Source organism: Mustela putorius, unplaced genomic scaffold (assembly GCF_011764305.1).
Source record: "Mustela putorius furo isolate JIRA1106 unplaced genomic scaffold, ASM1176430v1.1 tig00000461_pilon_pilon_pilon, whole genome shotgun sequence".
NCBI classification, from domain to species: Eukaryota; Metazoa; Chordata; class Mammalia; order Carnivora; family Mustelidae; genus Mustela; species Mustela putorius.
The window spans coordinates 2696145-2768233 of record NW_025421390.1 but is presented as its reverse complement, the minus strand read 5'-3'; the positions used below and the strand labels follow the sequence as shown (position 1 = coordinate 2768233).

Sequence of the window (72089 nt, the reverse complement as noted above, 5' to 3'; positions counted from 1 at the left end):
ATTCAGAAATATTATTAAAAGCAGTACCTGTATTTAATATATAATAAATAATGAGGCCATTCAAGACACTCACATCTTCAGTGAAAAGCTGGACTATGAGATGGCATGCCTTTGCCATTACTATAGAAGAGAACTGCCACAGTCTTTCCTGGCTAGAAGAGTAATCTGTTGGGCTACAGCCCAGTGCACTTTGCCCCCAATGTAGCAATTCCAGTGCACTCAGCAGTATCAAGCAAGCAAAACCAGTTAGCTCCTTAAACAGACTTCCCTGTCTTGGCATATGAATGCCATCCATGAGCTCACAGACCTTATCCTTCTTATATCTGGGATTCTATTAACCTTTCATTATTATTTTCAAAGGAATTATCCTTTCTTTTTGAAAAGCACAATGTTAAAGATATTTTGACAGTCTTTCACAGCTATCACTTTAAATAACAATCACAAATAAAGCCTACAGAAAGTTTCCCAATAGTTAGTTAGAAGGTCGTTTATCTAAGTCAAAAGCAATAAGAGAGAATGACTACTTGGAAAAAAAAAAAAAAAAAGTCGGCTTCAGCGACATGCCAGGAACTTGAGAACTGATAGGACAATAATGTAAAGCATGTGTTTCCGAGTTGAGTTTAACATCATGCTCAAGATTTTCTTTAATGGTTTTTATGCCAACCAGACATCTCCTGTTAGTGAACTTTACACTCTGTACTGGGTCACACGAAATGGTTTTTTTTAAAAAATTCATTAATCAGTTATTAAGCCAAACTTTTTTCTTGGGGAAAAGACCAGACCACATTTGTGATCTTTCAAAAAATCAGAAACATTAAAAAAACCATAAACTTCTAAAAAACTAAAAATATTCCTGCGGCCTTGATCTATTCATTATTATAATTTTGAGTTATAGTAACTGACATTTATGTGCTGCTTACCATTGCCAGGCAAAAATAAGTGCTTTTTATAAACTAATTTAATCCTTGTATCAACCCCATGAGGTAAAAATATCCTCTGCTGCACACTGGAGGAAGCTGAGGCAAAGAAAAGATAAGAAAGGTGCCCAAGGGGCACCTTGGTGGCTCAGTTGGTTAAGCAGCCAACTCTTGATTTCTGCTCAGATCATGATCTTAGGGTCTTGGGATCAAGCCCGGCATTTGGTTCCATGCTCAGTGCAGAGTCCGCTTGAGAATCTCTCACTCCCCCTCCCTCTGCTTCTATCTCTGCTCCTGCCTTCTTGAACGCGTGTTCTCTTTTCTAATTAAAACAAAGCAAAATAAAACAAAATTTAAAGAGAAAAGAAGGAAGGAAGGAAGGAAGGAAGGAAGGAAGGAAGGAAGGAAGGTGCCCAAATTTACACAATCAAGTGATGAAGCTGCATTCAAACCCAGGCTCTAGGGTGTTTGTTTGTTTCTTAAGATTTATTTATTTATTTATTTATTTATTTAAGGGAGGGAGAGAGAGAGAGAGAACACGCACTTGGGGTGGGGAGGGGCAGAGGGAGAGGGGAGAGAATCCCACTGAGTGTGGAGCCCAAAGGCGGGGCTTGATCCCAGGACCCTGAAATCACTACCAGAGCGGAAAGGAAGAGTTGGAAGCTTAACCCACTCCACCACCCAGGTGCCCCTCCAGGGTCTTTGTTCTTAACCCCTATGCAAAACGCCTCCCTAGAGTACTATAAGAATAGATTCCTAGTTTTTGTTTACAGTCTCTTCCCTTATCTCAGAAGCTGACATTTAAATTCATCTGGCATTAATTACACTCCTTTAATCCGGATTTACTGAATTCTAAAGTAATTTACCTATATTCAACAACAAAAGATAACACTGAGAACCTTCTTCTGGAACAGCTTCCCTTTGTTAGCAACACATTCCAGAGTTTTGTAAGGGTGTCGTTCATAGATAGGGTGTCTCTAAATGATCCAAAGAAAAGCATAGTTAGTACTTACAATTGCTAAATCAGGTAAACCAAGCTGGAGACTGGGAAAAGATAGAGATTCGTAGTAGAAGGAAAGAGAAGATGGGGGTAAAGTAAAGGAATTTGATAAAGATACAGAAAAATAAGAATAATAGAGGATAAAGCAGAATAATTTTTAGTATTGAAGAAGAAGAAAAAGAAGCCAGTAGCAAGTGCTCTATAAATAAGAACTTAGGGAATAAAAAATGTGATTTGCCAAGAACTTTCAACCTGTAAGAAGGGTGCCTTCGTCTGTAAAAGCAGACTGTTACAAACTGAGGGGAATTCTGTGATTTCTCCCCAACCTCAGCTTCTCTTATTCAGAGTGTGGGTATCCTAATGTACTTAAACATACCATAAATACCTTTCCTTATCACTTTAGATCCTAGGTACAATTGCTGCAATAATTAGAAGAAAGATATATTGAAGATTAAAAAAGAAGAAGGAAGGAAGGGAAAGGGCACTATTGAGGTAGGTTTTGCCTTCCCAGAAGTTAAGGAAAATGAGAATAAGTAGTTAGTCTTGGGATCTACATTCCTTGTCTAGTAGTACAGAGGGTACTTAAACCAGTCACTTGTCTCCAAGGAGCTGATGATAAGTGTTTTGTGAAATGTTTTTATGGCCAAAGATCAGGCTACATACAGAACCTGATGTTATGGAAAGGAGGTTGCAAAAACACTTAGTTGGCTGGATCAAATACTTCAATAAATGTTTCTCAAAGCATTTCAAACATTCAAATGATTCTGTCTTGGGACTGCCCTAAGGCTTGGGAACGAGAAGTCACCATCTCCAAATTATGAAACCAAAAGGCACTAGACATTTGCAGGAGGATCAGACAGAGAAAAAAAATTACTTCTAGTTATATGTAATAGCTGCAAAAAAAAAAAAAAAACACCAAAATCATCTCTCACTGAAATTTTGAGAAAGATCTGAAAATATTCTAGGAACAAGGAAGGGAAAATAATTATTAGTTAAGATTTACCTAACACTACTAATTTAAGATATATACAACTTCACATAGTGTCTATGGCTTTATTTTTGCAAGTGTAGAAATATTTATAAAGTTTTTCATAAGGTTTTACCTACAGTTACAATCCCTCCAAACCTATTTCCTCAGTAGTGGTTCTGCACATAAATGGTCCAAATGCAGGCATTCTCAGAACCTTGATTTTTGTGTTGAGAAGGAACTGTTATCTTTCCTTCCATTTGAACATGAGTGTCTGTGAATGTAGATGTGGTTCTGGGTAGGCCTAATTTCAGTTTGGGCCATAACTGCTAGGCCATAAACTTTGCAGATCCTGGAAGCTGAGTTACAGGGAATGTGAGACTACTTAAAATTGCTGGTAAAAGTTTACAAAACTCTTGAATATTTGAAAACTGCTTTTAAAAAAACTCACTGTGAAATAAATGATTTTGAAATAACAACCATGAGAGTTAGCTCCAAGGTTATGTTATGGCCAAGAGAACTTCAGTGTAGGAAAATGGAACTGCTAAGAATTGAGCATATAAAAATATCATTTTCTCCTCTTATTTTGGCTGTTCCAAACTTTTATTTTATTTTTTTTTTTAAGTAGGCACCACAGCACAGAGCCCAACACAGGGCCTGAACTCACGCCCCGAGATCAAGACCTAAGCAGAGATCATGAGTTGGATACTCAACCAATTGAGCCATCCACCTGCCTCACTATTCCAAACCTTAACCAAACCTTTAAAAATGATTCTGTATCTTTTCTTTTAAACTTCCTGTTTGTATGTATCATGTCTAATATCTAACTCAGATCTCAGTTCATGCCAAACACTTAAAATAGTCTATAAAAAGAGATATAAAGCTTTGGAAAGGAAGGAAATTTAAAAAGTTAGGAAGAGACTCAAATTTTCCCAAAATATCAGAAAAAAATAGTAAAATCCCACTTTATGTGTTCTTAATTCATCAGCATTCTATAAATGTTTGAAAGAACAGCAAACGAATAAAAGCCCTTAAAATAAATACATGTAATATAATTATACTTCATCTAAAAACCAGAAAGTAGTGTATGTAAACTGAGTTCTTAGAAACAGATATCTACATTAACTGCACTAAAGCAGGTTGTTGTATAAAGAAAATCTATATACAGGATTTTTAAAATAATAACAGCTTTATTGAACTGTTATAAATATTTATATTTATAACACATATATTCTTGTGTGAATTATGACAATGCCAACCTTTTAAAGTATATAATTAAATGATTTTTAGTATATTAATTGAGTTGTGCAACCATTATCATCACTTCAAAAAGAAACCCCTTAACAATCACTCCCCATTCTGCTGCCCCCCACCCCAGCTCCTGGCAATCACTAATCTACTTTCTGAATCTAGGAGTTTGCCTATTCTGGACATTTCATATAAATGGAATTATGCAATATATGGTCTTTTTATCTGGCTTCTTTCACTTAGCGTGATGTTTTCCAAGTTCATCCATGTTGTAGCACGTATTAGTACTTCATTCTGTTTTGTGGTCAAATAATATTCTGCTGCAATACCTATATTGTATTTTGTTTATCCATGCATCAGTCAATGGACATTTGGGTTTTTTCCATTTTTTGACTATTATGGATAATATTGCTATGAACATTTGTGTACAGGTTTTTTTTAGTGAACATATGTTTAAATCCCTTTGGTTATATACCTAGGAATGGAATTACTGGGTTACCTCGTAACTCTTTGTTTAAAGGTTTGAATAACTGCCAAACTGTTTTGCAAAGTGCCTGCATCAATTTACAACCCTAGCAATGTACAAGTTCTCCATGTCCTCACCAATACTTGTTATCATCTGTCTTTTTTATTTTAGCTATCCTGTGAGGTATGAAACCGGATCTCAATATAGGTTTGATTTGTATTTCCTTAATGATCTGTGATGCTGAGCTTCTTTTCCTGTGGTTTTTTTTTTTTGGCAATTTGTGTATCTTCTTTGGACTAATCCTATTCAAATCCTTTGCCCATTTTTAAATTGGGTTACTGATCTTTTTTGTTTTGGAGTTATAAAAGTTCTTATATATTCTGGGTACAAGTCCTTTGCCAGATTATATAATTTGCAAATAATTTCTCCCATTCCATACATTGTCTTTTGACATTCTTTTTTGTTTTAAGATTTTATTTTTTTAAGTAATCTCTACACCCAATATGGGGTTTGAACCCACAACCCTGACATCAAGAGTTACACACTTCACAGACTGAGCTAACTAGTCTTTTCACATTTTTGATGGTGTCCTTTGAAACACAATAATTAATTTTGACAAAACCCATTTTATTTATTTTTTTCTTTTGTCACTGTGCTTTTGGTGCTATATCTAAGACACCACTGTCTAATGCAAGGTCAGAAACATTTACTCCTGTATTTTTTCTATAGTTGTATACTTTCAGCTCCTACATTTAGGTGTTTGATACATTCTAAGTTAATTTTTCTGCATGATGTGAAGTAGGTGTTCAACTCATTTTTCAGCACAGACATCCAGATGTCCTCCTCAAGCATGAAGAGGGTCTTTCTTTCCCCATGGAACTGTCTTGGCATCCTTATTGAAAATTACAGAGGACTTTTTATAACTCATAACAAAGATTTTATCTGACTACAAAGAATAGTCATGTCAGTTTAATCTTAATTGATATGCGTAGTTAGAAAGCAGGTACCAAGATCTTTTAAATACCTGTGTACACGTTTTGAACATACTCATAAAGGTTACCGGGAGTTTTTGTATCAACTGTTCATTTTATAGTTACTTCTATAAAAGTGAGTAGCAAAACCACATTCCCTCATGGATGCTTTACGCAGACCTCCAGTTTGCCAGTCTTTATCTTTCCCACCCCATCTCTCCTTATCAGTTCTCTGGGTGCAACATCCTGGTTTGGGTCTGTACTAGGAACTCTTCCTTTCACCATTGGTCCTCATCCTCATCAGACCTTATGCTTCCTTCTTACATGACTAATACTTTGTCCACTTTACTCTCCTGAAATGTAACTCATAGATATTACAATGTATCTACATAGGTAATTTCAGAAAACTAATATAATGCCCTGATGATTAAATAAAGGGGCATGTATTCACTTGCTTGTGCTTAACAATATCGTGGAGATCATATGCTTTGATACAATCAGAGAATAGTGCCTGGACTGAGAACAAAATTAGTACAAAAGCCTACAAAGAAGTTGTATGGTACTCTTCTCAGGATAGTCTTAGATTAAGAGTGAAGAACAAGTCCAATAAGAACATCCAAATAAATAAATAATTTCAATGAAAATGTTCTTATCATGACACTAATAATTAAATATATGTTAAATTAAATATATATTATGTATGTAATGATGATAGTATAAGATGAAATTCAATAAAATCCTTGCACTTAGTATCTCAACTAACTGTGTAATATTCGCTTTGAGCCTAGTAATATGATTTCTGTAACCTTTTTCTGTTATGTGTTTGCAGTTGGTTTTCTTGGTTTTGCAGTAATTGCGCTAGAGCACTAGGTCCCTTTTCAACTAGCTATATGGTTAATAGTATTTTCCAAGAAAGTAGTTATGAGCATTTTAGTTGGATCTAGAAGCCTGTGTAGTTAAACTGATTAAATTGCTCTTTGGCCTCAAAATCTTTATGTTTTCTTTTGTTAGTTTTTTAATTATGTTTTATTAATTTCTGTTAAGTGGGCTAACAAGGTCCACGTTCATTTCAAATGTATAAATAATCCAATTCAGTGCTTCAAATTAGAAGAAATGATCTTTTAAAATGATAGCCAAGTGAGAGCAATATATTTCCAAAGCAGTATCATTAAGCATATTTCTATCTATTAATTGCAAGGATGAAAATTTAAAAATCTTGAACAAAGGGCTATTTGTAAATGGTTCAAGTTTGCTAATAAATTCCATGGTAATATCCTTCATGCTAATGAAATTGTTCTCATTTTCTTTCTGCTTAATAAAAGAGCTCTTTCAACTTTTCAAATATATTGAAAAGATAAGTGATTTGATTTTGAAATATTTTAACTTTAATGTTTAATTTTTCATTAAATCAAAAAATTCTACGGTTGTATCAAATAGTGAACAAAGTCTTTTAAAATAATTTCCTGTGGCAAAACGTCTTATTTCTGTGCTTAGAAAAGACATTCACATTTCAAGTTCTTTTTCATTATTACTGTAATTTGTAAAAGTATCATATATCATTCATCAACTTAATTTTTGTGTGTTTTCTTTAATTGAGGTTAAAAAAAATACCATTATTCATACCTGTTAGGCAGAATATTGGGCTCCCCCTCAACGATATTCATGTCCTAAATCCCCAGAACCAGAGAATATGTTATTTTATATGTCAAAAGGGACTTTGCAAATGTGATTAATTTAAGGATATTGAGATGGGAAGATTATCTTGGATTATCCAGGTAGGCCAACTAGTCACAAGCCTTCTTGTAAGAGGGAAGTAGGAGGGTCTGACAGGGAAGTAGATGGAAGCAGAGGTTGGAGTGATGTGTGCCACAGAAAGCAAGTGTCCTCTAGAAGCTAGAAAAGCCTTGGAATGGATTCTCCCTAGAACATCCTGAAGGAATGCCGCCCTGCAGATCCATTTTAGATTAATCTCTAGAATTGTACCATAATAAATTTGTGTTGTTTTCAACAACAAAATGTGTGGTTACTTGTAGAGCAACAATAGGAAACTAATACATGCAGTAAAATAAAATAAAGTGCACTGATATTAAGTGTATAGCTTGACGAGTTTTTATAAACATAAAGACTTACGCAACTATCCCTCACATGAACATCTAGCACATTTCCAGCATCTCAGTTTCCCTTTGCCCCTTCCTAAGCAACACCCTACACATCAAAGGTATGTACTATTCTGACCTCTGTTCACCATTAATTGCATGTTGTTGGACTTTTAATAAACAGAATAATACCATGTGTATTCTTTTGTGTATGACTTTCTACTCAACTTAAGTCTGTGAGAATTATCCACCCTATTGCTATATGAGAAATTTGCTTCTTTTTTAAATGCTATGTACCTTTTGGTATTACATAGATCAGTTTATTTATCCATTTCTCATAGAATTTTATCCTTTAATTTTAAAAATTTCTATTTAAAAAAACAAAAAATTTCTATTTAAATTCAGTTAGAATCCTTTTTTCAAAAATCAGATTTTATGTATTTATTTGAGAGAGAGAAAGATCAAGAGCACACAGAGGGAGGGCAGAAGGGGAGGGAGAGGGACAAGCAGATTCTGCACTGAGTGTGGAGCCTGATGTGGGATTAGATCTCACACCCCTGAGATCACAGCCTGAGAGAAAATCAAGAGTCTGATGCTCAATCAACTGAGTCAGCTCAAAGGTAGGCAAACCCTACCTTTATGCTTTAGAAGATTAAAAAAAAAAAAAAACTCATTCCAATCATAGTATGATGATTTTTTGACATTTTTTGACATTTCAGAAATAAGATTTTTTTGGCCAACTTGATGTCTGTAAAATGTACACTTGATGGTTTCATTGCTTTACTAGAAGAGCAAATTGGCAGAATGTGTACTTTATTTGTGAACGAAGTTATGAAATACAACCTCAAAAAAACGTTTGAATATTACCACATTTTTATGTTGGGCATTTTGAAATAAGAGCTAAAGAAAAATCTTCCTATATTTACATATTTACCACATATATATGTGTGTGTATTTACATATAATATATATATACAGATATATATATTTACTGTGAAGGTGAGAGCACAAATGTAGGCTGTTCCTGGTAAAGCAGTGCCCCCTTATCCATGGTTTCAGTTTGAAGAAGGTACTTAAAAGGTAGGGTCCCCTGAAATAAGGGGCCCAGAGAAGAAGTCCTTGCAGCCTGCGTCAAAGGACTGAACTGATTTCAGGATAACCAATTATTTGATGATAGAAAGTTCTCCTTTACCAAAGAATTACAGTGGATAAATAGAGGGAGAATGATACCATTTAAATGTCACCCTTTAAAATCCACTAATGCAATAAGGGATCCAGGTGATGATCATCAACAAATGCTAGAACGATGAGCTGAAAAGTTGATGGGGAATTTAATATCATACCGAAACCACCTAAATCCACTGACCAAGCTTAGTTTCACTAAAAATGGAAAACCTGACATTATGTCTCCTAATGTAGGGTAATAGGAAGAACACAGCATGAATGCAGAGTATTTCTGCCTTTAAAGTTGAAGCAGAATCTGACGAAACATCTAGACGTGGCTTCCTGTTTATGAAAGTATGGACATAGAAGACAAGTTTGATGCCTCTGTTGCAACACAATCAGCCAAATCGAAAGGTAGCATTATCAAGAGCTGTGCAAGGTATGGAGTTTTACCCTGCTTACAAGCTAACAATTTAGCCTGTTCCTGTTTTGTGGATGCTGTCAGAAGACACAAGATTCCTGAGTCAGAGACAAAGGATTTTACTACTCAAAGCAAAATTAGTATATTTGAAGCTTCACAGTCTTTTGTGTTGGCTTTTCATGCCCCCGAAGTCCCACAGAACTGACACAAAGGGGCCATGATGGATGCCTGGGCACACAGTGAGTTGTATTAGGGAAAACACTGGTTTTAGGGGATTCATTGTTTGTATAGTATGTGAAAGCCAGCCTGCTCTTTTTCCAAAGAGGGAGACATTACCCCAGCCCAAGGTTACTTGCTATAAACACAACCTGCTGAAATGGACCCTGTAAAGAATTGTTAAGGCTTTGCATTCATGGCATACCCAGGAAGAACACGCAGGGACACGCGGGACCCATGGCAGATTGCCTCTCTCAACAATCCACCCCTCAGCCCACAATAACACATTCTTGGCCAAACTTGAAATTTTACATGAGTGTGCCACTCCATCAGCCACTCTGATTAATCTGACCACAGAGGCTGGGAGCAAATTTATTTAATTTGTCTCATTCAGCATTTAATCAAAGCTTCTATCAACAGGACTCCAAGCAGCAAGAGGAGGCCACCTTGTAGTCTTCACCTCAATCATACCCCTCTCTGCCAAGGGTGCAGACTCAGCCAACTGTGAATAAGTCCCAAAGGGGATCAGTAAGTCTTATTTCAGACAGCCAGGATGAGGTCCAAGGCAAAGCTATAATCCATTATGATTCCCACAAGGGAGTTTAAACTGACCTGCTGATCTACTGTGTCATTGCCAATAATTACAGAGTGCAAGAGTTGGGCCAAAAAGCAACGCCAACAGAGGGTTATTCTGTAGCCCGCACTTCCCCACATACAAAAATATAACCTGAAGAGCACAGGTCGCTCCACTTTGGGATTTGTTGTTCGACTTGGTTTGGATCACCATGACTTTGGTTAACCCACAAGTCAGAGTCACCAAGTAGTTATAGTCTAGATCACCATATAGGGCATAACTCAGGCCACCTAGGCATCAGGAGAAATATGAATTTTTTTGTTGCTGTTCATTAACTAGCAGTTTAAGCAACACATTTTGTAACTACAATTGAATAAAAAATGTTAACAGAGGACCATCTGATCTACACTTTTTTTATTAATTTGGTGTCATTTGTCTTTGGATTTTTTTTTAAAGATTTTATTTATTTATTTGACAGAGAGAGAGACCACACGTAGGCAGAGAGGCAGGCAGAGAGAGAGGATGAAGCAGGCTCCCCACCGAGCAGAGAGCCCAACAAGCAGGGAGCCCAACATGGGGCTTGATCCCAAACCCTGAGATCATGACCTGAGCTGAAGGCAGAGGCTCAACCCACTGAGCCACAGAGGCGCCCCTTCTCTTTGGGTTATTTTAATGATCCCTTATTACGAGAAAATGGAGAAACTCCCTGAAGAAAAATACCAAAAAACAAAAAGGCGGAGTCATCTTGCTCCATTTTATTCATCACTTTGTTTTAATGCAGAAAATAATGTATTCCAATTGCATATGAGAACTGCGGTTTCTGATGCTTCATTAATGTGGTTCTGGAATTCAGAAAGAAAAACTCCCTTATCCCAGACAAGTCATTTTGTGGATACCAACAAACTGATGGAGAGGCAAAATACCTAAAAGAGCCGACTCAATACTGAAGTAGAACAAAGTCAGAGGACTTACAGGACCCAACTTCAACACTTGTTATGACGGCAAAGTAAGAAAGACAGTATCTTACTGGTGAAAGAATAGATAAATAGATCAATGGAACAGAATAAAAACCCCAGGAATAGAGCCTCATAAATATGGTCAACTGAACTTTGACAAAGGAGTAAAAGCAAATAATGGAGCAAACATAAATATCTTGAACAAATGATGCTGGAATTGCTAGATATCCACATGCAAAATAATACCTCTAGAAACAGACCTTACACCTATCACAACAATAAATGCAAATTGGATCATAGCCATAAGTGTAAAAGGCAAATTTATAAAACTCCTTAAAAAAGATAACATAAAGAGAAAACCTAGATGACTTGAATATGGTGATGACTTTTTAGATCCAACACTAAAATTACAATGCATGAAAGAATGAATTGATGAGCTGGACTTCATTAAAATAAAAAACTTTTACTCCGTGAAAGTCAATGTGAAGAGAATGAGAAAACAAGCCACAGACTGAGAGAAAATATTTGCAAAAGACATGTCCGATAGGGGCGCCTGGGTGGCTCAGTGGGTTAAAGCCTCTGCCTTCAGCTCAGGTCATGATCCCAGGATCCTGGGATCAAGCCCCACATCAGGCTCTCTGCTCAGCAGGGAGCCTGTTTCCTCAGCTCTTTCTCTGCCTGCCTTTCTGCCTACTTGTGATCTCTGTCTGTCAAATAAATTTAAAAAATCTTAAAAAAAAAAAAAAGACATGTCTGATAAAGAACTATTACCGAGGGGCACCTGGCTGGCTCAGTCAGAGCATGAGGTTCTTGATCTTGGTATTGTGAGTTTGAGCCCCTAATTGAGCATGGAGTTTATGTAAATAAATAAACTTTTTAAAAAAGAGCTGTTATCTAAAAATATACAGAGAACTCTTAAAACTCAACAAGTAGAAAACAAACAACCTGATTTAAAAATGAGCCAAATACCTTAACAGACTGCTCTCCAAAGAAGAAAAGAAGATAGATGGCAAGTAATCATATGGGAAGATGCTTCACATTGTTTGTCATTAGGGAAATGCAAATTAAAACAATAATGAGATACCACCTTATGCCTATTAGAATGGCAAAAATCTAAAACAGACAACACCAAATTATAATGAGCATGTGGAGCAACAGGAACTCTTCATTAATTGCCAGTAGGAATGCAAATGGTAAAGTCACTTTGGAAGAGAGTCTGACAGTTTTTATGAAACTAAAGATATTCTTAGAATATGATCTAGCAATTCCACTCCTTGGTGTTTACACAAATGACTTGAAAACTTATTTCCACACAACAAAACTGCCCACATGTTGTTTATAGCAGGAAAAACTGAAATTCAAAATCTGTTTGTTTATTTATTTATTTATTGAACATTGAAACTTAAAAGATATTTAAAATAGCACCTCCTAAAATTAAAAAAAAAAAAAGCCTATAATCTATGATACCTGTGTAGGATCGATATAAGGAAAACTACAAAACATTGATGAAATAAAGCGAAGAAGATCTGAATAAACGGAGAGATATGCTACGTTTCTGGATTGGAACATTCAATATTGTTAAGATGACAGTTCTCCCCAACTTGATCTACACATTGAGCACAATCCCAAGAAAAACCTCAGCAGACATCTTTTATGCTTGATCTTAGCCAAAAAGCCGTGAAGTGATCAGCAGACATATTTTAGATATTGACAAATGGATTCGACATTTATATGGAAAAGGTTATGAAACTAGAAGAGCCAAGTTTATAAAACATAACAACAAAAATGAAAAAAGTTGGGGCACCTGGGTGGCTCAGTGGGTTAAAGCCTCTGCCTTCGGCTCGGGTCATGATCCCAGGGTCTTGGGATCGAGCCCCGCATCGGGCTCTCTGCTCAGCAGGGAATCTGCTTCCTCCTCTCTCTCTGCCTGCCTCTCTGCCTACTTGTGATCTCTGTCTGTCAAATAAATGAATAAAATCTTTAAAAAAAAAAATGAAAAAAGTTGGAGGAATTACACTCCCCAATTTTAAGGCTTATTGTGAAGCTATAGTAATCAAGACATTGTGGTAGTGTTAAAAGGATAGATGTATATATCAATTTATCTATTGGTAAGAATAGAGAGGCCAAAAATAGACCTACAGAAATGTAGTCAACTTATTTTTGACATAGTTACAAAGGCAATTTGATAAAGACAGTGTTGTCAAAAATTGGTGCTGGAATAATCATTCATCCATGTGTAAAAAAGAAACCTAGACACAAAACTCATATTTTATACAAAAATTAAGAGACCTAAATATTAAACTGTAAGACTTCTAGGAAAAAACCCCCATTGGTGATCTTGTATTCTGTGATCCATTTTTAGATATACCACCAAAAGCACAACCATAATACAAAAAATTGAGAAAGTAAATTTTATCAAAATTAAAAACTTCTGCTCTGCAAAATAATCTGTTAGGAGAATTAAATAACAAACTGTAAATGGGAACAAAATCTTTGCAGATCACATACCCAGTAAAGAACTTGTATTTAGGGATGCCTGGATGGCTCAGTCGGTTGAGCAATCCAATCTTGGTTTCAGCTCGGGTCTTGATCTCAGGGTGGTGAGATCAAGCCCCAGGTTGGGCTCCACACTCAGAGGCCTGCTTGAGATTCTCTTCCTCTCTCTCTGCTCCTCCACCCACCTCACACACTCTCTCTTACTCTAAAATAAAGAAAATGAATCTTAAAAAAAAAATTCACACACACACACACACATACATATAAAACTTGTATTTGGAATATATGAAAAAAATTTTTTGGCTGTAATTTTTTAAAGTAGGTTCTATGCCCAGTGTGGGGCTTAAACTCACAACCCTGAGATCAAGAGTTGCATGCTCTACCTGCTGAGCCATCCAAGTGCCCCTGCTATAATTTTTTTTTTTTTTTTTTTGACAGAGAGATCACAAGTAGTCAGAGAGGAAGGCAGAGAGAGAGAGGAGGAAGCAGGCCCCCTGCTGAGCAGAGAGCCCGATGCGGGGCTCGATCCAAGGACCCTGGGATCACGACCTGAGCTGAAGGCAGAGGCTTTAACCCACTGAGCCACCCAGGCGCCCCCCCTGCTATAATTTTTAAAAAATTTAATTCCAGTACAGTTAATACAGTCTTATATTTGTTTCAGGTGTACAAAGTAGTGATTCAACAATTCTCTACATTACTCTACAATTCTTTACAATACTCTACATTACTCAATTCTCTACATTACTCAGCGCTTATCACGATAAATGTACTCTTAATCCCCTTCACCTATTTCACCCATCACCCCACCTACGTCCCCTCTGGCAATCAGTTTATTCTTTATATTTAAAAGTCTGTTTTTTGATTTGTCTCTTTTTTCATTTGTTTTGTTTCTTAAATAACACACGAGTAAAATCATATGGTATTTGTTTTTCTCTGACTGTCTTACTTCACTTAGCATAACACTCTCTAGCTCTATCCGTGTTGTTGCAAATGGCAAGATTTCATTCTTTTTTAATGGCTGAATAATATTCCATGGTATATGTAAACCACATCTTCTTTATCTATTCATCTATCGATGGACTCAGGCTGCTTCCATATTTTGGTTATTGTAAAATAATGCTGCAATAAACGTAGGAGGGTGTATATCTTTTCAAATTAGTGTTTTTATATTCTTTTGGTAGATACTCAGTAGTGGAATTACTGGATCATAGAGTAATTCTCTTTAGAATAGATGAATAACTCTTAAACCTCAACAATAATAAAATAAAATAACCCAATTTAAAAATGGGCAAAATTTCTGAAAAGAAACTTCCCCAAGAAGATATATGGATGGAAATAAATACATGGGAAGCTGTTTGATATCTTTAGACATTAGGGATACATAAGTGAAAACCACAATGGGCCACTATTACACACCTATTAGAATGGCTAAAACAAAGAGCTGAATACAAAATGTTGGCCATGATGAGCAGTGACAGGAACTCTCATTCATTGCTGCTGGAAAAGCAAAATGGTATAGTCAATTTAGAAAAAGATTTAGCCATTTCTTATAAAGTGAAATTTATATTTATCACATGACCCAGCAGCAATCCCACTCCTAGGTATTTATCTGATCAAAACTTATGTTCACATAAAAATGTGTAGGTGAGTATTTTTTTGTAATTCCCCCAAACAAGCAATCAAGGTATAAATTAATACACAAACTGGTAATCCATACAATGGAACATCATTCGGTAATAAAAAGGAACAAACTATTGATTCATGTAACAATATGGGTGAATTTGAATGCATTTTAGGAAGAGGAACATGATTGTTGGGGCTGGTTGATAAATCCACGGAGATCCATTATTGTATTTTCTATTTTTGTATGTAATTGAGAATTTCCATAATAATAGTTTTTAAATGGTATTTTGATAGAGTATTTTAATGACATCACAATGTCCAGATATGACACAAACGTGATTAAAGTTCCATATTCTGATGCCAAAAGCCACATCTAAAATGTTGCGCAGCAAAATGCTAAATGGAGACCAAATCTGAAAATATAAATTATTTCATTTAATATCTTAAGATACACAATCAGAAAGCTTTTGAATGGTTTCCAGTACACAATTCTGAGAGGAAATAAGAATCTGGCTCATTGGTTTTAAGAATTTAACTTGCCTGCATACTAGAAACAGTGCAGAAAGCTACATAGAAAAAAGTCTAGGCTCTGGCCTTGAGAGGCAGGCCAACCGAGTTCCAGGACAGAGTTCGGGGTTACAAGTGAGTACTTTTCCTTCTGTGTGTCTGTCAATGTATGATATGTTACAGAACAAAGAAGTTGGCTACAAGCTGTCTCTACTAGTATTTTCTTTAACTTGAGACTAAAGTTCAAGAACAGCCAGTAATCAATCACTCCTACAGATCTCTTGAGATCACTTCTGAAGATGAGGCTCATGGAATTCTATTTACTCCCCAGTATAGGACTACCTGAAAGTTTTCCCCCACTATTCTAAGCTATAATCAGACCATGCTGAAGTTTCAGCACTTCTATCCACCCTCTACCAAAAAAGTCACCACTCTAAAAAAATTCTGAGTAGTTTCTCAGGTAATGATAGCGTTCTATTATCTTGATAGGGATTTGGGATACACAGTTGTAAGCATTTGTTAAAATTTAGGGATTTACATGTAAGATTTTGCATTTAATTGTATATAAATTGCACTTCAAAATTTGAAAAATTTTGCGCCTGGGTGGCTCAGTGGGTTGAAGCCTCTGCCTTCCATTCAGGTCATGATCCCAGGGTCCTGGGATCGAGCCTCACATGGGGCTCTGCTCAGCAGGCAGGCTGCTTCCTCCTCTCTCTCTGCCTGCCTCTCTGCCTACTTGTGATCTCTGTCTGTCAAATAAATAAGTAAAATCTTTTTAAAAATTTTTGGAAAAGCCATCAACAAATCTTTAATTCTATTAATGATATGCATGTTGAATTATTTAGGGGGACATATAATGATGTATGTGATTTACTTGGGAATGCATGAAAAATAAGATGAATAGATGATTGGATAGAGAAATGAATAGACATGTGATAAACTAAGTAAAATGCAAAATGTTAATGGTAGAATCCAGACGGTCAGTGTATAATATATACTATAAAACTCTCTCAGTTTTGCTGTATGTTTTCTAAATTTGCATAATAAAGTGTTTGAAAAACTATCAAGAAACTTAATGCCACCCTAATTCAGCAGGAAATGCAAAAGAGGCTACCACCATGATTAGATCTGTATTCTGATTACCAGGTGTTATATAGTGCTTTAGACCTAATCTAATTTCCTGGATTCTGATCTCCTGTGGTTTTTAGTACTTAAAACTAGTTACCTTATCATCCCTCCACTTTGACTTTCTGGTTTACCTGTTAATTTGCTCATTCATTTTCAAATACTTATCTTTGCCTACTCTGAACAAGGCCCTGTGTCAGTGTTGGGGAATATTGCCTCTGTCCCCACGGGGTTTCCATCTATGGCTTATTCCCAGTAAACAGTACCTCTACTCCCTTAATTCTGTGAGGAATGTTGGTTCCTGCATCTCTGGCTCAGGCTACACCATCAGGACCATTTTATCGCGGAATACTGTTGGCTCCACACAAAGGGCTAGGAGGTTTTTTTGGAGGGGGGTGTATGAAAAATGTTTTATATTTGGAAAAAAAAAATCTCCAATCTACAAAAAACAAACTGCAAAATCCTCTACATTCTCTAGGCTGTAGAAACACCTTCCAGTCATCCTGAGTTCTCCCTTTCTCACAGCTTTGGATCCCATAGGACTGCCAAGTGGCATTTCTGTTCCCAGGGGCAAATCTGGTCCTAATGTGGATGCTGTAGTGGAGTAAGGAACCCCAACAGTCAGAAGGATGCCTGAGCTATCATAGCCTTTGACTTTGCTCTTTGGCCTCCCTTGGGCTGATTCCTTGTTTCCCACGCTATCTTCTGATTTCCAAGTAGGTCTGCAGAGAGAATGCAGCGTTTGAATATTTCTCGTCCCTGTACCAGGGACCTGTTGACTCAAGTCAACAGGTAAAGTAGCTTAAAATTAAGAGTTGTTACATCACATGCCTAGAATTCAGGGAGGAAAAAACCACCAGTCATGTCAACATCCTCCTCTGTCCCCACCCCCCATCATCATTATCATCGCTTCTGGGCATTAATTTCTCAGTGTAAATTAAGTTGGTAATATAATGACTGAGGAAGGGGGCTGAGGCATATTTGGGCTCACTCTATCAGCCACAGCCTCAGCTTCGAAGGGTTCTGGTTGACTCATGGGTCCTACAGTGTTTTTCTTAGCTTCTGGGGTTTCTAAATGCCATTCTTCTCCCCTTGTTGACTTGCCTTCTGACCTCACACAAGGCCCATTTTACCAACTGGGACTTTAGCTTTTGTTTCTCCACTTTTAGCTCTGTTATTTCAGGGTTCCTTGGTCAAGACCCAATCAACGCAGGGCCCTTGGGCCACAGTGATGCTCCTGTGGCTTGTGCTCACCACATACATAGAGCTGGGACCTAGACAAGTTTTTTGAACATGAAACTCTATAATTATAAAGATTTCCACCTAGAACGTATTGACAGATGCAGAATATTAGTTTTAAAGCATTTGTTTGAACAAAAGCAAACAACCGAATAGTGCCTTATAAACCAGTCTTTAATGAAGACTGAGAGCATTGTGGATATTTTATTTTTATTGCTTGGTAATTATGCCTGCATGATTCACAAAATTGCTGTAACATTCCTGATTTTTATTGTTCCCCCAGGAAATCCTTCTCTCTTTTAAATGAAGTGCATTTTATTTGTTGAATGCATGGGGCACCTCTACCCTGTTATAGAATTCAATACGGTAAATACACATAAAGAGCTATGTGGTTTGATTATTTTAACAGAGGATTAGCTCCCTACAGGGAACGGTGATTTGTATCCCTTACCCTTTGGAATCAAAAGGAGACTGATGACAGGAGTTTGCAAAGACTGTGTTGAGATGATTGAATCTTGAGTCATCTTCACATCTCTAGTCTGTTGTGTTCACTTGGATAACTATGAACAGATGGAAATCCATTGATCTGATAGGGACCCCACAGAACTCACTGCATAGGATCTACCCCAGCCTGGCACTACCTTTTCTGCATTTTCTTCTCTTACAGTTTGAAAAAGTTATAGAGAAGAAAATGAGTGCCTGCGCGCGCGCGCAACGTGTGTGTATAAGTTGTTTCAGTTACCCTCAGTTCTGGTACTCAGTATTATTCAAATATATTCATATAATGTTATGGCTGCTTAATTGACTCGTTTTTTATGTACTTACATACACAGCCTCGCAGCGTATAGTTCAATACAATTTAGCACCTCGATGTGAAAGGCACTGAGCCATTTTAAATCTTTTATGGAACGAAGTAGGGTATAAACCAACCAACTAACAAACTATAGAATACAATGTGGGAGATGCAAAGAACACTATACTAGTCCTAACCTTACTAGAACCTAGGGGATATTCTGATTAAAGGCCAAACCAATACTTTATATTTCATAATGAATTGTGATATCAAGAATTATTAGGGGCGCCTAGGTGACTCCGTGGGTTAAAGCCTCTGCCTTCTGCTCAGGTCATGATCTCAGGGTCCTGGGATCGAGCCCCTCATCGGGCTCTCTGCTCAGCAGGGAGCCTGCCTCCCCCTCTCTCTTGCGTGCCTCTCTGCCTACTTGTGATCTCGCTGTCAAATAAACAATAAAATCTTAAAAAAAAAGAATTATTAATAAAATAATGATTAGGGGCACCCAGACGTAATGTGTCTGTAATGAAGGCAGACACATAACACAGTCAGTTATGCGTCTGCCTTCAGCTCAGGTCATGATTCCAGGGTTCTGGGATTGAGTCCCACATCTGTATCTCTGCTCAATGGGGAGCCTGCTTCTCCTTCTCACTCTCCTTCTCTCTCTCTCTAATAAACAAATAAAATCCTTTCCAAAAATTTTTAAAATATTTTATTTATTTGTCAGAGAGATGAGAGAGTGAGCACAAGCAGGCAGAGTGGCAGGAAGAGGCAGAGAGAGAAGCAGGCTCTGTGCTGAGCAAGGACCCTGATGAGGGACTCGATCCCAGGACCCGGGGATCATGACCTGAGCCAAAGGCAGTGGCTTAACCAACTGAGCCACCCAGGTGTCCCTAAATAAATCTTTTAAAAAAAGAAAAAAATAATGATCAGAGCTCTTTTTATAAGTATATGAAGGAGAGCCTACATTTACTCATAGATATTTATTATTCATTAAGCATTACATAAATAGTATTTATTATTATTTATATAATAGGTAAAGTACTATATGTTAACCATTTTTCAGGATTAACTATTTTATGTTAAAGCTATATGAGAAGATACTGTCTGAACCTCTCTACCAGATATATGAAATTTTAACATAACTGTGGGAATTCAACATATTTTGATTTGTCACCAGGCACAAGACATTGGTCACCATCCCCACCTCTCCATCCTGGTCCTTCCTCACTCCCACCCCCAACCTCCCTTGAATTAGGATAGATAAGAGAAGTATAAATGTGATATAACCAGGCAAATCTTCTGATGAGCTTTCACTATCGCATACCAACTACCTTGGTCATTACAGTGGCATTTGTATGTTTCACACACTTTCATTCAGTTTGTTCCACAAACAAAGCTTAATGTGCTATGTGCAAAATTGCTACAGATACATTCTCAACATTCCCAACACACGTTTAAAAAAAAAAAAAAAACAACGGTTATGTTTTCGATGATTGAATAAAATCCGGAGGTGGTGGTTTTTTGCTGTTGTTTGGTAATAAGACTCACATTTGCTGAGAATTAGGTGAGGATTTTCAGGGGCAGGAAGCCTGTTGAAGCACTTGCTGTTAAACCGTCAGCTGACAGCGTTTGTCAAACCACAAGTATCCCGGGCTGGGCTTCAGCAGGTCAGAGCCTGGCCGCTTGCCTTCGGTGCTCAGGGCCTCCCGCCTGCCCTGGCCCCTGCACCCTGCCCACTGCCCACTGCCATCCGTGGTGTGCCTTTGCGAGGGTGGGGTGGGGGTAGGAACTCTCACCTTTCACCCCATGCACTTCTGTGCTGCCTGCATTTCTCCCACATGTGCCTTTTGGTGAGAACCTCTAAGTTCTACTCGCTTTTGTCTGCTCTTTCCAAAGACATGTATTTCTTACACTTTAATTATGAACGTCAGGTGTTCATCATGGGCCGCCCTGCACCCAGCTTCTCATACTTTATACTCCTTCCTGCTTCCCCAGCCTTCTCCTTTCTCCATTCTCACCTTTTGCTTTTCCTCCTCTCTCCTGGGGTTCCAGCTCTGCCTTTACTTTCTTTCTTCTTTTGCGTGGGTTTTGGTGGACTATACCTCTGTAGGATCTGCTTTAGAGATTCACTGAATGTCCTCATTTGTAATTACACCCACTATTTGTTACTGTGGTGGTTGTTCCTTTAGGCCTTGGTTTCAAGAGATTTGTCCAAAGTGACTTCTGCATTGAGTGGCATATTTCTCAACTTCCCTTATTTTCTCCCCTCACATATTTTGAGAAGGAATTAAGGAAAACACATGTTCTTCCTCTTCCTCCAAGTTCTTTCGCCCCCATGGCTTGTACAGCATATTTGTTAACAGCAGAATTTTCTTTTAAAGCAAAAGGAAACCATTGCTAAAGGAGACAAAATTAACTAAAAGGCACACTGAGTGGCTGGGTATGTCAGGGTCTGATTTAGATGTGAGAAGAGGAGCAGAAGTAGTTTTTGTATTTTAGCAAGTGAGGAGGCCTCCTGGACTAGTTTCAAGAATACCATCAGAGAAACTCTATTAAAAAAATAAAAAATAAAATCCAACAAAATTGAGTGGGGAAGATAAGCCAGTCTCTTGTTACTGTAAGTGTCAGAGATCCTGGTTGTGTATTTTAAATGCACTTATTTACTTAATATCAAAAGGCATACATATCTTCCTGACCCCTGTTCTTAACCTCCATTCCTTCTCTGTGGAGTCCTGACCTTTCCTCGTAGCCCCTCCCACACCGACCTTGGATGGGGGCCATCAGGATTACTCCCAGGTAGTCTGGGTCTCCAAGGCAACACCAGTTCGCCAGATTGCTCCTAGGCCGGCCATCCGTTTCTGTGCACGGAGAAAATGCTAGAATGAGTCATAGTCCTCCTTTCCTAACAAAAGGACATTGTATCGTGCTGTTTGATTTGGGCTCTTGCATGCCACTTGTGGTTGCAAACTTATGGTAGAGGAGGCACAGTTCCAGGGACACACCTCTCAAGTTACATTAGAATGATTTGATTTGGTGTGCCCCAGTAGATTGTGAGATCTTTTAAGGCTGCGACACTTTTCTTTATCTTTGATCCCCAGCCCTAAGCACATTTGTGCCTAGCTCAGGATATGTATTAAACAAAGGTTGCTTGGTTAGAATGCTACAGCAGGCGGGAAAGGGCAAAAGCTGGGCTCTACCCTTGAGGGGAAGAGGTCCCTGTACGTGGCCGCAACACCTTCACAGGGCCAGCAGAGGGCGCACTTGCATCAGTAGACAGAGAGCGGTTCCTTACCCCCACTTGTTTACTCGAACGTTAGTTACCTTTTGGGTGAACCGAAGGCCTGAGACTGCAGACATTTAAACTTAAACCTGGCACACACGCATCAGGACACACACACACCAGCTGTACAGATGAAGCGTGTGTCACATTCAGTCCAAAGGCGCAGGAACAATCCAGAATTAAGGAATACTAAGCCATGACATCTCTCATAGAATCGAACCTAAAGAAAAATTACCTAGTGTTTAATAATTTTAAAGTTGGAATGCTGCTTACACTCACTTGACAAACTAGTTCCTGTAATCCGGCTACCACATTTCTCCGACAAGGAAACTGACGTTTATGAAATTTGTCCTCTAGACTCCTGAAGAGGAGATCCACAGAAAAATTTTCCTTCTTTCAGCATTAAGTTTTAGGCGTGTTTTGAAAACATGCGGAAAGATGGCCAGTTGGAAAAACTACATCTAGAATCCTTTTATCTCTCTTTCATACCTTCTCATATACTTTAAAATATGGGCATAATGTACATATAAAATATGTAAAATATAACATGTAAAAATATATAATATTTATATATAAATGACTGAAATTAAATTTAAAATCTAAGTACATATAAGCACACACACACATAAAGAGGCAGCGATGCCTAGTGATTCAGCTTATGGCTGTGGCCTGGATTTGAATTCTGGCTCTGTCATTTATTAGCTGTGTGACCTAGCAAGTTACTTAACCTCTTTGTGACTTAATTTCCTCATCTATAAGTGTCGTTAATCACAATACATATTTTATTAGATTACTTTAAGGATTCAATAAGTTAATCTTTGTATAAACCTTCTAGGACAGTGCTTGGGACATAAAAAGTACTGTAATAATTTTCTGCTAACTAAAATACATAAAAATTTGGAAAGACACTATTAAAAAAATAAATAAGGACAACATTCCAAAGGTTCTTTTAAAAGCGTAGAAGTTGGCTTTTAATATATCTTTGCAGGGGGAGGAATCAATTGTGTGATAAATAAAAAAGTGTGAGAAAGAACGTGTAGTTAATTAACCTGACCAAAAGGCTTTACATTACAATTTCAGGAGCGACTCCGGTGTCCAAGGTCCAGAAAAGTTTTCTAATAGCTTTTTTTTTTCCCTTTTGGAAAGCTTAAAAGAAAACACCCAAACTAAAATCCTCAAACCTTCCAAGAATCAAGTGCTTGGAGCATTTTAAATGTACCTGCCCCTCCTGTTGGCTTGTTTCTGACGAACCATGACTCTTTCTCCAAGGCCATGACTCTTTCTCCAAGGCCGGTTGTCAGTCCTCATCCTCCTCCTTCTCCTGATGTCCCCATTTGAAGGCAGCCTTTACTTGTGTCCTCTTTTTCTGCTGGGGCTGTAGGGAGTTACCTGGCAGGAAAAAGAAACAGGATAGTATGTTCGTGCTAAGTGGGAAGTCTGGGAGGTCTCAACTTCAGGGCGAGCCACGGCAAAGGGAATCCCTTGCTCTGCATGAGACAAACAGCTCACGTCCCTGCCAAAGACCTGGGCGGAGGGCAGTCTGGACCAGCTTGCAGGGGCTGTCACTGGACAAGTTAAGGCAACTCTAAAAAGGGCAGAAGGGGAGCACTTGCGTTGCTGTCACAGGCCCTCCTTGGGCCCAGCAGGAAAGCCACCCTCCAGGAAATGTCCCAGGAGAGGAGCCTGGAGCCTCCTCAGAGCCCAGGAGTGGAGCGGGGGTTCTTGTAGAAGGGAAAGGGGTCTATAAAAGAGACGCTGGCTGTAAGGGGACAGAATGGGTGTCAAAGGTCCTGGGCTCAGGATTCTTTGAAAAGTGAGGACGGGCCATCTGGCTGGCTCAGTGGGTAGAGCATGTGACTCTTGATCTTAGGGTGTGAATTCAAGCCCCATGTTGGGTGTAGAGATCAAGGGAAGGAAGAAGGAAAGAAAGAAAGAAAAGTGTGGACAATGAAGTAGGCTGGGGTTTAAGGGCCCGTTAACAGAACGCATACAAGAAATTCTCCCTAGTTAGCAGGAAGGGAGGGGTCTGAGCGCCTCTCTGGCTTCTCAAACTTGCAGATGAGTGGGAATCACCTGGGGACCTTGTAAAAACTCGGATTCTGATTCAGAGGTATGGAATACTGCCTCTAATTCTGCCTTTCTAACAAGTTCCCTGGTGAGCCTGCTGATCCCAGGACACTGCTTTCAGAAGCAAAGGTCTCTCCCGTTTGAATCTGGAGGTCATGGAGCATAGACCCAATCACTGGGCAAATTCTTGCAGCTCCAGTTTACATTCAAGGTTGTCTGCAGGTTCCCAGGTAGTAAAAGCATTTAAGGAGGAGTTCATTTATGGGGCAAGGAGGGAAAGGAGTCTTGGATTTAGGGTGTCCTCACCAACCTCCCAGGTGCCTGGGGGCTAGGAAGAAGAATGGCCCAATCTACCCATAAGTGGGGAAATAATAATAAGGGAGATAATCAGTAATCAGAAGAACTGGTGAGGCAAAAGATGCTAATAACTGAAGGTCCCAAAGCAGCCCCTAAATTCCCTGCAGGCAGCTTTTCACATGCTACCTGGAGGCTGCCACTGAGAGGTTTTGAAACAAGATCCTGGGTTACCCCATAGAAGCACTTGCCAAACCAGGTGACCCATTGAGAGAAGCTGCTAATTGTAATAGCGGCAGAATGTTATCTGTACTAAGTTCAAAACAGTTTTCCAGGGGGAAATGAGGACAGGCCAAGGCAGCCAAAAAGGGCTGGGTGTTGCCTTTGCAGAAAGCTGAGTTACACAGGCAAACAGCGTTGCCAGGTGTCCTGTATTGAACCGGACAGTGTGGTATTTTGGCTTCTGGTGTATTAAAACGCAGCAATACCTGTTTTTAAAAAATCATTATTATTTCAGATGTACTTTTCTTACATTTGGGTTGATTTTGAATCAGCAGAGGTTTGTAATTTTAGCTTTTAGTTACTCCTTCTGCTAAGTGTTGAATGGACAAACACAACTTAAAGGGGCCGTAGGATTCTTTTGAAATGTGAGGAATCCTTTTATGTATCTGTGTGCGAGGAAACTGCTCCAACACTAATGTTAAGTATTCTGTTAAGTAAAGTCAAAATCTGTCCCTTGGAAGGGGAGAGTACACTCTGCAAATAAAGTGTTTTGTTTCCTCAGTCTCTGTGGGGTGGGTATTTCTGTAATCCTATTTACCCAGGATGCAGGGAAATGCAATCATCTTGGGCACCAACGGTTATTAGAGGGTTTACCATGGGCCCGACACTGTGTGAGACTCGATGTCCTCTACCCCTTTCTGCAACAATCCCATGAGGAAGATGTTCTATTTGTCCCCATTTCACAGTTAGGGGAAACAGTGTCACTGAGTCCCAAAACCAAATTCCTCTTTTTTCTCAGATCCCTCATCCAATTTATAACAAGTTCTGTCTGTCTGTGATCACTCCGAAATAGATCCCAAACTCTGACATTTTTTCAACTTAGCTCAGGCCCTCCTTATCCATCTTGCTTGAACATTGCATTAGCCTTCAGCAGCCCCCAGTGCCTCTCTAATCCCCTAGGACTCTCTTCTCTACACCCAGCAGCCAGAGGGGTCTTTTTATTTTTATTTTTTTAAAAGTGTTTTTATTTGAGCGTCGTGGACGCAATGTTACATTAGATTTACGCATACAACATAGCTGATTCCGCTTCTTTATACTCTAGGCTGTGCTCACTAAAGCGAAACTACTATCTGTCCCCATGCGGAGCTATTTCAGTGTCACCAACTCTATTCCCTGTGTCCCACCTTTCATCCCTGTGACTAATTCATTCCATAACTGGAAGTCTACATCTTCCCAGAGTGGTCTGTTTTAAATTGTAAGTCACGCCATGTACTCTCCCGTGACTTCCCTTCACATTTAAAATAAAATTCACAGTCCTTTCCAGGCCTTACAAGGCCCTACGTGATCTGCATGATAATTCTTCATTCAGTCAACAAGCATTTGTGGAGGCCTACTATGTGCCAGGCACTGTTTTAGATGCCGGGCATCTTATTCCTATATAGAGCTTGCATTCCAGTGGGAGGAAACAATAGCACAAGAAATATGTCGGCTATCAGGTGGTAATGAGTTCTAGAAAGAAAAGGACAATGGGGACGTGCCTGGGTGGCTCATAGAGCTTGCTGACCTTTGATCTGGGGGGTTGTAAGTTTGAGCTCTACCATGTAGAGATTACTAAAAAAAATAATGAACTTAAAAAAGAAACAAAAGGAGAATAGTGAGTGCCGAGTGGCAGTGAGGGTCCACCAGGATGGCCAAGAAGATAGCCAGTGAAGTCTTTCTGAGAAAGTGGCACTACAGCAGAAACCTGAAGGTAGGGGCACCTGGGTGGCTCAGTGGGTTGAAGCCTCTGCCTTTAGCTCAGGTCATGGTCTCAGGGTCCTGGATCAAGCCCTACATCAGGCTCTCTGCTCCGTGGGGAGCCTGCTTCCCCCTCTCTCTGCCTGCCTTTCTGCCTACTTGTAAAGTCTCTCTCTGTCAAATAAATAAATAAAATATTAAAAAAAAAAAAAAAGAAAGAAAGAAACCTGAAGGTAAGGAAGGAGTGAGCCCAGGGGATTCTGGAGGAAGAGCATTCCAGATAGGTGGAGCAGCAAGTGCAAAGGCCCTGAGGAAGAGTGTGCTTGGCTTGTTTGAGGAACAGCAAAGAGGCACCTGTGGCTAGAACAGAGACAGGAAGGTAGGGGAGTAAGCAGAGGTCAGAGAGATCCTGGGTGGGGGTTGGGGTAAGATCAGGCCATGTAGGAACTTGTATGTCCCTACCACACCCCTACTCCTGGGGCCTGGATTTTGAGTGGGTGGGCTTCTGGGGAAGAATGTGAGCAGGGCAGTGATGTGATCCTGGAGAAAGGCATAGTCTTGCTTGGAATCAGATGCAAGACCAATAATGGAGACAAAGGTCAGAAGGGAGGCAATGCGGGAAGAGGGATCCAGTGTTGCCCATGGATCTGGGAAACGAGGATAGAAGATCAAGCACTGGATGTGCCAAGGGCAGAGATCTAGCAAATGAGGCCCTTGCCGTGGGGTGGTGGCCGCAGCTTGCTGGAGAGGGTCCAGAGAGAACGGGGAGAAGGAGGTAAAGACTGTGAGCGAAAGCGTTCATGCTGTAGAGATTGTCAGAAGCCTGAGGTGGTGGGTCATCAAGAGATGAATTTGTGACAGTGGAGGAAAGTACTGCAGTTCCTTATGCTGGTGGTATCACAAAGGAGAAAGAAGGACACTTGCTGGAGAAGGCTGGAGGGATGGAGCGTGCATACCTGCCAGAAGGCCTTCAGCCCTGGCACCCACAGGACGGAGGGTGAGGATGGATACAGGGGCAGCTGGGAGCTTGTGGATGTCCTTGACTGCTTTGCTGTTGTTCTCAGTGAGATAGGAAGTCTGTCAGTGAAGACGAAGATCGGGGAGGAAGTGTTACAGATTTGAGGAAAGAAAGAGGACATGTAGCTGGGAGCTGAGTTTATGCAACGGAATAGTTAATACACTGGACTTTGGATCTAAGCTGATTAAGGATGAGAGTGAGGATATGAGGGAGGAGGGGGCAATAAAAAGGTAGGGAAGGAGTGGACCACTGGAGGGTCCAATGGAGCTGGAGAAATTTTGGTGTTGGGGGACTACAGGGCTAGGAAGATGGGGGGGCTGGAAATCGGAATTCTTCATGTGCCACCATTCTTTCTCCTATACTCCATTTCAGCTCACCTACCTTACTGTTGTTCCTTGTTTCTGCCGCAGGGCCTTTGTAGTTGCCATTCTCTTCACATCTCTTCATGGCTGGTTCTCTAAGTCTATTCAGCTCTCTGCTCTAATGTCACATCCTCAGGGAGGTTTTGTTCGATCGTCCAGATCGAAAAAAGTCTGTCCCTTGACTCTGTTTCATTTTTCTTCATGACATTTATTGCTTCCTAGAATTATGCTATATTCATTCATACGTTTATATTCTATGTCTCCCACTAGAATGTAAGCTCCATAAGGGTAGAAATATTGTTTTATACACCATTTTATCTCTAACACATAATAATGGGCACTCAATAAACAGTTGCTGAATGAATAGTGAATGAATAAACTGGCTCAAGTTCACTCAAGTAGTAAGTAATGGAGCCAAGATTCCCACCCAGAAGTCTGACTCTAGAGCTTTTGCTCTTAGGCACTCATAGGACTGAAGGTGAAAGTGACAGAGGGAGAGGCAGACGGCTGTACCTCCAAGGGAGATTTTAACCTCTGAGATTTTGGTTGCTTCCCCATGATGGAGTTTGAGGGGAGGAAGAGAAAAACAGTTATACTGGTATTGGAAAAGGCAGAAAGTAGAAGAATAAAAATAATTTACTGGATAGAAAACGCTCTAGAAGGACACAAAACAACTCAGTAACATTGTACAGGTCTGAGATTGGGATATTCATCAAAGGTCACTTAAGCATTACGTGTGTGTGTGTGTGTTTGAGAGAGAGAAAGAGAGAAAGAGAGAGAGAGAAAGAGAATGCATTAAGGGAGCGTTTTTGAATTAAAAATGAAAATGCAAAAAAAAAATACCCACTTTTTTTTTTTTTTTTTTTAAAGGGAGAAAAAAGAACACTGCAGACTATCTGGTGATGAGAGGAAAGGCTAAAACTTAAGCCACCTTTTCTGGGAGAGCAATGGGTTTAGAAGATTAAGCCATGCAAAGATTTTAAACCATTCGTTTTCTGGATGGACATCTTCAAGGTGTCCTTGGGAATGACTCAGAGCACCGATGCTTGTGATGCAAAACTCACTCCTGGGTGTTATTTTCCATTTGCGAACTGGTTGGATCCACTTGAGTCAAACTGTGCTTTTGTAGACTTGGTTGCTTCTTTTGGAAGTATTCTTTCAAATTAGGTTACAGAAACAAGAGCTGAATTACACAGACAGCTGCAGAAACAGATTTCTCCTTTCAAATGTAAGATGAAAAAGGGAATATTGAGAGTACTCCTTTAGTGTTGAAACAGACCAACTTTCTTGGTAAAGTTGTTTCTTCACAGTCAGGAATTGGGGGGTGCGGTGTCCACAGGCCTTGAAGAGGCAGCCAGGCCCCCTTCAGGGCAGAAGTTGGGGTCATGCAGATGGGTGTTTGAATTCTGTTCCTCTCCTCATAGTCAGATGACTTTGGTCAAGGCGTTTTAACCCTGTTACTTGCGTCATTTGTAAACTCCTTGTTCCTGAAACTCCCTCGTGGGGTTGCTGTGAGGGTTAATTGAGAGGGTGTGTATCTTGTTGCAGACTGATTTGCTTGATAAATGGAAGTTATTATGTAAATTGCTGGCAGACTACTGCTTGCTTTTGTGCACTCACGTTTTTGTTCTAGATCTGTTGTTCATAGACAGCATGACTATCTAATTTATCATCCAAAGTGAGACCTTTTGAGAATGAAAGAGTACAGCAAACCAGAGTGGACTCTGGGCTTCCAGGAGTAGGTTAGGACTAACCCCAGGCCAACCTGGATGTGTGGTCACCTTCCCAAAGACTTAACTCCTGGTGATACAGGAGCCAGTAGGAGAGATCTGGCTGTTGTCATCCCTTCTGCTGGAGGGATGACAAGTAAAAGGAGGAGAGCTTGGGGCAAGGTGGGCCTTGCCCATATTGGTAAGCTAGTTAGGAACCAATGACCCAGTGTTTGGAAAATGTTAAGAGCAGAAGAAGGCAGTGTGCCTGGGGGGGGGGGGTCCTCAGTCAGTCGTGTGTCTGATTTCGGCTCTGGGTCCTGGGATCCAGCCCCACATCAGGCTTCCTGATGGGAGCCTGTTTCTCCTTTCTCTTCTTCTGCCTACTCTTCCCTCTGCTTGTGCTCTTTCTTTCTGTCAAATAAACAAATAAAGTAAAAAGAAAGAAAGAAATAGAGAAAAAAAATAGAGGAAGCCCTCTTTTCCCGCTCCCTTGCCATCTATGATTTGGCAGAGGCCTTCCCTCTGTTGGGTCCAGATTGGTCTGGAGTTTAAAATAGCCAGCATGTGCCAAGGCAGCATCAAACCTATAGGGTTAGGGTGAAGACCCCAGCATGGTTATAAGTATGCCTTTTCTTGGGAGTCAGACCCCATGCATTTATGCTACTGTGTTTATTTCTCTGCTACTTGCCAGTGCAGTGGTACCCAAATTTGCAGGAATTTAAGGATAAACTGGCATTACTTTAAAACACCTATTTTCAGATTGCCACTGTAGACCTCTGAATCCAAATCTCTTAACATTCTGTCTGTTTAAACTAGCATCCTGGGGACACCTGAGTGGCTCAGCTGGTTAAGCATTTGCTTTTGGCTCAGGTCATGATCCCAGGGTCCTGGGGTGGAGGCCCATGTCAGGCTCCCTGCTTGGTGGGGAGTCTGCTGCTTCCTCTCCCTCTGCCCCTTCCCCTGCTTGTGCTTTCTCTCAAATAAATAAATAAATAAATAAAATCTTAAAAATAATAATAAGCTAGCATCCTGGCCACGCAAAGTTAGAAGACATTGCCCTTGTCCTGACAAAAGTTGTTTAAACTTTCTAGCTTTGATTTGGTCGTGCCATGGGATGCTAAGAAATGCTTTTTGTATGTAACTTTGTATCAACTGTACTTCAACGTAAAAAAAATTCCTTTTGTTATCTCATGCTCGGGTCTCAGGTATGAAAGGAAAAAAGCATCAAGGAGCCTTTGCTGGAGCAAAGATAATGAGGCCACGACTCCCAGAAGAAATATGAATGCCTGGGACAGGGTTTAGGGTTCGGTGGTCTCTGCTTCTGGCTCTATAGTCACCTGGGGGCTCTTTTTTGGTGTCAACCTTGGAGGAACTGAGTTTTATTTTTATTAGAAAAGCAGTGATTCCATATCCTTATACTTTATCTCTCTATCGCTCTTTGTCTTCTTTCCCCATCATGATTCCAGAAAGAGTTGTTTATTCTTTCTGTCTTCACTGCCTTCATTCTTATTGACTCTTGACTGATCTGGTCAACCTGGGCAGGTTAATGAAGGACTCTGGGTCTCAGTTTCCTCACCCTGACTTGTGGATGAGGTCATGCCAGAAACATCGTCCCTGGCAGATAGCAAAATGTGCTCTTGATTCCTTCACTTCCTTTACCTACTTCTGCCCCCCAGAAAGAGATGAACTTTCTCCTCCTAAAATTGTTAGTTACCCCATTGGAAGATTCAGCGGTACACTTCTTTGTCGATATTCAAGACTATACTCAGTTCTTGAAATTCTTATTCTTTTCTCATATTTATGCCACTTTTCCCAGTGTTTGTCCTGGTTCTTTTTCCTTTGCATACACCTTACATGTAGGTGTACTGATGAAGATATATAGTTGGTTAAAGCCTCTGCCTTCGGCTCAGGTCATGATCCCAGGGTGCTGGGATCCAGCCCCGCATTGGGCTCTCTGCTCAGCAGGGTCCCTGCTGAGCAGAGAGCCTGCTTCCCTTCCTCTCTCTCTGCCTGCCTCTCTGCCTACTTGTGATCTCTGTCTGTCAAATAAATAAATAAAATCCTTTAAAAAAAAATAAAGTATCATCATGAAGACTGTGGAAAGATGCAGGAATGATTACTTTAACATCCTAAATAGAAAGAGTGCCATAGAGAATGCTACATGTTAAAAATAGGTAAGGAGCTTTTGGTCTTAAGAAGGTATTATGACAGCATTATGTGATTTGAAGACATCCTACCCAAGCCACAGCCACAGCGAAGATCCCCCAAGGGCAGCAGACGTGCAGAGAACACCAACTGATGAGAATTAAGGTGCCATTTGCTGGGCCTGAATGCCCCTGTGGGCGTCAGGCCTGAAGACTGGCTTTATCTTCCAGGCATAAATAGACTTACCTCTGCAGGAGCACATCAGAGAGAGATGCCTCTGCCTGAGAGGGCAGGGTTTCAACAATGAACAAAGGAGCTGCAAAGAAGAGAGATTGTCTCTTGGGTGTGCTGGGGCAGGCTCATATAAGCTTGAGAGAGCAGATTCTGATCATCTCTTTCTAATTCTCCGTTTAGCGGACTTCAGGTTGAAATTAGTCCTTGCAGGAATATTTACATGGTGGAAATTGGTGAACACTACAAAGTGTGGCCTCCCACTCCCTACCTTTGCTCAAAGCTGAATGTTAACTATCAGCACACCACCAGGGGAGGGCAGGTAACATGGCCAGAGAACATGCAACACTCCCTTCCTCTGAGTTGGCTCTGGATTAAAAATGGGGAGAACAGGGGCACCTGGGTGGCTCAGAGGGTTAAGCCTCTGCCTTGGGCTCAAGTCATGTCTCAGGGTCCTGGGATCTAGTTCCGCATCGGGCTCTCTGCTCAGCGGGGAGCCTGCTTCCCTCTCTCTGCCTACTTGTGATCTCTCTTTCTCTGTCAAATAAATAAAATCTTTTTTAAAAAAATGGGGAGAGCATTAGATCGACATCTAAATTTGCATCTGCAACAACAGAGATGACAATGACAACCCACTGAGCACGGCTGGGTATTCTGCATCACTGTATTGAGCACTTCCCATGCATAACCTTAATTTATACTCAAATCCAAGCACTTCCTGTGCATAACCTTAATTTATACTCAAATCGCTTTATGAAACAGGAACCGTCATTACCTCTGTTTTACACATGAGGAAACTGAGAGTCAGACTAAGTAATTTGTCTAGTGTTATATTGTTGGTGAATAGAAGATTCTGGATTCCAGTCCAGGCAAGTCCTCTCTAGAACATCAGCTCTGACTTCCACATAACCCCTTCCTGAGAAAGGGGGGCAGAGAGAGTGACAAAGTTCCTTCTCCAACTAGCACTTGACAGTATGTATTACTATGATAGAATGTTTATATTTTAAAAAATAGATTCTTTTGTGTATTGTGATACAGTTTGTACATAAGGGTTTTAGATATGCAAAGTAATACTATTTATGTTCATGGATATTCACATAGGTAGTAAAGGTATAAAGATGTACATGGAGATAATGTAGGTACATAGCTATATATATTTATTTTAAAGATTTTTATTTATTTATTTGGCAGACAGAGATCACAAGTAGGCAGAGAGGCAGGCAGAGAGAGAGGAGGACGCAGTCTCCCCGCTGAGCAGAGAGCCCGATGCGGGACTCGATCCCAGGACCCTGAGATCATGACCTGAGCCGAAGGCAAAGTCTTTAACCCACTGAGCCACCCAGGCGCCCCGGGTTATTTCTATTTTTGAGGGGAGCTATTCTGCATAATGTTGCGATAACATTCATGTGTATGTTATTGCTAGTACATATGCCTTCAGTTCTCTTAGGAATATATCTAGGAGTAGATATGTTGGATCATACAGTAACTCTGTTTAACTTCTAGAGGAACTGCCAAATTTTTTTCCAAAGCATAGGCCAGCAGCTTTTAAAAGAACTTTTTTTTTATGACTGTAAAGATAATACATTATATAACCATTAGAGAAACTTTGAAAAATGCAGGGAAGAATCAGGACAAAAATAAAAGTCATTCCCACTTTATATTACTTATGGATAATGATTGTTAACACCGTGATCACTTTTTACTATGTGCACACACACAATCAGCATTATGCTATATATACTTTTTTTTTTTAAAGATTTTATTTATTTATTTGACAGACAGAGATCACAAGTAGGCAGAGAGGCAGGCAGAGAGAGAGAGAGAGAGGAGGAAGCAGGCTCTCTGCTGAGCAGAGAGCCCCATGTGGGGCTCGATCCCAGGACCCTGGGATCATAACCTGAGCCGAAGGCAGAGGCTTTAACCCACTGAGCCACCCAGGCGCCCCATATATACTTTTGAAATTTGCTTTTTCTTCACTTATAAAAGATATGAATTTTTTGAGTTGTTAAATGGTCTTCTAAAATATGATTTTAAAATGGTTACATATTGGACGCCTGAGTGGCTCGGTGGGTTAAGCCTCTGCCTTCAGCTCAGGTCATGATCCCAGGGCCCTGGGTTCGAGCCCCACATCGGGCTCTCTGCTCTGCGGGGAGCCTGCTTCCTCCTCTCTCTGCCTATCTCTCTGCCTACTTAATAAATAAATAAAATCTTTAAAAAAAAGGCTACATATTATTATTTTGTATGAATATACCAGGATTCATTTAATTCATATTCTTTTGGTGGATAATAGCAATAATTCTAATTTTTCCCTGATAGCTGTGTAACAAATATCCTTGGTATATAAATTGTAGTGTTTATGATTATTTTCCTAGGATAAATTCCTAGAAATTGAATTAAGTATGTATAATTTTTGAATGTTTTTTATACAGATTACCAAGTTGTCATCTAAAAAGGTTGTATCCACCTAGGTTGGTTTCCAGCAGCAAGCAAGATGGACTGTCTCCCTCATGCTGGACTATTGGTCATTATGTTTTAAATCTCTGCTAATTTAATGAACTGCAAAGGACTGTATCAATGTTTGCTTGGTATTTCTTTGATTATCATTGAGAATGAAATTTTTTCCCTCATGCCTATCAGTCATTTGTATTTCCTTTTTTAATGTCCTGTGTTTCATGTATTTGGCCTGTTTTTCTAACTCAGTGTTGCCTCGTTATTCAGTTGGAAGAGTTTGTTCTAATCGAGTGTCTTTTTCTTTTACAAATTTTTCTCTTCTTTACAAAAGTAATAGATGCTCAATGTAAAAATACAAGAGAATTGTAATAATATAAAACACAAACACTGAAAATCTCCAAAGTTATACCCTCAAATTAATAATTTGGTGTATGTTTCCTCCTAATTTTTTTTCTATCCATATTCTACCAATTACATTTCTTCTCAAAATTGGAATCATACCTATTGTATTTAACTTGATTTTTGACTTACTAAATCTTATACATATCCCATTGACAAATATACAGCTTTATTTTATTTTTAAAAAATCATTTTATTTTTTAAAGATTTTGCTTATTATTTATCTGAGAGAGAGCCCGCATGCACTTGTGGCCTGTGCAAAAGCAGGGGGAGCAGCAGAGGGAGAAGCGGACTCCCCACTGAACAGGGAGCAGGATCTGGGCTCAGTTGCAAGACCTTGGGAACATGACCTGAGCCGAAGGCAGCTGCTTAACAAACAGAGCCACTCAGGCTCCCCCAGCTTATCTTTTTTAATAGTTGTGTGCTATCATGACTATATTATGTTTTAAACATGAATAGTTGTACATTTTTACTGAATTATATTATTAAGTCTTTTTTTATGATGTAGTGCTTAACTTTTATGTGTAGAAAGAAGGTTCTCAATTTTTTATGGGAGTTCTCTGTACTGTTCAAGAAACTACCCTCATTTTCAGAGACAAGTTATGCTGTGAAATTGTGAAGACTGTTGACCCATCTTGGAAACTGTAGGAGGAGTCTAAAAAACTGCTTTGCAAATGAAGGGGGGAAGACACTGTTTTGAGCAAATAAAATGGATTAAAGTTCCTATTTTAAGTGAATAAAATTCAAAGTACATTACCTTTTTGGCTGGTCTCAACAGCTCATTTCTAGAAGGTTGAAATGCATCAGTAGCCTTTGAAAGAGAGAATTCTTACTTCCCTGAAACATTCATAAAAAAAATTTATGATCACTGGGTTAGGTGCTAGGAATGCAATGACAAGGGAGCATCGACACACACACACACACACACAAAACACATGGCCCCTGCTCTTAAGAGTTTCCAGTCACAGGGAGACAAACATTATTCAAATAATCATACAAGTTAATATATAAAAATTAACTGCAGTGTGTGCAATGGAAGAAGAGTAGAGGACAGAATTCAGAGGGATCTGCCCCAGGCCTGGAAGATTTTGGAAAGCTAACTTTGGATGTGTCAGCGGTGCAGGAGTTGGGGGTCTAGGGTGGGGATGTGGGGTTTGGTGGCAGGGGGAGGGTACATTTCTGGGGGGAGAAACCCTGAAGCCAGCTGGAAAGAGCTCAAGCCTTGGGCAACAGAGAGCGAACTCAACTGCCTACAGAGAAGAAAGGTTGTGGGAGAGGAAGAAGCATGCTTCTGCTGAAGTATTTAAATTCAAACAGTTTTTCTCATCTACAAATGGTATGATGGGGGTGCCCCTGGCTGGCTCAGTCAGTGGAGCATGCAGCTCTTAATAGTGGGGCTGTTAAGTTTGAGCCCCATGCTGGGTGGAGAGATTACTTAAAAATAAAATCTTTAAAAAAGAAAAATAAATGGTATGACTACAGGCTATCGATTTGTGATCCCTGCTTTACACGGAATGTGAGATCACTAAATGGTGACTGAATTCCTGAAAGAGTTCTGAAACAGCAGCATCTTCAAAGAATTCCAGAATATGAATGCTGGGTAGAAGACAATGATCCAGCAAGTGTTCCTGAGTTGGGAAAGGAAAAGCCAGGAATGAACAAGACCTTACTAAAGTCCAGGAAAAGAAGGCCTTTTAAGAAGGACGCAGTTGAGTATGGCTAAGAGATCAAGGAAAATGAGGAACTGAAGTACTGACTTCTGCAAAATGCCTAAACTGTGCTGATACTGTTTAAGAAGTCCCATGCTCAGTGGGTTAAGCGCTGCCTTCGGCTCAGGTCATGATCTCAGGGTCCTGGGATGGAGTCCCGCATCGGGCTCTCTGCTCAGCAGGGAGCCTGCTTCCCTCTCTCTCTCTCTGCCTGCCTCTCAGTGTACTTGTGATTTCTCTCTGTCAAATAAATAAATAAAATCTTTAAAAAAAAAAAAAGAAGTCCCATGCATCCTCTGAATTGTGTCTTTTGCCTGATTGGGAGTGGGTGTGGCTGGGTTAGATCCAGCACGAGCTCCTAGAGACCCCACCTCATTCTAGCAACAACCAGCATGATGTAATAAACAAGACAAGTATAAGATAAACACATTTTTGACAAGGTATTTATTACCACATGCTTTAATATCAGAGAGACTCAAGTGGGCTCACATCAAAAACCATGAAGCATGTATTTCTTCTGCAGTGCTGTAAAGATAGGTATCTGATAAATCTAGGTCTTTAGAACCAAAGCTCTATGAAATGTACTATTGCCTTTATTTAAGATAGATTGTTGAAGGTACAGGAATCAGCTATTGAAAAACCGCAGAACCCCACCCCTGTTGTATCTTTATTTGTGGAAGAAGTATTCTGAAAAATGTCCCATAGAACAGGATGAAAGTCATTTTCTAAGTTGTAATTATAAGGCTTTATTATCAAAACTGATGTTTTCCAAGATAAAAACAGAGCACATAATGATTAATGAACTCAACAGAAAGATTCCAAAATAAAGTTTCTACAAATTTAGTTCTTAAACAACTGTAAATAGATAGTATATGTAGCTTAACAGAATTAAAAATTCTCAAGGCTCTCACAAAGTTACTCCTCATCAAGAATAAAATTCTACATGAATGGGAATTAAATTCAGAAAAAAAATTAGTTAACATAATTGAATGTAATTAATCATTATTAAAATATCAAAACAGAGCAGTACATTTGAGTATATATATGTAGTGCTTTTTAAGGCTCTAGTGAGACACACTTTCAAATGTAGCTAAGCAATGTAGTAATGTATTAGTCACAAATGTAGTTAAGATTATAGAAAAATAAGTTATGGATATGATTGATGAATAAATAAATCGATATACATAAACACATATAATTTTCTCTTATAGGATTTTAGGAAAATATGTGTCATAGTTAATTCTTTCTATATTGTATTTTACTTACAAGTTAAGAACTTAATGAATAATTATTTGGTATTAAATGGTTCAGTAGGACTTACCCATATATGCTGTCCTTTATATACATTATTGCATTTTTGAAGATCTATAATTTTCAACAACAAACCTCAAAAGTATTAAATTTCTTCTTCCTTAAATCTTGGATCCTATAATAAGATTAATCTTCCTAAAATTCTTTCATCTTATTAGTGCCACATAGATAATTATTCAGTGGCTCCCATTTTCTACAGAATAAAGTTCAGCTCTTTATTCTGGCATTCAAAATATTCCATGCTTTGACCTCAAACTTTATTTTCAAACCAGGCCATGCTCTTCACTGACTCAGTATTAGCGAAGCTCATTCTAACCCTGAGCTGTGTTCCTCACTTCAATGTTGCACTTTTTCATCTTCAAATCCTATGGTTGGTTGGTTTGCTTGCTCCTTTATTTATTTATTCAGTAGGCTCCACATTCCAGGTGGGGCTTGAACTCAAAATGGTGAAATCAGGAGTCCCATGTTCTACTGACTGAGCCAGCCAGGTACCCCAAACCCTATGATCTTTAAATGTTCCATTTGACTCCCACTTCCCTTGTGAAAATTTCCCTAATGTTTCTGATGCCTTCCTCTAATCTTATCTTTAACACTCATGCTGGCTTTTAAATAGCCACTCTCATGGACTGTTACCGAACTAGTTCCTGTTTTTAAGACTTGTCTCTTCTCCCAAATGGGAAATTCCTTGATTAGTGCCTATGGTGCCTAGCACAATCCTGAGTATCTAATAAGTACATGCTAGTATCATCTTAATTACTTCTGATATTTTATTCTTACATTTTTTCTTTCCATCTCCAGAAACAGCACAACAAAAGCCCAAGCTTACTGCTGCTGTAGTGTGTCATTCTCTTCAGAAGCCAACTGACTTTGCTATTTGCTCCATTTAATGCGTGAACTTCACTGTGCAACTGAAATATATGGAATCTGGAATTTTCTTCAAACCAGGGGCTAACACCTTTAATTTCATCAAGTTTTAAGTAAGTTTCTGTCTTTTCTGATAAATATGTATTTACAGATATTTTCCTTTTATTTTTTTGAAGATTAAAAAATATCATTTGCGAGAGAGAGACAGACAGCACAAACAAGGGGAGAGGAAGAGGAAGAAGGAAAAGCAGACTCCCTGCTGAGCTGGGAGCCTGACATGGAGCTCAATACCAGGACCTGGAGATCATGATCTGAAGTGAATGAAGGCAGATGCTTAACCATCTGAGCCACCCAGGCACCCCAGATTTTTTTTCCTTTTAATGGACTATTTTGGATGTTCAATCAATTTCTCTGAATTATAGAGTTTTAAAATAACTGCCAAGTTTTTCCTTCCACTGATTGTGATTTTTTTTTTCCTTTTTCCTGTCCTTCCTAACTGAGCAAAGGGAAGGGGGTATAGAAGTGGTAGGATATACGCTTTTTAAAAGCCCACACTGGGCTGGGTGTAGAAAAGCATAAATTATGGTCCTAACTTCCTCTACTGCACAGACAGCTTTGCTCTGCTTAAAATTGTTATGCTGGAGCTTCACATCTACAAATCCAAGGCAGCTATAATCCCAAACCAGCATGGTTCTCTTCCACCATGTAACTGTAGCGACCATTTATTAATCACCTCCTATATGTCAGATACAATGTTGATTACTTCATCTCTCACATAATTATCATAAATAAGGGAATCATGATTCTCATTTTACAGAAGAGAAAACTGAGGCTTAGAGATGTTAAGTAATTGGAACAACTAGTAAGTGGCACCGCTGAAGTTTGGATGCACAACGAATTCTAAAGTCTCTGCTGTTTTCACTACATCTTGCAATATTGGTACCGTGTATTGCCAGGAATTCTACTTGGGGAATATTGGGGCTTGTACTGATGACCTTGTTGGCTATTGGGAAGGACAGAATAATAATAAAATATTTCAACGTGTTTGAGGAGGCTCACCAGCACTCCTCTCCTGCATACATTTGCTCCAATCTTATTTAGTTGTTCCCACCCCAACAATTTACATTACAGTTTACACCAAATTTGGCACTGTCCCTTTTGTAATGGAATATCTGATCCCATGTCTTGGTAGGTAGAAGGAGAGCTGGCAGTTTTTACCTTTGTTAAGGAACAAGACAAAAACAATAGAATGAAATCAACACAGCAATATAAGAATATATATACATGTATTTCTTATGTATTTTAGAATTTCTGCCTGTAATAGACCACAGAAGACAAACTTAAATAAGACTACGTATTCTTCTTGTTCTGACAGATGAATTTGAATTTTCAGCTGTTAGTTTACTTATTTGAAAAAGTCAATAGAAGGAAATTCCAGTGTGACAAGAATTTTGACAGTCCCTCAATATTATCTCTAACGAAATCTAGTTACATGGTGAACTTTCAGGAAGGATGTAGCTGTGGATGTAGGTTTCAATCGGGCCATTACTCTTACTTTAGTTATACTGTATGTGGCAATTCCCATTGCTGTTTTATTAGGGCCATGGGAGGGGAGAGGCTATTCTATATTTTTCTACACTTGAGAGTTTACCATATAATGTTCTCTTGGTAATCTAAAAGTCTAAAGATTTCTATGCTGATTTAACCAATGTTTTACATTGAGTTGGCCAGAAGTTTATTAATAAGTATTTGCCACCAAACAGCTCTAACTATGTAAATATGTATTACATAATTACATTAAGGATACTTTGTGTTTATGAGTCAACAACCTTTCACTGTTGCATCATTTTTACTATTAGGTATTTAAAATGCTTTTATAAATCAGACTTTTTTGGTTTGTTTAAAAAAATACTAATTTTTAGTAGGCTACTGGGATGCAGTTTTCAATGGCGTTGACAGTTATGGTGCTATAGAAAGAACCTATACCTGGAATCTAACTTTATAGAGTCTAGGCTCTGCCTCTTGATTTTTATCTTGAACAAATCACTTCATTTATTTACTCATCTACAGGAAGGGGATCATAATTCCCATCCCACAGTGTTTTTTATGAAGACTATTTGGCATATAGGAGCTGTTCTACAGAGGCAAAATTGGGTTTAAGGGACAGCAGCATGGCAAGGAACTTTACTCAGGGGGAATTGGGGAGGGGCTTTTTATGGAGTTTGAACTAAACATTATTAGTCACAGAGCCCAAGTACTATGTATGGTAGGCCTAGAATACCTCTCCCTGAAATTCTACTTCCAAAGACTAGACTTCCCCACTGGGGGTGAACCCAAGCCCCGGGGTATGTTTTGTGATTTTTGTCCTTGTTGCCCTTTCCCCAAGACTGGACATTTTGGAGAATCCATTCCTTCATCTTTGTATCCTCCTGGGAACCAAACAGATCATTAGTGTAAGTGCTTAATGTGCTCAATATTAGACAAAGTCCCCATACAGATCAGTGAGTCAGATTGGCAACTGAATAACCATTAGCAATATTTAAGTTACAGCCAACTTTAAGTTCTTCCTGTAAGGACCTATTTAGCCAGAGCGCTTCCATCCAGTTAAACAATAATTTTGTTGTTTAAAACTTAAACTGTCCCTAACTCCCTTCCCCTAGGCGACTGCCTTAAAAACAAGTCCCGGAAACCGGTCCCAGGTAACAAAGCCCAAATACAAGGGTGGATCAGGCCAGGTGGAGACATAGGATTATTGCGGGGATCAGTTGGGGGGCGCATACTGTCTCCCTAGTTACCAAGGAGTATGGGCCCTACCCTTTGGGCACCTTTTGGGCGCCAATTCTGACCAAAGTAGGCTGGTTCAGATATCTACTAGGGTAAATGGTAATTCAGTTGGTCACTTATATGTGACCTAACATGACTGCAGCTTTCTCTGTGTTACAATTTCATTGACCACCTGTGCGGGCCAGGCCCAACCACATGGTCTTTGCCGGGGAAAAGCTAGTCTGTGAAGCAGAGAGAGGTCGTCCTCTCTGTTAGAGGCGTGGCCCCAAACCTTTGGTTTGATTGATGCTTGGCTTGAAATCAAGCTTTGCTTGACCTTCGCTTTGTATCAGTCTCGCTCTTTTAATCACGGACCCATTATTGGGGGACCTAACACTTCCTTCTCTCCAAAGGAAAGAACAGTGGTGTTTTTCCTAAAAGAAAATCTTAAATTGAATTGGGTTGGTAGCATTCAGCCTAAAGCCTCCAAAGAAATTAGATGCAAGGTTGGGGAGGAGGATAATTAACCTTACTTTGCGCTCTGGTAGGAGCCCTTAACTAGAGCCTGGGCGTTGGTCCCAAGAGGAATGGCCATCCCACCCAACCCGAGTTGTGGGGTGTCAGGCAGAAAGCTGTCTCCATCCCTCCAAGCCACTGTGGCTGGGTTTCTGGTCTTGAGAGATGCAGATGAAGTGGTGTGAAGGGTTGGGCTTTTTTTTTTGTTCCTAAAAATGCAACGAACAAAAAAAAAAGTACAACAATCCAAACCCAACCATCTTGTCGCGCGCCAGCCTTCTTCCCGGGTGGCGCCGCCTCTGGTTGCCCGCGCTCCGTAAGGCACAGCGCCCGCGTCCTAGCGAACGCCGTCAGCCGCCCAACGGCCGGGCTCCGCCGGATCCGGTACCGCGCTCTGCGCCGCCCCTCTGCAAGGGAGAAAACCAAGCAGCCCGGGACCCTCCCCCCTTCCAGCCGCACCGCGGGCGGCGCCGGTTATTGGTGACGGTTGTTGACACCGGAAGGACTCCCGCCTCACCTCACCCACTGCCCCTCCCCACTCCCACCCCCACCGCGGGGAAAGGCGAAACTCGGGAGACGGAACAAAGGCGAAGCCCGGCCGAGGAGGCGGGCCGAGGTGCCGGGAGGGGAGGGCGCTGGGGCGGGGCACGGCTTGCGCCGCGAGTCCATTTTGCAGCCGTGCCCAGCCGGTAGCGCGTGCTCCCCGCGGGCGGAGGACAGACGACCGCAGGGCTCCAGGCGGGGCCCCCGAGGTCCGAGATAAGTACCCGCCGGGTCCCTCTCAGGGAAGGGGCTGATCCTCGGGGCTGCTGCGAGGATGGGGACTTGCCCTGGCAGGACAGCGACCTGCGTGGGTGGGGGGCTGGCGGAGAGCTCAGTGTGAGCTCCACTCCCAGATGCACGGCGGAAGCCAGCTGGGCACTGGAAGAGGCGTGAATTGCAGCGGCGTGCAGGGGGCGTCCGCCTGGCCGGTGCAGCTTGTCTGTGTTCCAGAAAACCTGCTCCGCTACCGATTATGCCCGGCTTCACGGCCAGAGCCTCGAAATTGCCTACGAAAGAAAAGGCGACCATGAATCCTAAATCGGAGCGCTCAGCCACTTTCTGGCACCGAATCTGGGGAGGTGCCTTGGCGTCGGGGGAGGGCGCCCTAACCGGGAAGCTCCTTAGTACTGCACAAAGATCTCCAGCCATGCTCCTGGCTTTTTCACCAGGTCCTACCTAGCACGCTGGCTTTATTTGTGGGGGACGACTGAAAAAATTGAGGATCAAGACTAAGGGTGCTGTGTAAATTAATGCATACTACTGTCTTCTTTGTTCTTTCTTTGCAGTAGTCTCGATTGTCGATCAAAACGTGAGAAAAAAACCCAAACCTGATTTTTTTGTCCTGGGAAATAGTGACCCTGACGAATACACCTGCTCGCAGGGGACAGAGGTAAACTACAATACTTCTCCCTACATTAAAAAACCAAAAAAGCACCCAGTTTTTTTAAGGCCGAGAACCATGCAAAATTCAACTAAGTGTAGAATAACCATGCAAAATTCAACTGTGTTCGGTCCTCATGGGTGGTCTCTGTCCTTTTCATATTTTTTCAAAATTTAGAAGAATAGATTCAGTATTTGGAAAATTTTTATGTAGCAGTTATTCTACAAATATTGCAGTACACAGATTTATAATGAGAAGGAAAAGAGATGCCTCGGTAGCATTTTTTTTTTTTTAAGATTTTTTTTTTTTTTTTTTTTTTTTTTATTTATTTGACAGAGATCAAAGTAGGCAGAGAGGCAGGCAAAGAGAAAGAGAGGAGAAAGCAAGCTCCCCGCAGAGCAGAGAGCCCGATGTGGGGTTCGATCCCAGGACCCTGGGATCATGACCTGAGCCGAAGGCAGCAGCCTCAACCCACTGAGCCACCCAGGCGCCCCTTAAGATTTTTTTTTAAAGATTTTATTTATTTATTTGACAGAGATCACAAGTAGGCTGAGAGACTGGCAGAGAGAGAGGAGGAAGCAGGCTCCCGCCTAGCAGAGAGGCCAATGCGGGGCTCGATCCTAGGACCCCGCGATCGTGACCTGAACCAAAAGCAGAGGCTTGAACTCACTGAGCCACCTAGGCGCCCCTAAGTTGTTTTTTTTCCCTTCTCCACTACCATGCTGCTAGGACTTGTACAAATACTGAGTTTTCTAACTCTAGAGACTTTTATACAATAGGTATTTTAAAAGCAGAATTTCATTTACATAGCCACCCCTGGTAGAACTTGATGGAGCAGTTGATTAACTGGTTGTATTTCTGTCTTACACAATGAGAAGAGACATTTCTTAAGGCTCTCTTTTTCTTAAAAACACCTCCTTCTTTGCACTAGCTGAGATACTAAGCCTCCCTGGTAAGTTCTTACATAACACCAGGTTATTCTTTCCATTCTGTACATTTATGTACCGGGTCTTAACTTGTAATTATGGTTACCTGGTCTTAACTTGTACCACAGCTATGTTCAGATATGCCCATTTCTGGGAAAGTGCTTTGTATGTGGTATCCTATATAATGGCTTTAACTTTTCATGAAATTGTAGTTCAAGAGTCCAGTTCTTTCAGGACCTTTCTTGGTTAATATACTCATGCTCTAAAATAACACTTTAGGGACGCCTGGGTGGCTCAGTTGGTTAAGCAGCTGCCTTCGGCTCAGGTCATGATCCCAGCGTCCTGGGATCGAGTCCCACATCGGGCTCCTTGCTTGGCAGGGAGCCTGCTTCTCCCTCTGCCTCTGCCTGCCACTCTGTCTGCCTGTGCTTGCTCTCGCTTCTCTCTCTATGACAAATAAATTAAAAAAAAAAAAAAAAAAAAAAAAACACTTTAAATGTGAACTTGCATTTTGTGTATTTGTTCACAACTGTAATCCATCCATCTTATATTTATATAGTTTAGCAATTTACAAAACTGGCACTCATTACTTAATCTTCTATGATGAGGATGAGTTCGATAATGTAAAAATCCTCATTCTATGGAGGCTAAAACTCTTGCTTAAAGTTAGATATTCAGAGACAGGTTCAGTGCTCTATTTCCTCTACTAGAGAGCCTGTTTGTAAAAATCATAAAATTTTAGAAGGGATTTAGAGAGCCATGATTAAACTTCTCTATTTTATGAGAACACTGAATTTTTTTTTTTTTAAAGATTTTATTTATTTATTTGACAGACAGAGATCACAAGCAGGCAGAGAGGCAGAGAGAGAGAGAGGGGGAAGCAGGCTCCCCCCTGAGCAGAGAGCCCGATGCGGGGCTTGATCCCAGGACCCTGGGATCATGACCTAAGCCGAAGGCAGAGGCTTTAACCCACTGAGCCACCCAGGCGCCCCAAGAGAACACTGAATTTTTGATCCACTTTCTGGATCGTGCTAAAAGCCTAAGAATTGGGAAACTCAGGTCCTATGCCTAGCTTGCTGTGTATAATTGGGAAAGCTCCATTTTTGGAGCAGGGGGGTTCAGTTTTTTCAGTTATAAAGTTAGGTCTTTTCTAGGTAGTCTCTAAGATACTTTTAGACCCAGTACTTTTTTTTTTTTTAATATTTTATTTTTTTATTTGATAGACAGAGATCACAAGTAGGCAGAGAGGCAGGCAGACAGAGGAAGGGAAGCAGGCTCCCAGCTGAGCACAGAGCCCGATGTGGGGCTCCATCCCAGGACCCTGGGACCATGACCTGAGCCAAAGGCAAAACTTTAACCCACTGGGCCACCCAGGCACCCCTAGACCCAGTACTTCTCTTTTATTCCTACTCCATAACTTTTATTACCATATATTCCCTATACATATTAGTAATCCTAAATACATATTAACTGCCTTAAACTGTTTTATATTTTAATTTTTTTTTTTTTAATTCATTTGATAGAGATCACAGGTAGGTAGAGAGGCAGGCAGAGAGAGAGGAAGGAAAGCAGGCTCCTTGCTGAGCAGAGCCCGATGTGGGGCTCGATCCCAGGATCCTGGGATCATGACCTGAGCCAAAAGCAGAGGCTTTAACCCACTGAGCCACCCAGGCACCCCAGACTGTTTTATATTTTAAATTTGGGTAGGTATGGTAAAAATGTATGCCTTATTCTTTTTTCTTTTTTTTTTTTTTAACTAAACTATAAAAGTAGGTTCTGTTGTAAGATCAGGAACTGCATGGAGAAGTAGGGCACTCCTACATCATTAGTTAGAGTTCATAAACTGGTATACGTGTTCTTGAGAGAAACCTGGTAATCTTTTCAAGGTCCTAAAATTCTTCTCATTGACATGCCTAACAGTACACTTAAAGGAACCATCTAAGGAAATAATCAGAGCTGTAGACCTTTTCTGCAAGATGTTCATTTAAATGTTATAACCCAAAAAGACTTATAGCCAGTAAGAGCATATCCGTAAGATGGACTATCACATTTTAGAAGAATATGTAACAATAGGTAAAATATATGTAACAAAGTGAAAAATGGTGGATACAAAATAGTGTGAAGCTACCAGTTTTGTTAAAATAGGTATGTACACAAACACAACACACACAAGATTGGAAAAAATAAATAATAATGGTTATTCCTTGCTGATGTGATTATAGGTGATTTCTCCCCTGTATTTTCTGAATTTTCTATACTCACAAATTACTTTTCTAGTTTAAGAAAAACATAAAAGTTGGTTGCTTGGATAACCTCTCTAACTTCAGTATGGTGTCAACTTTCTGTGTCCTTTTTATAAGGCATTTATCATACCTTTTACAGGAATAATATCTTTATAAATGTGCTATACTTCTGAATTTAGGGCAGGAATTGAGTTTTGGCTTATATTTTATCTTTTTAAATATCATTAGGTCATTGGATTATTCATTCTTGTTACTCAACAAAAACACTGCCATCTTCATTACCTTGGCCTTGAACTCTGGATACTAGAATGGTACTGAAGAATAGAGTGCTATCCCCACTTCTCATAATAGTTAACCAAATACAGGCATCCTCTGACATACAGAATCCATTAAGCCTTCTATAAAGCAATTTCCTATAAACTTTTAAAAAATAAATTCATTTCCATTATAGATGAACACATACTACTAAGGAAGAGTTGAACTGCAAATTTTTTGTTAACAGTTTAAATTATTGTTTTTCCTGTGTCATTAGTGCCACAAGTATATTCTACTGCAATAGCCAGGTTCCTCATTGTAACTCCATTAGGAGCTTTTTTATTCACCCTGCATATTTGTGGTATTGAATATGAGCGAGGAGTGCCAACATAGTATATATAATATAGCCAACCTAAAAATTGCTCAAGTTTAGCACAATTGGCTTTCTCCTTGATATATTCTGTAGCCCGTAGCCCACATTTACTTTAGAATGAGATGTATACATAATTCTACACTGAGCAAAAGGACCTTTGTTTAAACTAATTACATTTCCAACAGGCATCTCAGAAGTAAGTTCTTATTAGTTGGTAAGTAGTGCTTATATATATCTACAAAATGCCTCTTTTCCCCTCTACGGTATTATATATAAGTAACCTCAGTTATCTAGATGAATCCAGCTAGCTACCTACCAAATGATAGACTTTGATAGTACTTCTGAAAGCTGGCATTAACCTGAAATACAGATTTAGATGATGGAGACTTTTTATTAGATACCAACCAATAATGATTGCCAAATTTATAGTCGTAAAATAAGAAGTTGTTTTAGGGGTAAAAATTTTCTATCTTAATTAAACTCGCTTGTATTTATTTAGGGGAAAAGAGACCAGACATTTCTGGTTTGACCTTTCCAGAAGTCATTAGTTCCAGCTTAACTGGGACTCTTTCACAGGTAAAGGTAAAGATCTGAATCTGTTTGGTACCAGAGCAGGAAAATAACTTAGTCTATATATATGTTTTCCTCAAATTCAGACTTACTCAAATGGATTTCACCTGGTGATTTAATCAAATGGATTTCCAATGCCCTAAAATGGGTGGGAGAGAATAGCCTTCAACACCGTGTGGAAATCACACAGACTTCTGTGGGGATTTTTTGTTGCTAAATTTAAAAAAATTTTAAATAACCTCTCCATCCAACATGGGGCTCAAATTTATGATCCTGAGATCAAGGATGCATGCTCTACTGACCAAGCCAGCCAGACATCCTCCCCCAGATTTCTTGACATTTGTGCAGAGGTGGGATAGGGATATCTGATGGAGCTATTGTCCTAAAATCCTATTGACATAATGCTGTGGAATAATAGCTGGGATAATTATCAAGAGACATAAGGGAAAAAAAGGGGGGAAGAAAGATAAGTAAGGTAAAGGGGGCAGGTAGGGGATAAGGAAAGAATAGGAGGAAATCAAAAGACTATACACCTTGACATGGGCAGTATGATGAGTTAAGAGAATAAATAAACAAAGGAAAGTCAAGGCAAAATCGTGGTTCAGAAAAGAGAATGAAGGAAAGGAAAAAAAAACACATTTTTTTTTTTTAAACACATTTTTTTGAGTGGTCTGGATTAAGTAGTAAGGATAATGACCTGGTTTTTATGTTTCCGAGAATGTTACCATAGTCTAAAACGTTTTACTACTAGAAATACCCTAGAAACTACTAATTCTGGGATAATGCCAAAAAACGGAAGTTTCTTACTGTCTTACATTGACATATAAGTAACTTTTATGTTGTGTTTGCAGGAGCTGCATAAGAATTAGACAGGCTATTTTAGACACTCTATCTTCCATAATCCTTTTTTGAGATTCTTCAACTCACTTTATCCTGTTTTGATCATGTAAGTTATGGAACAGTCTCTAAAAGCCAAAATAAAGTGTAATAACAAATCGATACAGAACACTTACATATTTTGTAAATAATTTTCATACATTATTGACTTTCAAAACAATTGTATAATGAGGAGAGAAACTGCAGTATGTCTGTGGTTTGTCAAAGGCCACTGTCTAAGATCAGATGAGTATGTCAGCCTCACAGACCTAGATCGAGATTCTTTTAATACATTTTTTTTTTTATAAAAGAAAACAATACTGTAGCAGATCAAGCTCTTTAAAGCTTATCATACTTAGCTAATGCTTCTGAAGTTTTGCTTTTTAAGTTCAGTATGGTTTTCTTATAATTGGTCTCCCTTTTTAGTTTTTTCCTAAAGAAGAAAAGAATTTTTAGTGAAAATTTTCAAATATACAGAAAATTTTTAAAATACTACAATAAATATCCTTACATCCTCTATCTAGATTCGGTAACTTGACCCTAAGTTTCAAGAAAGCATTACTAGTGGATCTCATACTAGCAGAATACAGTAAACTACTTGAAAAGAAATTAATATGCTGAGAGGAAATGCTTTAAAAAAAGCAATCCTTTTATTCCAAGCATTGCTTCAGGAAAGATGGATGGCTCCCAGTTTAGTAGAGGTTTGCATAATTTAGTTTTGTCTATGAGGGATGTTTCAATATTTGCTATGTAGTTTCTTTTTTTTTTCTTCTTGATTTTTACTTGTTTAACACACAGAGATCACAAGTAGGCAGAGAGGTAGGCAGAGAGCTGTATGTAGGGCTCTATTCCCAGGACCCTGGGATCATGACTTGAGCCAAAGGCAGAGGCTTAACCCTCTGAGCCTCCCAGGCGCCCCTGTTATGTTATGTTTCTTATTAGGTATCTACTTTGGAATTCCTGAATCCAGAGAGGCCTCAAAGCAGGATGGAAATTTGATTTAAATCCTTAAGATACAAAGTATTATTAACTTTTCTTTTTGTTCTCTAATGGGATTTGGAAGGAAATAATGGGTAATATCTTGAACAACTTTATATTCTTACTATTAAATTCAGTGGCTTAATAGGGAAGTTTGACTAGTTTTTTTTATTAAAATTAACTTTGAGTGAACAAATGAGCACCTTTTGCATTATAGTCTTTGAGTTGATCATTTAAAAGCAAGGGACTTCTAGGAGAGAGAATTCTAATACACATATATAGGTTTTGCTTTTTATTTTAAGACTACTTCCCTTTTTAAGTATTAACTTTTCCATTTTTAATATTCTGGTTATCATGTTTCAATTTTCATTTGTAGAGACTTGTTGCTATATACCCACTCAAGGTAGAAGAGTTTTCATAGTCTTCCTTGAGTGCAGATATCATGAATATTTGCCTAAAAATAAATCTGTGGTGGTGTTATACAATCATGCATTTGTCAAAACTCACAGAATTGTATACCAAAGAGTGAATTTTATTGTATGTAAATTAAAAGTATATTTAAAAATACACATACGGCAGGAAAATGAGGTTGAAAATGAGAGGTGGTAGATAATTATATATTTGCTACTTGATTGGTATAAAACTTGGGAAATTTCTAATTAGTGGGTAAAATGGATTTCTGTGCTTCAAAATTTAGTCTTTCTTGGTTTTCAGAAATACATTCAAAGGAAAAAAAGAATCTTGGAAATGTGTTTGCTGTTGTACACTGAACTTGACAGTGCTTAAGTTGAAATTTTATTACTGGAGAGGAATAATTTTGTTTACATAGTTTCTTGACTTCTATACTGGTAACGAAAATTAGCTATAGAAAAGAGGGGATATGTACCTTAGTACCTACAAAGGAGTATGTTTTATTGACTTCTTCAGATTTTTATGTTAGCCATACTTTAAAAATTTTTTTTATTTTTGTTAACATATAATGTATTATTTGCCCCAGGGGTACAGGTCTGTGAATCGTCAGGCTTACATATTTCACAGCACTCACCATAGCACATATCCTCCCCAATGTCCATAACTCAACCACCGTCTCCATACCCCCGTTAGCCACACTTTTTAAGAAAAGAATCTCTAAGTTCCTTTATTGCAAAGCATACTCTTCACTTAGTGAGCCTAAAAACCTTATTAGTGACATATTTTCCTTGAAAACTTTTGAGGCAACAAACTTTCTATGGTTTTTTGGATTCGGCTGTTTCAGTTTTCTCTAAAAGTTGGCTGTGGGAGTGGTCACATTAATTTCACAGAGAAAGTTTTGAGTATAAAGAAAAGAAAATGTTTAGCTTTAAAGTCAACAGAAATAAGAATCTTTAAATTATAAACCAAAATTTGTAAGCTGCATCTGGATCCACCAGAATTTTGATGTAATTTTTATTTTTCAAAAAAGATTTGAGGGGTGCCTGGGTGGTTTAGTCGTTAAGTGCCTGCCTTCGGCTAGGGTCATGATCCCAGCATCCTGGGATCGAGCCCCACATCGGGCTCCCTGCTCCGAGGGAAGCATGCCTCTCCCTCTCCTGCTTCCCCTGCTTGTATTCCCTCTCTCACTGTCTGTCTCTGTCAAAAATAAAATAAAATAAAAAGATTTGAGAGTGAAAGAATGCTAGAGGAGGGGCAGAGGAGCAGAGGAAGAGGGAGACAAAAAGACTTCCTACTGAGCAAGGATCCTCATGGGGGTCTTGATCTCAGGACTCTTGAGATCATGATCTGAGCAGAAATCAAGGGTCAGTTGCTTAAGCAACTGAACCACCCAGGTGGCCCTTGATGCAGATTTTTAGAAAGGGGCTTTCTAAGAGATTTTTTTGCTCTTTTCCTCTGATTAATTTTCAGAGCTATAAGGTGATTATGGCTTTGGGATGACTGTTTACTAATACATTTTTCTGTGTATGACATTTTCCTGTTTATTTTTTCATACTTGATTGCCTTGAAATTCTTTCTGGCCCCTATTGCAGTATCTTTTTTAGTTTTCCTCAAAGTTTCTGTTTGCCTTGGGTGCCCATTTTTTCCCCACTGCATCCCAACCACTTGGTATTCTTTATTTTTCCTCTTATTTATTTAATATGATTGTATAAAATTCTATGGGAATATTAACCTTGCAAGAATGAGTAAATGAGTTTACTTTAGCCCTCTGTTACTTTCCTGTTTCTACTTCCTTCTCCAAACTCTATAGTTTTAGCATGGAATTCTTAGGTGAAAGAAGATAACAGTGGAGATGATAAAAATATAAAACAACTAAGGTAGCAGGATCAGCAAATGTTTTCTTTCTCTGTTCTAGAGTCAGAATTTTAAAATTTTTGTTTATTTGACAGAGAGCGAGCAAGCACAAGCACGGGCAGCAGCAGAGGGAGAAGGAGAGGCAGACTCTACTGAGCCGGGAGCCTGATGTGGGGCTTGATACAGGGTTCAATTCCAAGACCCTAGGATCATGACCTGAGCTGAAGGAAGACACTTAACTAACAGACCCGCCCAGGCATCCCCAGAGGCAGAATGTTTTATAACTGCTTGATAACTTCTCTTAGAACACTAACTCCATCCAGTCTGTATAGCCATTCTCCTCCCAATGCTTTTAAAAGGTCTTATGATTTCTTATGTCACAAAAGATTGTTCTGAAAAATAAGCTCATCACATATTTTTGCCTTTTGACATTAAATTTGACAGAATATTCTTTGTTTTAATTCTGCATATAATTTTATTACAATTTATTATACATCTGTCTCTCAAAACTTAATGTAAAGCCCTAAATTAATTATCCTTGCAAACTCAGCTAATTTTTTTTTTTTTTTAAGATTATTTATTTATTTATTTATTTATTTGACAGAGATCACAAGTAGGCAGAGAGGCAGGCAGAGAGAGAGAGGAAGGGAAGCAGGCTCCCCGCTGAGCAGAGAGCCCGATGCAGGGCTCGATCCCAGGACCCTGAGATCATGATCTGAGCTGAAGGCAGAGGCTTTAACCCACTGAGCCACCCAGGTGCCCAAACTCAACTAATCTTTTAAATACAATTTATCTTCTAGATTATAGCTCTGATTGTGACTTAAAATTACTGCTAAAATTTATTTACTTATTTTTCATTATAAGATGATCTGTAGATTATTAGACCCTCTTTTATTTATTAGTTTGGTGGTAATGTGACATAATTTTGTCCCTTAGTAAGCTGAATGAGGATATAGCACTATATTTGGATTTAAAACTTTAAAGATAGAAGTTTTAATATGTACATTTAAAAACAATAAATGAGCTGAAAAGTGGTATCTAGATCAGGAATCTCAAATATTTTTTTGTCTCTGGATGACTATACTCTTTAAAAACTGAGAATCTATATATATATATATAGATAGATATAGATAAACCTATTACATGTAACATAATTTGTGAAAAATAACATTTTCAAAAGTTGTGAGAAGAGTGGCATTGCTTTACATATTTATGGATCTCTTTAATGAATTGTTATTAATAGATTATAACGAGTCTTTTATCTGTCCCTGCATTACACCTGTTAAAATAAGTTATTTTGGTTGAAATATACAAAGATCATATTTGGCCTTACACAGATAGTATAAGGCCAAATATTGGTGTTGGTAAAGGGAAGAATATTTTAATAGCCCTTTCTGATAATTGCGGATCTTCTTTGATACTATACCAAGACTCAAAAGTGGTAATTTCTTAAAAAGTTGCAATATGAATCTGAAATCATATTATTGAAGGTGTTGGTCTTTTGATCTTTTGCCTGATTTTTATGATTTGTAACATGCGTTGATGATCTGAACTAATTAGTTAATTGTGTAATGCAGATCTCCAAATGTTAACATTTTATTATACAGTAATGGCCCCCTAAAAGAGTAAAAGCCCACACTTGTTAAATTTACCACTTATTTCATTAGAAAATAATTAATGGGAAGTAAGCCCTTTCGTGGCAAAATGTTTTCCAAAATTCTAACTTTTATTCAAAAACTTAACTTTTATCATTGGCCAGAAATACCATGTTTCCCTTGAAGTGAAGGGCTTATTTTGTTCATTTCTGAGTAGATGTCTGCTTTACCTAAGTCTAAATAGCCTGTATGTCACTTATTTTTCAAATAAAATTGTGTTCCATAAAAAAAAGCAGCTGGTTCAGATTGTGACTCAATCATGAAAGTGCTTTTTCTCCAGACAATATCTGTTGGGTAGAGTAGAAATGCTTTGTTTACTTCCTTTTTTGTCACTGAAAATATTGAAAAGGTATGTAGACACTAATCAGGATTTAATAAAATGAGTAATTTTGGTGCTTCATAAAGATGATTCTTAAATAAAGCTGGCTACTCCCACCCATACCATGGGTGTGTGGTAATGAAGAGTACAGTTTGGTACTGCCTTTTGCCTTGTTTGATTTCCACTAAGCCTCCAGCAGTGTCTACTCACCATTACTTTTATAGTACAATTGTCAACACGGTGCCAAAAGCAAATATCATCTCAGTATTATTGTGAAAAAAGTATTGACCTTCACAAATGACTTGAACAGAGTCTTAGGAACACCAGATTTCTGCTCACATTTTGAGAATTGATGCACATTAGACAGTTGTGGTGGTATAAAAGAAAACGTCATTTAATTCTCTGAAGGATGAATTGCAACTCTCATGTTTTTACTTACAATTTGAGTAATTATAATCTTGCCTCTGAAATAGAAAAATTTGCCAAATTTTAATAAAAGCCTGCACGAGATGCATGCTTGAATTTATATTTCTGTGCTTCTTTCTTTTAAATAGCATACCATTTTATAATTGTGGGCCCAGATTAAAGAGCTCATTCTATTCAGACACTGAGTAGCTTTGTTTCTGACAGCTAGTAGTCAGCTTTCTGTTTTAAAACAATCAATTGGGTCCTGCTGGCTTAACTTGCAGTTGTCCTAGACCTAACCCTATCTCAGCCAAAGACTGTTGTTGGAAAGCCCACACAAAGGCCTTGTGTACAGGGAGTCCTGCTAATAAGGAGTGTGTTCTAGTCCCAGCAGATTAAATCTGCTTTGGTGTGCATTCCCTTCCCAAATTTCTCACTCATTTCCTTTGTTTGCCTGATTATTTCTGTGAGAGATCATTTTTTAATGCTTCTGAAGATAGTTTCTTCTGATTATTACATAGTCTGAGTGGAGGGGATTACTGGAGTAAAATATTTCTTTCTCTGTGGTAGGATGTGATGGAGCTGCTTGAAGAAGATCTCACATGCCCAATTTGTTGCAGTCTGTTTGATGATCCTCGAGTTTTGCCCTGCTCACACAACTTTTGCAAAAAATGCTTAGAAGGGATCTTAGAGGGGACTGTGCGGAATTCCCTGTGGAGATCCTCTCCATTCAAGTGCCCTACATGCCGTAAGGAAACTTCAGCTACTGGAGTTAATAGCCTTCAGGTTAATTACTCCCTGAAGGGTATTGTGGAGAAGTATAACAAGATCAAGATCTCTCCCAAAATGCCAGTGTGCAAAGGACACTTAGGGCAGCCTCTCAACATTTTCTGCCTGACTGATATGCAGCTTATTTGTGGGATCTGTGCTACTCGTGGTGACCACACCAAGCATGTCTTCTGTTCTATTGAAGATGCCTATGCTCAGGAAAGAGATGCCTTTGAGTCCCTCTTCCAGAGCTTTGAGACCTGGCGTCGAGGAGATGCTCTTTCTCGCTTGGATACCCTGGAAACTAGCAAAAGGAAATCTCTACAGTTACTGACTAAAGATTCAGATAAAGTAAAGGAGTTTTTTGAGAAGTTACAACATACATTAGACCAAAAAAAGAATGAAATCCTGTCTGACTTTGAGACCATGAAACTTGCAGTTATGCAAGCCTATGACCCAGAGATCAACAAACTCAACACCATCTTGCAGGAACAACGAATGGCCTTTAACATTGCTGAGGCTTTCAAAGATGTGTCAGAACCCATCATATTTCTGCAACAAATGCAGGAGTTCAGAGAGAAAATAAAAGTAATCAAGGAAACTCCTTTACCTCCTTCTAATTTGCCCACAAGCCCTTTAATGAAGAACTTTGATACCAGTCAGTGGGAAGACATAAAATTAGTAGATGTGGATAAACTTTCTTTGCCTCAAGACACTGGTACATTCATTAGCAAGATTCCCTGGAGCTTTTATCAGTTATTTGTGGTAGTCATTCTGCTTAGCCTTCTTATTTTCTTTGGTCCCACTATATTCCTAGAAGGGTCTTTATTTGATGAATTCACAAGTTGGAAAGACCATCTCTCAAACTTCAGTTCCTATCTGACTAAATCAGCTGATTTTGTAGAAGAATCAATGTTTTACTGGGAACAGGTGATGGATGGGTTTTTCATTTTCAGTGAAAGATTTAAGAATTTTACTTTGGTGGTGCTGAACAATGTGGCAGAATTTGTGTGCAAATATAAACTATTATAAAATCTGCTGCAAGTGTATAGTTCTCTGTCTTTTATTAGAAATTTGTTAAAGAGCTGAGTGGTAGTTAATATTTGGTCAAGATTTCAGTCAGGTATTTTCCTGCAAAAGTATTCGTTTCAAAAATAATGTCTTCTACATGTTGTTCATGTAGCATAAAGATAAATGTGAGATTTAATAGTAAGTCCCGAAACTTCTTCCCTTTTTAAATAGTGCTTTTGTAATACGCCTCTTACCCCCAGTATTGGTTGTGTTTATGCTATGGAAAAGAAGTGAAAGCACAACATGATCTAATATTGTGTAAATGAGGTAGTGTAACTGATTGTTCATTTAAGCATGTAATAAAGACTATTCTTGTAAAGTAACTTTTTTGGAGACGGGACATTCTTTTTAAAAAGGAAAGAAGATATGGGTGAATTGGACTTCAGATTTTTCTAGATTTGAATTTCTAAATTTTACTTTTTTGTTAAAATGTAAATTTAAGGTGAACAAAAAGTGGCCTTTTTCTTCTATTAAGTTTACATTTTTAGGAGGGTGGAGATTTCCGCTTGCCTTTTTCCTCCTTTGGTTTTGTGAATCACCAAAGGAATTCAAAGGAAATGTTAGGTGGCTGTGCAAGCAAAGGTGTAGGTAAAAAAAAAAAAAAAAAAAAAAGCTTAACACATGGCAAGAACAGGAAATGGGAAAGTCTTTTTACTGGCAGCTAAGTGTTATGCCATTCCAAAGTATCATGGCAACTGTACAACCAAACCAATCCATCGTTTAACATCTTTTCAAAGAGAAGTAAGATTAATTTGACAATAGATGGAACAATCTTTCAGCTATTATAAGGTACAAAGTAATCAGCTAAAAACATATTTGTTAACTAACTAGGATTTAAATAAAAATAAAAAGATAGCAATACATACATACATACACTACTGGGGGGGCATTAAAACCCTAATGTTCACATGAGATAAAGATGTACTACCTCCCAGTTTTTTTGTTTGTTTATTTGTAAATTTATTTGAGAGCGATAGAGCAAGAGCAAGGAGGAGAGGCAGAGGGAGAAGGAGACTGCTAAGTAGGAAGCCTGATGTAGGGCTCAATCCCACATGATTTGAGCTGAAGGCTGATGCTTAATGGACTGAGCCACCCAGGTGCCTCCTATCTCGCATAGATTAAAAATACTTCATGTACTCATCTTGCTTAGAATCCAGATGAAAACAAGAAGTGATCTTATCTTAGAACTGCTCTCTAGTCCCCTATTTCTGTCATGGAACAAGATATTCCTTAGAAAGCCAAGAGTGTCACCCTGTTCTTTAATTAGTTTGAGAGGAAGCAACTAAATTTAAAGTACAAAAGAATCCACCAGTGGGGGGCACCTGGGTGGCTCAGTGGGTTAAAGCCTCTGCCTTCCGTTCAGATCATGATCTCAGGGTCCTGGGATGGAGCCCCACATCGGGCTTTCTGCTCAGCGGGGAGCCTGCTTCCCCCTCTCTCTCTGCCTCTCTGCCTACTTGTGATTTCTCTCTGTCAAGTAAATAAACAAAATCTTAAAAAAAAAAAAAAGAATCCAGCAATGGGAGTAAGTCAAATTAAGCTGCTAGTTGAGGTAATGGCTGTCTCATCCGTAACTGATAATGATTTAGCCACTAAATTGCTAAAGGGTTTATAAATTACAATAATATTTCTCTGCAAATCTTCTGCCATGACAACTTATAGATAAGAGATCTGGGGAAAGGGGAATGCTTTTCTGCTCAGCATTTTTTTTTTGAAGGTTTTTAAAATCTTTAAATCTTTTTTAAAAGATTATTTGAGAGAGAGGGAGCAAGAGAGAAAGAGCATGAGCAGGGGAAGGGGCAGAGGGAGAAGGAGGAGGAGACTTCCCACTGAGCAGGAAGCCCAATGTGGAGTCAGAGGGAGAAGCAGGCTCCCTGCGGAGCAAGGAGCCTGATGTGGGACTCGATCCCAGGACGCTGGGATCATGACCCCAGCCGAAGGCAGCTGCTCAACCAACTGAGCCACACAGGCGTCCCACCCAGTACTTTTTTTAAAAATAGAGATTTACAATAGGTTTTCATGGATAATTTTTTTTTTTAAGATTTTATTTATTTGACAGATCACAAGTAGGCAGAAAGGCAGGCAAGGGAGAGGAGGAAGCAGGCTCCCTGCCTAGCAGAGAGCCTGATGCGGGGCTTGATCCCAGGACCCTGATTAGGACCTGAGCTGAAGGCGGAAGCTTCAACCCACTGAGCCACTCAGGTGCCCCCATGGATATTTTTTTTTTTTTAAATGGGATACAGGAAAGGGATCTAGTTGACATCTATCCTTAGAAATATTAGCCGTTTTTTTTAAACAATCCAGTTCCTCATCTGTTGCTTTTTCATTTTGTATACTGCAAGTTCCCAAGCAACTCAAATTTGCAAACACAGCTATGGATACAATATTTGCTTTAGTTATATGGGATTATAGTTCTCTTTTGTTATTTTCCCCACCCATTCATTTCTTAATCATATATAACTAGCTATGGCTAGAGGTTGATTTGCAAGTTCCTAAGTCGGTAACCTCTAGTTTGAAGCAAGAAAAGGATGAGTAGTCAGGAACTGGTCACTTTGAATGTGGGAGGGAAGATATTCACAACAAAGTTTTCTACCATAAAGCAGTTTCCTGCTTCTCGGTTGACACGAATGATAGATGGCAGAGACCAAGAATTTAAGATGATTGGTGGCCAGATTTTTGTGGACAGAGATGGTGTTCTATTTAGTTTCATCTTGGATTTTTTGAGAACTCACCAGCTCTTATTACCCACCGACTTTTCAGACCATCTTAGGCTTCAGAGAGAGGCTCTTTTCTATGGACTGGATCCTCTGGTTGATCTCTTAAACCAAGAACACCTGCTACAGCCAAGACCTGCCCTTGTGGAGGTGCATTTCCTAAGCCAAAACACTCAAGCATTTTTCAGAGTGTTTGGCTCTTGCAGCAAAACAATTGAGATGCTAACTGGGAGGATTACAATGTTTATAGAGCAACCTTCAGCACCGACCTGGAGTAGTAACTCCTTCCCTCCTCAGATGACCTTACTTCCACTGCCTCCACAAAGACCTTCTCACCATGACCTGGTTTTCCAATGTGGCTCTGACAGCGCTACTGATAACCAAACTGGAGTCAGGTATTTTGTACTTTGAAGTATCTCTCTTCTAATACCAGTTCCTGATGTTTCCCCTCAAAACTGCAAGTTTCTCAAGGTTGAAACTTTTCTTGGAAAAAATTATTACTCAAATGTTTTGGAGGTAATAAATAGAGTTGGGTAGAATGATCAGATAATTATTGGGCTATTTTTCAGAGGGAAAGAGGGTATTGTTACTATGTAGGACAATAGGAATAAACCAAGACTGTCCAGGGAAAATTGGAACCATGGTCATTCAAGTTTTAAGAGGAAATAATTTTATAGATTATGTTCCTTTGTTAGTGAATTTGGCTTAGGACTGAGACAACGCCTTTTTTTCCCCCAGAAGATTCTTTTAGTGGCTGGCTTATAGGAAAGTCTCAGTAGTTTCTCTTGATTTCCTTACACTCTACATATATTTGTTCTTTTAGTCCTTATCATTTGGCTACTGATTTTCCTCCGTCTCACTTTACTTTTAAACACCATTATGGCAGATATATCCCATAGCAAATTTGGTGTCCATTACATCTTTGGCACTCTGAGACAACTCAAAATATTGGGATAGGCTGTCAGTATGTAGCTCCTGAGTCAATTATTCACTTTCTCCCCCTGTTGTTCTTGGCTGAACACTAAGGCTGATTTCTACTCTGCTGTCAGGGATACTTTTTTTTCTTCTTAAAAATGTCTTAATGTTTTAGTAACTGTCCCACCATTGCTTTAGTAACTGAAAGCTGGCTTTAATTTTCAGGAGGAAAAAAAGTAGTCTGCATATGGTCTTTACTGATACTACTTAAAAAAAATTTTTTTTTTTTTTTTTTGTGGGGGAGAAAAGGTACACATAGTTTAGGATATTTTCTTGACTTTAGCAGTTATCATCAGGAACTATCAATGTTTGCCTCTCCCACAACACACTCCTTTGTTCTACTTACCAACTGAAGAACACTGGGCAATATGACAATTCTTCAGTTAGTACACTTAATAATTTCCTGCCCTCCCAAGAAAGGTTGAAATGTCACTTTGGGAAAAGGGAGCTAGTTAAATTAATAGGTTGATTGTGAAGAAAAATTAAGAGAACTTAATTTATCTCAGAGTGTTTTGTTGTTGTTGTTGTTTTTTAAAAGATTTTATTTGTTTATTTGACAGAGAGAGAGAGATCACAAGGCAGAGAAGTAGGCAGAAAGAGAGGGGGAAGCAGGCTCCCTGGTGAGAAGAGAGCCTGCCTCGGGGCTCAATCCCAGGACCCTGAGATCATGCCCTGAGCCGAAAGCAAAGGCTTAACCCACTGATCCACCCAGGTGCCCCTCGAAATCAAATAAACAAATGCTGAGAGGACTCAAAGACATAAAAATATGTGTAAACCTGGTGATTCACAAACCTGTACCCTGGGGGATAAAAATATATGTTTATAAAAAATAAAAAATTATTAAAAAAATAACCTTGATAATATTTAAAAGGGTAATACAGCTATATCAATGTGGACATGTTATGCTGACATTATTAAAACTAACATACAGCCAATCTGAAAAGTTCAGGTTGGTTTTTTTCTTGAACTGTGCATATTGGTTCTATAGAATTTCCTAGGAAATATAAAATTTTGTCATTTTTGACTCCTGAGGCCTTTTGACCCTGTGCTTTACTCTTTAACAATGGATAGTTACTGAGTAAAAATTGACAATAAAATAGACATTTTTATCTGCAAAATTGTACCTGAAAAAATGCATTTGATAGAAATAAGTTACAAAAGTAAAATTCTGTAATGTCAGTGTTTATAATGGGTAGAATTAGATCTAGGGGGAAACTAAATGTATTAAAATATTCATTAAAATGATTGAATCAATTCATTTAATTAAGATGATTAAAATAACATTAAGTAAATTGAAATGAAATTAGAAATAGTTAAATTATATTAAAAAATTAAGCTAATTTGTTTGGACAAATTGCTCCAGAAAGTAATTTCTCAATGAAAATTCATCAGTATTGGTTATATTCCTAAATGTGGATTTAAGTGATTTTGGAGATCACACGAAGGTCTCTATTTTCAGTACCCTGTAATTACTAATTTGGATTTATAAAGGAAGCCTCAAAAAAACTGATCAAAAATGGTATAATAGGGGCGCCTGGGTGGCTCAGTGGGTTAAGCCGCTGCCTTCGGCTCAGGTCATGATCTCAGGGTTCTGGGATTGAGTCCCACATCGGGCTCTTTGCTCAGCAGGAAGCCTGCTTCCTCCTCTCTCTCTCTCTCTCTGCCTGCCTTTCTGCCTACTTGTGATCTCTCTCTGTCAAATAAATAAATAAAAATCTTTAAAAAAAATGGTATAATAACTTTATTTGAGGTTTTAAATCAAATTGGTATGTTTAATTTTGCTAGTTACTAAGGGATGCTTTATAATCAAACATCTGTTGTGTGTCCTAGGTATGTTTCTATAAAACCAGATAACCGAAAATTGGCCAACGGAACTAATGTCCTCGGCTTACTAATCGACACTTTATTAATGGAAGGCTTCCACCTAGTCAGCACTAGAACATTATCTTCTGAAGACAAAAGTGAATGCTATAGCTTCGAAAGGATAAAAAGGCCTGAAGCTCTCACCATGAACAAAACACTGAAATCAGAGTTTACCATCACGTCAGAGCAATCTCAGAAAAAGAAATGAAGTTCTCTGTTCTTTTTTAGAGTAAAGAGAAATTGCCATTTTCTTGTTTGGAAATTCCATATTTATGGCATGTGTGTTAGTCATATACATACTCATCCTTACTTCTTGGTCTTATCTCCTAGTATGCCATCTCGGGCAACTATACCTCAACAGTGCTTATGCCACACTAACTGCTTGCTGCCCTCTAAATAACACTGTCCACTTGGTGCTTTGGCACATGTTCCTTCCACCTTCAATGCCCCTTTCCCTTTCTTTTCTTCATGAAAATAAGCTCTCAAGAGTGGGTTCTGGAATCAGACTGCTTGATTTCAAATCTCAACTTAATCAGTTACTTCCTATATTACTTGGGCAAATTATTTAAGCTCTCTCTGCTTCAACTTCTTCATCTATCAAAATGGGGATAATGTATCTTCTTATAGGATATATGAAAATAAAAGGAGATAATGCAAAGTACTCAGCACACTGTCTGGCACATGGTAGACACTAAGTAACTGTTAGTGACAGTGATGATGATGATGATGAAGATGAAGACTGGGGTTGCCTGGGTGGCTCAGTGGGTTAGGCTGCTGCCTTCAGCTCAGCAGGATCCAGGATCCTCGGATCAAGCCCTGCATTGGGCTCCTTGTTCAGCAGGGAGCCTGCCTCTCTCTCTGCCTCTCCCTGCCACTCTGCCTGCTTGTGTGTGCACGCTCTCTCTCTGACAAATAAATAAATAAAAATCTTAAAAAAAAAAAAAAGAAAAGAAAAAAAGGAAAGAAAAAATGAGGCCTTGTTTTCCTCTTTCCCAGGCATATTAATCAGACCTTTCCTCTGTACAGACTTACACGACATCATAAAAACAAACTTTTTTGACTTGAATGTGAGCTCAGTCAACTCAATAGTTTTAACACTACTGTGTGTAAAGCACTATTAAACATTTGGTGAGAGGAATAAACTGTTACTAATTAGCACCTACATTTGGTGAAAAGCTTCTGAATAACCTCTCCTAACATTTAAAATATCCATATACCATGACTTAGTGATTCCTCTTGTAGGAATTCTTCATATATATATGTCATTTTGAACCCTAGGATAAACATCTAGAAAAGGAAACATTAACTCAAAGAGCACCAAACACACAGCAAGCTTAAAAACCTGCATGGAAGCAGTTGAGTACCTTTTTAAAAAGTACAATTAATTCGTTCAAAGATGATGTTAAACATTTGTTAGACATCATAGTAGGTTTTCAGGATTAAATGAGTAAGACAAAAATTCTTATCCTCAAAGAGCTCATATTCAAGAGAGAAAGTACATCGTCATAATAGCAAAAGATAAGAAATAAACTCAGTTCATCAATGGGAATGGGTAAATTATGATCCACACAATGAAATACTATGTAGCCTTAAAAAGAATAGGGCAACAGGTTACAAACTAAGTAAAGATTGTCAAGTATCTATCTGTAAGTGGAAAAAAATGCAAGGTGCAGAATGATGTATAAAGGGGAAAATATATTTCCATTATATATGCGTGTGTGTGTGTGTGTGTGTGTGTGTGTGTGTGTGTAGTTTCCATTTGTGGAAACATTCTCATTTTCTTATACATGTATAGAATTTTCAGCAAAGATATGGGACACCTATGTAGAAGGGAACAGGGTTAGTGCGGTTTAGGTATGGAATGAAGACCTACTTTAAACAGATCATGAAGATGTATTATCTATTTAAAAAAAAAGAAAGGAAGAAGATACACCTGAAACATGTATGTGTGTGTGGAGAAAGGAATTTTAGGGGGGCTATAATGGCATAGAATGGCCCATTATCTTATACTGATAAAAATGTTTATCTACCTTTCCTGTGAAAACCCTCCCCCTAGTAAAGAATTTGCATTTCTGAAATTTCTACCAATTATAGATTTGTGTTCTAGATTGTAGAGAAGAAATACTTTTATAATTTCCTAACAGTATCTCAACAGGTTATATAATGTAGAAGTGAAAATTACTTCAAGATTAGTAACATCAAGGTTAGCAGTTGAAAATAATGACCCAAATAAGAGAAAAAGCCCCTTGAATAAGTATTTTGTTTTTGGTCGCACCTATCCCCACTTTTTAGCAAAAAAGTCAATTTAGTTGTTTTACTGTGTCATCTTAATTTTGGGGATGATGTGTTTGGTTTCCTTGCTAGCACCATATTCTAGGGCACAATATTTTTATTCTGTTAAATTTCTGACATTTTGTGACTTAACTAGTTGGATGCAGTTGGCAAGTTTATATATACAACACTGTTTAATTCTGTATAGAGCTTTGCTAATAAGAGCATTAAAAAACTGATAACTGGTTTTAAAATACTGAAACAAAAATTATTTTAAAAGGTTGGCAAATAATAAGACAGGAAATGTTTAAACTACTGTTAGGGGATGCCTAGGCGGCTCAGTTGGTTAAGCATCTGCTTGCTTCTCTGCCTGCCGCTCCCCCTGCTCATGCTCTTTCTCACACTCTTTCTCTCAAATAAATATCTTTTTAAAAATCACTGTTAATATGTTCTCAGTCATTCACATTCGCAGAGAACTACTCTGAGTTGAGAAATAAAATATTCTTTTTAATATGCTAGTAGAAACATAATACCTATAGAGACACAATATATATGACATTCATTCATTCATTCAGTAAATATTTACTGACACCTTCTGTGTGCCAGATACTATTTTAGGCATTGGAGATACTACAGGGAACAAAACAATGCCTTCCCTTCTAGAGTTTTTTCACAAAAACAATTCATAACATTGACAATGGGTTTAATCAGAATAACAAACATTATTATTAAGAATAACAAGCATTATCAACAACTTCTAAAAAGTTATGAATTCAATGCAGAGGTTTTTAGGAGATAGACTATTTCCATTTTAAAAAAATATATTATTCATTAGGAAAAGCGTAGGAAAATATATTATTCATTAGGAAAAGAGTAGATTGAGTTTCTTATTTTGATAAATATTTTAGAGATTATCGCATCTGGAGACACATCTGTCAAGATCATCTCAGTAAGCCTTTTGTGTTTACTCTAAAATAGAATGGGACACTGTCACTGGGATATCAAGATATGCAAAAAATAGAGTCTCATTTTAGAAAGGGAGGCAGGCAAATACAGTATGAAGAAAACAGGCATATATTAGATGCACTACAGGCAAATTAAAAACTCTTGCCTGCTTTAGAAAAGAAAAAAACTTCAACATTTTCATACAGATACCACTTAACTTCTTGACTGAACTGACTTGTCAGTGTTAATTTAAATTATAAGAAAATAATGGCAGAAGCTTGTCTTGGGCAAATGATGCTGAAAACCTATCAAATCATACATACCTATCAATCCATCTCATATATAAACATGAATTATCACAATGATACAGTAAGTTCTGTCAGTCCTTAACAGGACCATTAGTAGTTGGGTCTACCCTATTCTCCTACTTCTGTTATGTTTATTTTAGTTTCTCTCCATCATCCATGGCTTTATTTTGGATAAGGCACTAAATAGCTTTTTTTTTTTTTTTTAAAGATTTTATTTATTTATTTGACAGACAAGAGATCACAAGTAGGCAGAGAGGCAGGCAGAGAGCGAGGAGGAAGCAGGCTCCCCACTGAGCAGAGAGCCTGATGCGGGGCTCAATCCCAGAACCCTGGGACCATGACCTGAGCCAAAGGCAGAGGCTTTAACCCACTGAGACACCCAGGCGCCCCTAAATAGCTTATTCTTGAACCTCAATTATTTTACCTTATAAGTGATTGGAAGATGTCCCTAAAAAGATTTTCTTAAAAGGAGATCTAATGTTGAAATTTACTCTTGAATTTAATATACAAATCACAATTACAAGGAGTTCTTAGGTTATGGTAAAGTTGGAATTAATTTGGGGTGCTTCCAAAATATATCTGAAATCAGGAGCCTGAAATGACATAAAATGGTCAAAGGAAAGCAGCTAGAGCAATAATACATGTTTTAGGGAATCATAAGATATTTCAAATTTATCTTCTATACTGCTTACAACTGACAAACTTCAGTTTTGCTTTGTAAGTTTCTGTATTGGTTCTCTATCACAAATAATAGAAATGGTTATCACCAGAAACATTGCTGAGATAATGAAAGACTTGCTTAGAGCACTCTAAACCTCCCATATTCTACTTTATTTCTCCTCTGTGCTGGGGGAGTTGACTCCTTACCAGCAAGTTTAGCAATGCAGAAGAGCTACTATGGGAGAATGTTTTAAAAAATAAATTTAGGAAATTTTATCACCTTCCTGGAGCCAAAGAACCCATGAAAGAGAAATGTGATATCAAACTTAGTGTTTCAAACAAAGTTCAAGAAATAGAGTTGACATGAGAATACATTACTAAAAATACTTAAGACTTCTGGACTACCAATGACCTAGTAAAAGCCATAATTACTCACTAGCTTTGCCACAGAACTACACTTCAAGAATTATTAGGCCTTCTATCAGACCTATTAGAGGTGAAAATTTATGTAAAAATTTCACCAAAAAACTCATTATGTCATAAATATTAAGCTTAGGAAATGTCTTAATATTTACCTAAACTATGAGATAGATCCAACCACAAAAATCTTTTAATGGAAAGAAAGTTAACACCTTACATGGTAAATGGGAAATAAGTATTAAGCATGGCACAGAGTAAAAGAGCAACAACATGAAGCAAAATAAATAGGATTTCGCTCCCCAAACTAAAATGTGCCTAAGATTTGTCTCATTACACAGAAATTTTAGGTAGGCAGTATTCTGTACCTTCACATTTCATACCAACACCTCAAATCCAGAAATCATTATATTATTTTTTTTTTAAGATTTTATTTACTTATTTGAGAGAGAGAGATAGAGTGAGTGAGAGAGAGCATAAGCAGGGGGAGCAGCAGAAGGAAAGGGAGAAACAGGCTTCCTGAGCAGGGAGCCTGGTGAGGCTGGATCCCAGGACCCTGAGATCAGGACCTGAGCCCAAGGCAGACACTTAACTGACTGAGTCACCCAGGTCCCCCAGAGATCATTATTTTTAAAAGTGGCTTTTTATTCTTAACAGTTGAGTAAAACATACCCCAAACCAAGTGTTTCTATTTCATATTACTCTCCACTATTCACACTCCAGCAAGAATCTGAATTTCTTTGGGTTCCCAAGTTGGAAGCCAAACAGGAGAGGTTTGCTTACTCTCCTTGTAGTAAGACACCCCCAAGAAGTCTGGCTGCAATGTCTGAGCTTCCACGAATTCTTTTAAGATGAGGCCTGGGATTGTGCTTTATACTGATCTTTATACTCCCCCACAATGCTGGACATTTAATGGTCTCAGCTGAACTGAAAAATTTGGAACACTGTAGTCTCACTGAATAAGCACTTGGAAAAACAAGTATTATAGCAGATTCAAAGACAGATGACACTTTATGTAAAGAGTCTGAAGGAACTGATTCAAGCTAAAGACTACAGAAAAAAATCCCATAGTATTTTTCTATTAAAAGTTTATTTGGGTAGGATGTGTGGGTGGCTCAGTAGATTAAGTATCTGCCTTCAACTCAGGTCATGATCTCAGGGTCCTGGGATCAAGCCCTATGACTAGGTTCCTTGCTCAGCGGGAAGTCTGTTTCTCCCTCTTCCTCTCCCTCTGCCCCACTTTTGCTTGTGCTCTCTCTCTCAAATAAATAAAATCTGAAAAAAAAAAGTTTACTTGGGTAATAGAAATGAATGAAAATACAGATTTATATAGGAATACGAACTAGTTGAAAGTTACACAAAATTACACATTTAATCAGAGTAGAACAGTCCAGGCAAAATTGGAACATACATAATTTGCTAATAAAAATGCAATATTATAAGAATGCTTGTAATTAAAGAAATGTTAAGGGAATACAAGTTCAGAATGAATGTTATATGACTATAATTGATATTAAATCTTGACTTACCTCCACAATTTAGGAGTCATAAAAAGAAGTCATCAGACCAGGCATGTAAGTCAGATGTAACTAGGAAAGAAACAGAATAAAATGTTCCCAGTTCTATATAACCTGACTTGAAGTCCTAGGTTTATTGAACTTGAATTAATCAAATGATTCAGAGGTTGAGGTGAAATGGTCTAAAAGATGCTGATATATCCAGAAGACATATTACTGATTAACATCTTAGGGTTCCTTACATATCATTAAAATGGTATATATATTAAAAAATCAATTCAAGATGTAGAATAATGTGGAATTTCTGTCTGATGAAGGTGGCTGTTTTTCACAGCAAGTAGTAACTAGGTAAACAGAACAAGATACTTTGATACTCTAAGTAGAAATCCTACAACATACGGTTTAGCTCCTAGAAAAGCAAAATATTTGCTTTCTTTTTTTAAAAAATATTTTATTTATTTATTTGACAGAGAGAGAGAGAGAGATCACAAGTAGGCAGAGAGGCAGGCAGAGAGAGAGGGGGGAGCAGGCTCCCCAACGAGCAGAGAGCCCGATGCGGGGCTAGATCCCAGGAACCTGGGATCGTGACCTGAGCTGAGGCAGAGGCTTAAACCACTGAGCCACCCGGGCGCCCCAAAATATTTGAAAAATTAAAATTTTTTCCCCTTTGGTCACTTTTAAATTCCTGGCTACAATTTACTGAATCCCTGTTGGATTTGTACTGGCTAACAGCTTTTTTCAGAAGCAAACCTGATTTAGGGTGAGAAGAAGAAAGTCACAGCCTCTTAGAAACTTCATTTCTACTAGACTGTGTTTCTCCATCAAAAACAAGTATTCATATAAGGAATATCAGTTATCTAAACCTATTTTTGGCCATCTTCTGGAATTTCTTATATCTCCTTTGAAATGCCAAAACTGCACATTTGGAAAACTTGTCTTCCTGGTTTTCAAATTTCTGTTTATTATTATAGCTCCTCAGCCAGAATGCCAGGTCTTTGTGCTTTACTGTCTCTTGAAACTGGAGACCAGCACATTTCCCACAATTCAATTACCTATCTTTCCATTTGAGAAATTAAAGCCATGTCAATTTTATAAAATTTTAACTGACATACTTATTTGAACTTTAAGTTCTCAGTTTCATTCCCTCAATCTAATACTGGGAAAGATCTCTGTTTTATTAATAGACATGAAGGTAAGGTTCAAGAATATTAACACACATTAGTTATTAATTCTCATAACTAATATAAGTGTAGGGATTTTCTTACAGGCATAAGCTTGGGATATGACAGTTTAGGAAAAAAGAGAGTTGATTTTTGGAAATGTTTACTTAAGATTATATACCTAATGAAATAATTTCTTCATGTAAATTTATGTGTTACATATTTCTTTTTTAAAATAAAGGGATTGGGGTGCCTGGGTGGCTCAGTCAGTAGAGTATTAGACTTTTGATTTCAGCTCAGGTCATGATCTCAGTGTTTTGAGATCAAGCCCTGAACGGGGCTCATGCTTGGTGGAGAGTCATCTTGAGATTCTCTCTCTGTCGCTTCCCCCTGCTTGCACACTTGCAAGCGCATGTGTGCTACTAAATCTTTTTTTAAAAAAGTATTTTATTTATTTGTCATAGAGAGAAAGAGAGAGGACAAGCAGGGGGAGGGGCAGGTAGAGGGAGAAACAGGCTTCTTGCTCTTCAGGGGGCCGGATATGGTGCTGGATCCCAGGACCATGGAATCATGACCTAAGCCAAAGGCAGATGCTTAACCAACAGAGTTACCCAGGTGTCCCTAATAAATCTTTAAAAAAAAAAGAAAAAGAAAAAAGAAATAAAAGAAAGGGATCTACTGTCCTTAATAGTTTCAGTTAGCTGGTCTACTCTTACCAGCTTTATGAGGATAACTGATAAATGTACCTTTCAAGGTCGACTTTTACATAGAATTCCCCTTTTTTATATTCAGTGATCTTTAATTAAAGTATTTCAAATGGAATGCCTGGATATCATCTTAAGTTCAGTATTACCAAAATGGGACACATCTATCTCACACTAGCTTCTCTTAACTGTCCTCTTTCAGTGATACTGCTGTTGTCTTCCAGTATCAAAAACATACTTTTTGACACCATCCTTTTATCCAACTCATGATGATGTTCTACAAATTTTTAAAAAATATCTTAAATTTATTATTTATCCCCATTCTCAGTGATATTATTCTGTTCAGGTTTTCTTTACTCCTAGATTACTACAACAGTTACACATGCCCAGTTTCTTTGCCACCGGAGTTTATATCTCAGAATCCTATATATTATATAGTACTGCTATATTTAATTTCCAAAAATTCCATTACTTTGTCAACTTCCATTGTTTTGTTGGAAGAGGCCATAATGTCTCCCTATTCTATGCTATATCAAGACTGAAGTTCTCTAGTTTTTTTTCTAGGCAAAGGCCTATTTACGTAGTTTTAACCCAGTTCTCCAAATTCATATAACCTTCATTTCAGGTCTTAAGGCAAAGGTTCCAAGTTCCTTTTTCAGGGAATATTGCACTTTCTTTTACCTTAAATTCTTATTCACAAACTAGGAAAGTCCACTATTTAACAGTTCAGTATACCTTAATTTATGGCAGACAGGCCACAAATTATAAAATGAAGACAGTTTTTGAGTCAGTAGGGACAACGGTCTAATTCCCCTGTGCTTCCTCAAATTTACTTACAGTTTTGTGATGAGAGATCATCTGGTGTGGCATTTATTGCCCTTTGCTAGAGTGAGCTGTGGTCAGGCACTCTGCTCTATACGGACAATGTCTGTTTTCTGTTTTCAGTCTCAGTCCTTTCTCCACATGGTCTATGTACACATGGAATAGTCAGTTCTCACCTTAGGAGGGGAGGCGGTGGTGGTATCGAAATACATGCCTAGAAAACAGGTCATAAAGCAAATCAATAGAGGGGAAATTGCTTTGCCATATAAACCATTATTTAATTGCTGGTTGAAATTCTGGCTTTCAGCTCAATGTTAAATATAACAAGTCAACCACCCTCAAAGCTAAATCAAACTCAATAGCAACAACAGATCTTTCAAAAAAAAATGTAATTTACATATAGTTTCTGAAAAAGACATAAATGTCATACAGATTTTATATAAAAGATCTAAGGGTATATAAAATAAATCCTTATCACATTATAAATACGATTTAAATGTCCTAGCGGAAAACAAATGCTTAATATTTGAGTCACAGTTTTGTCTTAGATTTTTAAAGAAATATTTTATTTATTCATTTGAGAGAAAAAGAGACAGAACACAAGCCGGGGGAGAGTCAGGGAGAGAGGGAGAAGCAGACTTCCCCTGAGCAGGGAACCCAGTGCAGGAATCAGTCCCAGGACCTTGGGATCATGACCCAAGCTCAAGGCAGACACTTAGCCATCTGAGCCAACCAGGCGCCCTAGTCTTAGATTTCTAAAAGCTTTCTCTGGGGTGCGCTTGGCTAACTCAGTTGGTAGAACATGAGACTTGATTTCAGGGTCTGAGTTCAAGCTCCATGATGGGTGTAGTAGCGCTTAAAAAAAAAAAAAAAAAAAAAGCTTTCATTGGTGTGATGTGGATAGTCTTTTACACAACTGTCCAAGAAAATTAGAAAACTTATTTCACTCAATAAGGTGGTTCCAGTAAGCAGAGGGATTCAGAAGGATATAATTTACTTTAAAGACACACTTCAAAAAATTGCAGCAGGTGCTCAATACATTTGTTTTTTTTTTATTATTATGGTAATGGTGTTTCTTGAGAAGTATTTTTTAATGTAAGTACTTTCCATTCTATCATCTCCCATCTCCTCAGAGACATACAAATAAAGGCCAACAGAAAACAGTTATACTATACTTCATTGACAAGCTTTAGATTATCAATTAGATTACAAATGGCCCTCCAGAGGGATACTGAAATTTCAGGGGCCTTCTAACTGTTCATAAACCTACCCACAGGTTTTGGCTTTGATTAAAAAAAATTTTAAAGACAACATTTTAAGATAAATACGACTTGAGGCACGAGTGATAGTAGATAGCACAGAATCAAAGGAGCTCTGTAAACATAGTAAAAGATGAAGAACTTTTTACATTACCAGGAAGGAGCCTAGGCATTTCTGTATTTATCTAGCCATATTCAGCCTTTCCAGAATAAATTTATCGTAAAGATATTATTGCTGATTTTCAGCAACCAACTGCTGTTCATCAAGCACCTACTATGTTAATTTTGCAGAGTATACACTACAGAGTTAAGATAATCCATGTCCATGAAGTACGATATATTAATTGTTCTAAGTCAGGTATACGAATGAGCACAAAAGAGAGAAAAGGCATTTCCAGCTGAGGAGGAAAAATGAACTGGGAAAATTTAATGCACAGAGTAGGTAGCCTGAGAAGATTTAGACAGGTGAAGATGAGAGAAATGACAC

General features: G+C 38.6%; 2 protein-coding genes across 3 annotated transcripts; both read left to right on the top strand.

Annotated features, from left to right (window-relative positions):
* Positions 1-15480: 15480 nt before the first annotated feature.
* TRIM13 (tripartite motif containing 13) lies at positions 15481-56310 on the top strand. 2 transcript variants are annotated; one of them, XM_004775232.3, is made up of 4 exons: positions 15481-15757; positions 38516-38694; positions 43189-43292; positions 54719-56310. In XM_004775232.3, the coding sequence occupies exon 4, from the start codon at positions 54725-54727 to the stop codon at positions 55946-55948; it is 1224 nt and encodes a 407-aa protein (XP_004775289.1). In that variant the 5' UTR covers positions 15481-15757; positions 38516-38694; positions 43189-43292; positions 54719-54724; the 3' UTR covers positions 55949-56310. The 2 variants fall into 2 exon arrangements, with proteins under 2 accessions (XP_004775289.1, XP_004775290.1); XM_004775233.3 differs by lacking the exon at positions 15481-15757 and adding an exon at positions 36883-36943.
* Positions 56311-58218: 1908 nt separating this feature from the next.
* On the top strand, positions 58219-61801 carry KCNRG (potassium channel regulator). The gene is made up of 2 exons (XM_004775235.3): positions 58219-59096; positions 61507-61801. The coding sequence occupies exons 1-2, from the start codon at positions 58516-58518 to the stop codon at positions 61745-61747; spliced, it is 822 nt and encodes a 273-aa protein (XP_004775292.1). The 5' UTR covers positions 58219-58515; the 3' UTR covers positions 61748-61801.
* Positions 61802-72089: the final 10288 nt, after the last annotated feature.

What these genes read in the sequence shown, in the direction of transcription:
- TRIM13 (XM_004775232.3), top strand. Translation starts at nt 54,725, where the DNA reads ATGGAGCTGCTTGAAGAAGATCTCACATGCCCAATTTGTTGCAGTCTG.
- KCNRG (XM_004775235.3), top strand. Translation starts at nt 58,516, where the DNA reads ATGAGTAGTCAGGAACTGGTCACTTTGAATGTGGGAGGGAAGATATTC. An exon ending in GATAACCAAACTGGAGTCAG is followed by an intron (nt 59,097 to 61,506) that starts GTATTTTGTACT and finishes TGTGTGTCCTAG; the next exon opens with GTATGTTTCTATAAAACCAG.